The sequence below is a fragment of the Vigna unguiculata genome, chromosome 11, assembly GCF_004118075.2.
Source record: "Vigna unguiculata cultivar IT97K-499-35 chromosome 11, ASM411807v1, whole genome shotgun sequence".
Taxonomy (NCBI): Eukaryota; Viridiplantae; Streptophyta; class Magnoliopsida; order Fabales; family Fabaceae; genus Vigna; species Vigna unguiculata.
The window spans coordinates 20,090,600-20,162,688 of record NC_040289.1 but is presented as its reverse complement, the minus strand read 5'-3'; the positions used below and the strand labels follow the sequence as shown (position 1 = coordinate 20,162,688).

At 34.1% G+C, this 72,089-nt stretch overlaps 2 protein-coding genes and 1 non-coding gene across 5 annotated transcripts; 2 read left to right on the top strand and 1 right to left on the bottom strand.

The window, feature by feature from the left end:
• Positions 1-29,234: 29,234 nt before the first annotated feature.
• LOC114170890 lies at positions 29,235-29,427 on the bottom strand. The gene has a single exon (XR_003601248.1). It is a non-coding gene; the product is annotated as a U2 spliceosomal RNA (small nuclear RNA).
• Positions 29,428-38,239: 8,812 nt separating this feature from the next.
• LOC114169791 (G-type lectin S-receptor-like serine/threonine-protein kinase At4g27290) lies at positions 38,240-41,694 on the top strand. Of its 2 annotated transcripts, XM_028055095.1 has the most exons (7): positions 38,243-39,566; positions 39,668-39,802; positions 39,940-40,085; positions 40,179-40,389; positions 40,511-40,748; positions 40,834-40,984; positions 41,066-41,688. In XM_028055095.1, the coding sequence occupies exons 1-7, from the start codon at positions 38,273-38,275 to the stop codon at positions 41,357-41,359; spliced, it is 2,469 nt and encodes an 822-aa protein (XP_027910896.1). In that variant the 5' UTR covers positions 38,243-38,272; the 3' UTR covers positions 41,360-41,688. The 2 variants fall into 2 exon arrangements, with proteins under 2 accessions (XP_027910897.1, XP_027910896.1); XM_028055096.1 differs by lacking the exon at positions 39,668-39,802 and having other exon boundaries at positions 38,240-39,566; positions 41,066-41,694.
• A 10,947-nt stretch (positions 41,695-52,641) lies between these two features.
• Positions 52,642-56,030, top strand: LOC114169789 (G-type lectin S-receptor-like serine/threonine-protein kinase At4g27290). Of its 2 annotated transcripts, XM_028055093.1 has the most exons (7): positions 52,642-54,079; positions 54,181-54,315; positions 54,503-54,648; positions 54,762-54,969; positions 55,090-55,327; positions 55,413-55,563; positions 55,645-56,030. In XM_028055093.1, exons 1-7 carry the CDS (start codon positions 52,753-52,755, stop codon positions 55,936-55,938), a joined length of 2,499 nt encoding a protein of 832 aa, XP_027910894.1. In that variant the 5' UTR covers positions 52,642-52,752; the 3' UTR covers positions 55,939-56,030. The 2 variants fall into 2 exon arrangements, with proteins under 2 accessions (XP_027910894.1, XP_027910895.1); XM_028055094.1 differs by lacking the exon at positions 54,181-54,315.
• The last annotated feature ends 16,059 nt before the right edge of the window (positions 56,031-72,089 follow it).

Genomic DNA, 72,089 nt, shown 5'->3' with positions numbered 1-72,089 from the left:
TAGAAAATATAGTAACACTTATTTAAAAATGTTACAATATCATTGTTAACATTATTTATGGTAACACTTTTAATTATTTATGGTAACATTTTTAGAAAATATCATTATAGTTATTCATAAGGTAATATTTATAATAAATATAACAAAAAATGTTACTAAATCTAATAAATCCAATAGTGGTAGTAGTGATGATCTCTTTATGATGAGATCTTTTTTCGGATGTCAGAAAAGGGTAGGAAATTAAGTTTTAAATTTGTTTCAAATTTCTGGTGAGAATCTTGTTTGTTTTGTTTATCATTTATAATTGCTTGATTTAGTCATCTGTGTCTTATGTGTTGCGCAAAACACTTATTTCATTACTATGTTGGACTTGAAGGAGAAAACTTAACTTTTCAATGAAAATATTTTGATGATGATTGAAATGAACTGAAAATGTATTATTTTCTTAGCTTATATTAGGTGTTGTTTGAGTTCTTCACATACGTTATTAACAAGTTTTATATTGTTTCAACACAACCAATATCTAAAATGAGATAACGGACGAATGTTTCAACACAACCAATAAGGGTTTGTATTCAATTATATTTATAAGATATTTAAAACATAATAACTCATTATCAACATTGTTAATTGATTCAAGTAGAAAACATTTTTAAGATTTTCAAAGTTATTAAAAAATAATAAATTACACTAATTAAATGTGTTTTTCGCATCAAATAAAAAGTGATTTTATTTAATTATCATTTGTCATAATCGATATTCACTGCAACAAAATTACTTTAGGTAATATTGAAAAATTGTGGCCTAAAGCTAAAACACCGTTATGTAGGTGATTGTGGTCTATACTATAGACAACATTTTTTTTAGACCACAAAATTGTAAAATTGTTGTCTATTTTGCATGATGAACAAATGGTTGCCTAAGATATGATAATATGTAACACTTTTGCAATCTCCCTATCACAACAATTGTTTCTGAGTTGCTTATTCTTTTAAACAAGATTTATAAATAGGCCACACTTTTTCAAATGTGGAAATATAGAAATGCAATCCATGAAATTAATTTTACAATATTATTTTTAATTTTATTTATAGATTTAGGCAACCATATTTTAAATGATAATTTTAGTTTAAAGATATTAATTAAAACAAAGATATTCTATTAAAATTGTATAAATAAAATTAAAACTATTAATAAAACACTTTATAAAATATATAATGAAAATTGTTTGGTACACAATATCTCAACTAAAAGGTACACATTTTTTGCTTTTTCTAATCCTAACAGAGATTCATCTTTCAATTCCACACCATGCAAGTGGACAAGGAAGCTCTAGATGTGTGGCCTCACTATCTTCTACAATCCTCTTTGCATCAATCGAAGCACCAAGCAAGCCACATCTTGTGATTGACACGCAATGATTGTGTGTAAAGATTTTCACTTTAGACTGGCCAATATATAAAGAAGGCAGTGGTGGACTAGTTCTGATTCCACTTTAGCTATTTCTTGGTGAGGAGAAGAATATAGATTTTTGGAAAGGATATACTATCACACCTGCAGGGAATAGACATAGATAAAGAAATTAGCACTTGCAAGAAATTGATTAACATTTAAATTTTAAATTTTTTAAACATGAAGACAAAGATAACTTAATAAAGACTAATTATAGGTTATGGGTTCTAATTTAATTTTTATGAACTCTGAATCTCAATGTCAACCTATTTTTCCTAAATAAACTTTTACAGGTTCAAATAAAGTATTGGAACACAGCAACATCAAAGTCAAAATGTTGATGTTGTGACCTAAGTTTGAAAGATTAAGCAAGACAAATAATGAACTCTAATAAGTTCATTAGGTTCTTGGATAAGTGCTAACGATATCAACAATGAACAACCTGAAAAGATACCCAAAATATATATAATTAATAAATTATTATCAGTTGTACTGTCAAAGGTACCCAAAAGGAAAAAATAATTCGTTTTCACATTCAATATAGAAAATGATGGTTAAACACTCCAAAATAAGCTGTTACACCTATATAGAAGAAAATAAGAAAGGAATGTGAGATGTCGTGATACATGAAAAGATAAAACTAAGTAAGTTTTGAAATGGATGAACCTTATTATTATTCTAGACATTTTACATAACAAAAGAAAAACAATTCACTAATTATACTTATACTCATAAAACCTGAAAATTCATAGTGAAGCTAATACCCCAGAAATATGTTTCATCTGAACCAGAAAGAAAAGTAAATAGTGAAGACTGATGAAGACAGAAAGTACAATGACTAGTTGGATAAGATGGTGGATAAACTGAATATAAAGCTTAAATAGGCATCGTGTGCAACTTTGAGAATCTCTTATACACGCTACATAAATTTTCAATAACATTTCGGTTTGTTGATGAAGAAAATAAAGTGTCATATGATGTTGTAATAATACCTTAAAAGATGAAAGAGCAACATCAAGCACTGATTCAATCAAGCGATATTCATGCATAACCCGATTCTTTCAAGTATAATGCAAATTCTAAAACAATTTAGAAAAATCTAAGATAGAGTAATTGAAATGTAATGAAACTTCTAGAGTATTGGAGAAAAGCTTAGAATAGGAAGAAAAGTCAAGAACATTCTACTATGTAAAAAACTCTAGAAGTATTTGCACAAGTTCTAGCTAGGAGTTTCTAGAATAATCTATGGGTCTATAAATACCCATGTATCCTACCATTTGTAACATCAAGAACAACTAACACAACATCCAATACAACTACTCTCAACTACAAAATACACTTCTCCAACTACTACTTTCACACTCTACTCTCTATCCCTTCAACTATTCCTTTCACATGATCAAAATACTAACAGTGGTACCAGAGCTACGTTCGGTCATTTATTGGGCGTAGAAAAATTATTCTATTACTTTCAAAACCTTCCTTCTATACTCTCGAAAGAAGAGAGTTTTTTTCTCTTAATCCATGGCTTCTAACAATGTTCATTTTTCTTCAGTCCCCCTACCAATTTTTACCGGCGAAAATTTTGACCTTTGGAAACTCAAACTAAAGACATATTTTATCTCACAAAAATTATGGGATATTGTTCAATCTAGTTATACAAAACCAGATAATATTGAGACTCTGTCTGAGGAGGAACAGAAAAAGCTAGGAGATTCTGAACAAAAGGATGCCCAAACATTGTTTGTTCTTCAATAAGCTGTGGGAGAAATTATTGTCAGGAGGATCATGGATGCAGAAACTGCAAAAAGGGCATGGGATATTTTGGAAGAAGAATTTAAAGACAATGAACAAGTACGCTCCTTTAAACTACACTATCTAAGAAGAGAATTTGAGACCATCAGAATGAAGGAATTTGAGACCATTGAAGAATACTGTGGAAGAATAAAAGAAATAGTGAATAAAATGAAGTTATATGGAAAAGAAATTAAGGAAAAAAGAGTGGTAGAAAAAATTATTATCACTCTCACAGAGAAATATGATTCCATAGTAGCTTCCATAGACACTTTCTCGGATCCATCTTCTCTATCGATAAGTAAATTAGTTTGTCTCCTCGGAGCGCACGAAGCAATATTAAATAATCGTGCTGATACAAATTCAGTCGAAAATTCCTTTCGATCAAAGCTGAAATTACAACCCAAAAGGAGAGAAGAAGAAGAAGAAAAGAAAAATATTGAAGAATATTCTAGAAGCAAAGATTCTAGAAATTACTCTAGAAGCAAGAAAGATAAATATCCTCCGTGTGGCATTTGCAATAAGTCAAGTCATGCAAAAAAGATTGTTGGCATCGTGGGAAGCCAATATGTCATTATTGCAAGAAGTCTGGTCATGTGGAGAAGTATTGTCGTAATAAAAATAAGCATCAAGAAAACTTTGTTGAAGAACATAACCAGGAGCAACGTTTATTCTATGCTAATCAAGAATCTCTCAAATTCAGATTACAATACAAAAAATGAGTACTAGGAGTTGCCCCAACCTTCCTCTCACCAATGCTTGAGCTATCCAAGTTTCCAAAGGCTAAAATGGAATGAAAATGAGTGATTTTAGGGGGCATTTCGGGTCTGCTGCATTAGGTGTTGTGTTACTGTCAAAAACCAGTCTGCATGATCCAGGGAATGTGTAATAACTGTCCTGGAATGTTCCTAGGTCGTCCTCTTATGCCACCTCACCAAAACTACCCTAAAACCTACCATACACTAAGCCACCTCTCACCAAATGAGCCCAAACTTCAAAGTGCAGCCCCCTCTCCAATTTTTTTGCAATTCCAAGGCCCAAACCAGTGACAATTAGTGTCCTAAACAGCACCAAATGATTGGCTTACAAAAGTCAAATCTAAGATCAAACATGTCACTTTTGCACACTTGTTTTTCCAATGTGCAACTCCCTCTCAGATTTTTTGCAATTTCAAGGCCCAAACCAGTCACATTTAGTGTCCCAAATTTCTTCAAATGGTTGGTTCTTGATTTGGGGTCCAAGTGGCAAAAGTCAACTCTAAGGTCAAACTTGCCACTTTTGCACACTTCATGCTCTGCCACCAACTTGATCGTACTGCTATATGAACTTCTTGGCCTTCAAATCTTCAATTAAACCTTTCCTAAGGATAGAGGACGAGCAAATTGATAGAAAGCTCAAGTGGAATGATTAGCTCTACCTAGACATTACTTGAACAACTAAGCTAAAATGACCTAAAACATGAAAACTAAGACTTTTGCTCAATTGACCCCAAACCAGAAATTTTTGTGTTTGACCACTTCTAACAAGTGTAATAAGGCATTTATAATGATTCCATAAGGTCAAATCACACAATTTGGAAGAATTTCAAAAAGTCAACTCTAAAGTCAACTATGTCTTGGTTTAAATGCTAAATGAGCAAAATTTGACTCTTAAGACTAGGTTTGACTAACCTAAGACCCTAGGACTCAAAATATGATGCAACCACACTCAAATGATGTTTAAAAACACTCTATAAACACTAATTCTATGAAAAATGCGAAAATGGCCAAAAGTGAAGAATCTAATCTAATATACTCAAATTAGCAATTCTAGAAGGGAAAATGAATACTTTGACTAACGAAAATTAACAAAATTCAAGACACATCAGCAAGGTAATTCAGGTCTACATTGATGACGTGGTTATCAAATCGTCCATGTCAACAAACCACCCAACACACCTCTAACTTGTCATTCTTGGCTTAGAGAAGGAAAAGTCTCTCTTTAGGCTCTTGAAGGGAGCCCAATCTTACAACTGGACCAAGGAGTGCGAAACCATGTTTCAACAACTCAAAAAAGAGGTTGTGGCTCTACCCATCTTCAGTAGTCCTCAACCCAATCAGCCTCTGATATTGTACCTAGTTGTATAATAATCAACAATCAGTTCAGTCCTAGTCATGGAGGAAGGAAGGAAGCAGTATCCCGTGTATTTCACGAGTAGGACCCTGCACCCACAAAACAACGTTGCCAAACCATCGAGAAGATCGTCTTAGCTTTAGTCTTCTCAACACAAAGGTTGCAACATTACTTCCACAACTTCAACTTCTATGTTAGAATGGATTAGTCAGGTGCATGACATTATGGTTTGTGGAACTCTTAGAATTCGGGCTAACCTGCACTAACATGGGCCCTATGAAGTCGTAGTTACTAGCAGATTTCCTCACTAAACTCCTAGCTCAGGAGGAACAACTTTCCTAGAGGTCTCTAAACGTCAACGAATCCTCCAACAAAAAAGGCAATGGAGTAGGTATCATCCTAACACCCGATGACCTGATTCTGGAGCACGCTATCTGCTTCAACTTTAGTGCCTCAAACAACCAAACTAAGTATGAGGCCATGATCGCCTGACTATGAGTAACTCGTGAGCTTGGGGTGAAAAAACTTCGTTGTAACAATAACTCCCAAGTAGTCATATGTCAAGTCCAAAGAAGCTACGAAGTAAAGGAGCCCTCACTACTCAAGAATTACCATATGGTGCAAAACCTCGTCGAGCATTTCGAGGAGTTCAAAATCAACCACGTACCATGAGAAGAGAATGACAAATCGAACGTGTTGTTCAAACTAGTCAGTATCAAGAAGCCCGACAAACATTGAAGACTCATCCAACAAACCCTTTCCAACCCAAGTTGGGACTGCAAGGACATTCTAGAGATCTTTAACGGGACATCGAGTTGGATGATACCAATCTTTAGTCATCTGACCACGGATAAGCTCCCCGTTGACCTAGCAAAAGCAAAGTGGATAAGGCAGAAAACCTCATTCTACATAGTGCGGAATGGAAAACTGTTCACGAGGGGCTTCGTTCTCTCACTATTCAAATGGCTCGTCTAAGAGCAAGTGCAATATGTGCTCACCGAAATGCACAATGACATATGTGGTATGCACTCTGGTACCCGATCTATGGTATTTGAGTGCTTAGGGTTGGATATTACTTCTCGTGCAAAGAAAGTATGCCCATGAATACATCATGATTTACCAATTTTAGTTTACTGCTTGTTTTCATTCACATTTTTATTGTGAAATAGTTATCTCAACTTAACTTTTTAAAGGTTAAATATGACGATTTTCAAAGAATTGAATGTGTGAGCTTTATAATGGCCTACACAATATGCTGAACTATTTTAAAAGATGCCACGAATGTTTTCTAGGTACTAGGTTGTCATAGTTTTATGCCTAAATGCAAAATCAGAAACTGGTTGAAAAAATGCCTCAATGAAGAATATGGTTTCACCAAGTGCTTGATGAAATGCTTGAATAAAGTAACATAAGAGTTATGTCATCCAAATGACCTAAAATTTGCTTATATATGATAAACTTGACTAAGTGAATGTTGAAACTAAATTAAAAACTTAAAAATCAAAAAACCACCTCTTAAACCCAACTTGGCTACAAACTAGTTAAGGGTTTAGGAGGAGGCATGCGTGAATCACGAACACCCTGCCCTCCACCAACCCTTACTACCTATCTTGTCTCTATTTTCTCATCATTCCTTTCTTTCTTTCTTCTTTTCAAACTCAAAAAATGTTATTCCATTAATTGCTTTAACTCTTCATTAGTTTTAGCCTATTTTCTAGTTTCATGTAGTCAAATTTATCATTTTCAGTTTTCTAAAGAAATTTTAAGTGTAATTAGTTAAGTTTGATGATTTTAAGGTTGTTTGAATGTTTACTTCTCTGTTACATAATGTTTGAAGTAGATAATACCCTTGGTTGTGGTTTCTAGTTCAATTTAGTATTCTAAATTTTAGTCATATAGGCATATTTTGATTTCCTAGTGAATTTGAGATGGATGTTCAGTTTTTTATAGTCCTTTATCATTTAAACCCTACTTATATACTTGAATTATATTTTTATTCTTAGATTTATAATATTAGCACTAATGTTAGTTTTAGGTGCTAGTTTTAGGTTCTAAGTAGTGAAATTATAATTTTCTTATTAATTTCGAATTTTGACTTCATTTTTATCTTTCTTTTACAATTCAAAAGTTGTCTGCATATTGGTTAAGTAATTAAAATAAGTAGAATAGTGCAGTTTTCATATTTGAAATCAACTAAACTAGATGTGTTCTAGAAATAACAAATTATTCGTGCATCCTGTATCTTTCTCTTCTACATGCATGGGCTTAAGTAGTGATAGGTTTATTACTTAAGTCTCATGTAATTGGCCCTTGTTGCATTTATGTAGTGCTACATAACATTTTCTTCCTTTGGCTTGTCGTAGGACATGGCCAAAGTTCCCATCCACAATGGTTTCTTTGTTGTTTTAATATATATGGTTATAGCAAATACCAATTGCCTTATATGTATTTGCTACCTTGATCATAATTTCTATATGTAAATTTATGTTAGACTAAAAGAATACTATAAAATAGGTTCAAAAATTGAAATCAAGTAAACTAGAGGTATGCTAGAATGAAAAAATCATTTGTGCACCCTCTGTGTCTGTCTTCTACATGCATGGGCTTAAGTAGTAATAGGTTTATTACTTAAGTCCCATGTTCTTTGACTACAATAAAAGTAACACAGTCATTGTTTGCCTTGTCACAGAACATGGCCGAAGTTCCCAGCCACCATCGTTGGGTGTATGACCGTTGTTGCAGTGGTATGAGAGGCTTGATGATGAGAATTATGAAGTCATGAACAATGACAGTGTTGATGATTAATTTTTAATATTTATATTTTGTCTTATGTGTCACACCACCTCCTTTGGTACCCATACCACGCCCTCCTTTGGTACCCACACCACCTCCTGTTATAGTACCCACACCACACCCTCTTTCGGTACCCACACCACCTTCTATTATGGTACCCACACCACCTCTTGTGATGGTGCCCATGCCACCCCCTGTTCTGCTACCACAACCTTCTTCCTCACCCTTTGTTGTTGATGTTATACCTTCTCCATCATCAGTCCCTTCACCTAGTATTCCTGCCTCTTCTAGTCCCACTGATGCAGATGCTGCTGTTGTTGACCCTCCTCCCCATGAACGACCCAAGATTGAACCTTATGGGAAAGGGTAATAATAACTTCTCCCATCTTAAAAACTAGTTTCTTTTACATGACTTATTTTACCTTGCCCTTTTGTGCATTAATTTTCTTAAATCGTGTGCAAGTTTTATCCTTCTAGAGTTGCTTCCCAAGCCATCACAAGGTCTATTAAGCAACAAGATTTGACTGCTTGGCCGACATGGGGAGCAATAACTCTAGCAGATGGAGATGTACTTTGGCAATGTTTTAAGGTAAACATAGCCTTTAGGGCGGGTTTTTTCCTCCCGATCAATATGAGCACGATCAGGCCATGGAAGACTCATATCATCAATCTTTTTAAAGATTTAATAATTGGGTATGTTAATAGTGCAATGAAATTGATGATTTTTACTTGATTCATTGTCGTAGAGGAAGGTTAGGTGGAGACCTGACATGAAGCTCAAATTCACACAAATTTTAACTCTTGAGCTTCACATAGGCTCTTTAAGATGTTTAGAGAGGCTAGGAATGCAGGACAACGTACTTATTGGCTTGGGGCTAATGTGTGGAATCAATTGCTGGCACATTAGAATTCTCCAGCCTATCGCAATAAATATGTTACAACCCAAAGGAACATAGCTTCCCCCAAGGGTAGGAGCCTACACACAAACGGTTCCATTACTACTCATGAGCATTCCATTCGAATGGTAAAAAACTTCTCTCTTAAGTAATTCATCACTTAGAATTTTAATAATTTCTGCTTAAAAAGTAACACCATATTTTGTTTTAGAGGCACAGGAGCTTGGACGACATGTGCACATTGATGAGGTATTTCAACAAACCCATATCCGTAAAGGATCCAGCGAGTATGTTGATGAAACATCTCGGAGGACCCATGTAAGCAACACTTTCATTTCTTTCCCATAAAAGTATAATGTTGACCCTATCAACACCCAATTTCATTTGGGTGAACAAATTTATTTTCAAAAAAAAATTAAAAAAAATAATTCTTTTAGTTAATGGAAAATAAAAAAGTGTGAAATCAAATTTTCTTCAAAGATTTTCAAACTTTAATTTTAGAAAAACAATTAAAAAAAGAGAGACGGAAAAAAGAAGGAAGAGCCTAATTTGTTATCACACTCCTCTTCATGAGCCCAATAACTCAACGTACCCTTTGTTCCTGATAGAGAAACTAGTGATATGATTCTAATAATTAGAAGTAATATCTCTTCAAATGGTAGAAATCAATATTACTAATTGGGATTGATTCTGTGCTCTGATTTGTTAATGGTTAGAATCAATACTACTGATTTTAATTGATTTTGTGCTCTAATTTGATTCCTATATTGTGCTGCTATCATGACCAATTCCTTCCTTATATTGTTTATTACAATTAAGGCTGAGATTACATTGATATTGCAAGGTGTGAGTATAAATACGCATTTTGTCATATGAAAAAAAGAAGAAAAATATTCTCTACACTTCCTCTTTCTTTCTCAATACCACTCACACAGTCACATCTCCTTTCTATCTCTTTTGGGGAAGAAAAGCAAAATTCTTATTAAAGGAAGTAGGAAAAAATAAGGAGAAGAGAGAAGATAATTATAATGTAGGGAATAAAAGAGATTGATAAAGAAAAGGAGAAACTGGAAAGTTTAAAAGGTATGTTAGTGCCAAATTTTTTCATTTACTCATTCCCAAATTTTCACTATATTTTGTTTTAATATTATACGTTTTTTTTCACTTACTTTTGGGTTTTTTTTTATCTTATTCTAAAAATCATAACAAAAAACTAGTTTTCCTCCTTTCTTTAATGTTTGTCTAAGACCAATTTTCAAAATTCTTTTTTTCTTCAAAAAATATAAAAAACTACAATAAAAAAAAATGTTTCCTTTGTTTAGTTTTTAGTGTTTGTCTGACCGCTCGCGTCGCATGACACTTATTTCCAAATAATTCAATTTTCCAAAAACAAACATAAAAAAAGTTTTCAAAATTATAAAAAAAATCAAATCAAAAAGTTTCTCAAATAGTTTTTCGTAAAGACTACGTAACCCCTGATTCTCCATTGTGAATGGAGATACGTAGCAACGAGGATTAATCATCGTCGGGCCAAAAAAACCAAAAAATTGTTGTTGTTTATTTTGTACATCCTTTTGTTGTTACTTTTGGGGAATATTAAATATTTTGAAAACCACATCTTTTTGCATATTTAATTAAAGGATATTGTGGGGTGTTAATATCTTCCCCCACACATAACCGACTTCCGGATCCAAAATCTGATTTTTTAGTAGACTTTGTCTTATCTTTTTGGTTTTTCCATAGTTTTCCAGAAAAACTATGGTGGCGACTCCAAACTATGTTTTTACAAATTTAATTTGTGGTTTGTCGTCCCGTCGCGATTTTGGTTGCGATAGATGGCGACTCCATTAAAGAAGCAATAGAGTCAGACCATTTATTTGGATGTGCAAAATTGATGTGGTTTTTCTTTATATTTTTTCTTTCTAATTTTTTTTTCTTTTTGGGTACCTGTATTTTTATCTCTTTTTATATTTAGAATAATTGTAGGGGTATATTCTTCTTTATTTTGGTATTTGGAATGATTGTAAGTTGGGGGCGTTTGGGTATACATTGTATTCTCCCTTCACACACACACACACATTTTGTTCATTACATGAGTGAGGCCCTATATCCAGGTCTGAGTTGCTTAGAATTAGAGGGGATAATGTAGCAATGTCATAGTGGATGTACTTCCTAGTGGTCATTGTGAGAACCCCAACTAGAGTTTGTTTGCTTCATTGGTACTACCACTTCTTGTTGTTTACCAACTGTTGGGGGAAATGCCATGAAGTGGGCCATAACTCTAGTGACCTTGATCTTCAAGTATTAGGGAACTATCCTTGTGAGCACATATACCTTGCCTTAGAACTTTAAGCGTGGAATCTATGCTAAATTAAGACACAAAAGGGAGAATATTTACGTCCTTTACACTCACCTTTGCTTGTATACAATAATAAGTCCATCACAATTTTTATGATCACACCATTATTAAAAAAAATACCTCCTTAGGCATAAGCATACATTTCATTTGCATATCTAATGAATATCACCACAAGGGGCTTTTCATAGCTTAGGCCATTGGCTAGGCCCCATTCCTTTTATTTTCTTTTATTTGTAATTAAATAAATGATGATCTAATTGGGCTTGTTTATCTTATTGCAGCCTTCTTTTTCTTTCCAAACTGCCAATTGATATTGGGCCTGCGGCCCAATTCACCACACCAATGCTTCTTGTCAATGTGCATCATCATGTGGGCCAAGATCACGTCTACATCTGTGGCCCAATTCCAGCTGTGCGTGGATTGTTATTTTTTTCCAGCAAATCACACAGATCCAGCCTGCATCTTTGCTACACAGCCCTAACTACGACTGCTTTCTTTCTTCCGCATCAATCTCATTGGTCTCGAGCCCAATTTGTCTAAAACTCTGCCTTCATCAATACAACCAGCAGCCTAAACTCATTGTGGAGAGATGAGCTTCTACTAGGGTTCACGAGACAAATCCCTCTCTTCCACACCATCTGAAATACGCCTCCTTTGTTAGGGTTTTAGTAACAACCCTCATGCGAACCATCAACCTTGAGCTAGTGTTCCTTTCCTCCACCATCACGTTTTTCATCTTAGGGTTACTATTAGGTTCCGTTTGCCGTTAGGAACCATTGTTAGACAACGTCCTTTTGTTCCTTTCTGTTTACTGGTTGCCTTTTCATCTATATATAGGCAAGCCAATCTCATGTAAAGGTTAGCTTTGATGAACGATATAGTGGTTGAGATAACTCCCCCGTTCATCTTAGTTCACCTTCTAGTTGAGGTATTCTCCTCCTAGGTTCCGATTGAGTGAGAGTTCCCCACTAGAACTCGTTCGAGTGCCGATTTCTTTCACTTTTGCTGCGTAGATCGGCATCTTTGGAGTGCCGATTTCATCGATTCACGCGAGTATACACGAAAGCTCGCTCATCATGTGGTAATTAGAGCTCCGGTTTCGAGCTTGGAGCGTGGAGGTCTTCAAAGATGAGTATCTCTGTTTATATTTCTTGTTCTTATGTTTGAATTTCAGTCTTGTTCTTCTTCGATTGAGTCTTTGAATCTCTGATTTGCTTCTCTGATGATTTTGTTCTGAATTTGTGTTATTTGTTTTCATTGAAATTGATTCATTAAAATTGTTCATATTTGCCTTTAATAAATATCGTGATTGGAATGTCTAGGTTCTATATTCTGTCGTTGATTGCATGTCCTAGGTTCACTGTTATTTTTTTTACTTAGCTTTAAATGTTTTAGAATCCTTGTTTTGTCTTAGGTTTTGTTTAGCCATTTTATCTGTTGTTGCTTCCATAGCATTGAGTGTGTTGTTAACTATTTTTGAATCAGTCGTGCTGAGTATGTTTTGTTGAGTTTTGAGATTGCTAAAAGCTCAATAGAAATTTTTCTGCAGTGCATATTGCCACTGATTCATGTTTATCCGTGTTGTTGATGTCTTCTTGTTGCTTTCCAGTGTTGTTCATGTTTCCTAACTCATGCTCGTTGTTCTTATGTTGTTTCTATAATGCAATTTCTGGTCAAGGATTGTGCTGACAGTATTGTTGTGTTCCCCTGAACTAATCATATATCTGACTTTATTCAGATTGTTCACATGGACATTCAGTATTGCTTAAATCAGTGCATAGGTAGTGGTAATCTTTCTTTTAGTGTTAGTTACCTTAAAAAAAATTTGCGAAATTGATTTTCAATAATTGGTTCATTGCTTTGTTGATTGTATTAACTTCTGGTTGTGCAAGTATATCATATTGTATCCATATGTTGAATTCGCATGTTGCAGTCCCATTACCATTGTTGTGTCATTATGCTTTGAATTTGAACAATATCCAACTGCTTGTAGTAAATTCTTGTTGATCTTTGAAGCTGAATTGAAAACTGCATTAGGATATTTTTTTTCTTTGAAAGCTAAGTCACATTTTCTTGTTTTCTGTGATTAGCATAGTATTGTGAGTCTTGTACCATTGTCGTTGATCCAATCCTCTAGTTCCTGATTGGACTGAGCAGCTTGTACTTGCAATACATATTTTGTTGTTAATTACTTTACTATCTGAGCAGTGCTTTTATTCAATCATATTTGTTGTTGCTATTGCCTAACACAATTTAGTGCCTCAGCTTGTTCCTTTGCTGCACTACTTTGATAGTATATTCGATTCAGCTCTACCATGTAATTTTTGAGTTGTAGTTTTTGTTTTGGCAGTTTCTGTTTTATTAGATTATTGTCCTTCAAACTGTTTCCATTAGTTGTTTCTTCTGGTCCATTCGAATACAGTAGTGGTATCAAGTCTACTTTCTATTGATATTTGTTGATGTGTCTGACCTATCAGTTTACTTTGTAGCAGTATTGTTGGTCTTGCTAATTCAAGTTCTGTTGATGATGGTTTTGGCTGTGTTATTGGCTAAACTCAACTGCACTTTGTTTTTCTAGTGTTGGTTTAGTTTGTTCTTGTTTCTAACTATCTTGCATATGTTTACTTGGCCATGTGTACTTGCTTTTGCTGGAACTCTTATTGTCTAGATTGATATCTAATCGTTGATGATTGGTTGCGTATCAGTTTTAGTTTGTACATGTTTGATCTCACACATCTGTTGTGTGTTTTTGTGGTGCCTTGCACTGCCCAAGCATATTGTGATTGAGATTCATTTGTTTCTTTGTTTTCCTTCTAATTTTTTTTAGTTGAATCACTTAAATTCTGTCATCTGCAATTGATACCTGAATTGGATTTGGAACATTGAAATTTTGTGAACTGTAGTCAAAGATATTTGAGCATTTGAAAAGAAAAGAAAGAAAATTAGTAGTATAGATTTTACTGAGACAGAAAAAGAATCTGACAATAATCTGAAAAAAAAACATTGCTGGTATTTGAAATTGACTTTTCCGTTAGTATGTTAAACGTGTAGCATAATTCACAGAGTTATTGTTGTTATCTTCAATTTCAATTGCATATGGTCTTGATTCAACTTGTTTTGCGTCTTCTTGATTTTAGTTTTGTTCATCTTGTTCTAGACACATTCTTTAGGTTCTGTTTTGTGTGCCATCCTTTATTGCTTTGCCTTTTTCTTACTTGCTTATTCCATTGAGTTTGTCATTCAATCTTTCCTTTGATGTTGTCTAATTCTTCCATTTGAGCTTTTCTTGATCTTCTGCTTTGTTATTCTTCTGTGGGAGACCGTGAGTGATCTTGGTTCATTTCGCTTGTAACTCACTGCTTTGGCAATTTTGTAGGTGATTACGTTATCTAGAAGGTAGAGCTAAAGTTAAGGAGGAACTGTGAGGACAAACAAATTAAGTGGCTACTCTAGAGGAGTTGTAGGAGTGAGCTGGGACTTAAAGAAGGAGTGCAAATAGTTGAGGGGTACATTTTTGGGGGCTGGCCGAGAGGGACAATATCACAGAAACCTACAGCCGAGCCTACTTTTGTTTTTTTCTTATTGATGTTTTGTTATCACAGAATTTTGTGTAATAATTGTTTTCAGTCTTCTGTTCATTTGCTTTGGAATGGGAAAATGCAATATTGCAATTCCATTCCATAGTTGTTTGTAATAGCTTCTTAATGTGTAGTGTAAGGTCATCAAAGGGTTTCAAGTGCCACTTTATTCTTCACATAAGAAAATTTCTCGTCTAGTTTATGTTTTCCTGTTTTTTATGTTTTCTTGCTCTTTATGTTTTCCATGTCCAGGTTAGGTGTGTGTTATGCATGTTTCATGTTTTTGTTTTACGTCTCTATGATATCTAGGTGCAAATTTTTTAAACACTTAGTTGACCTTCCTTTGGTCCTTACTTTGGTCATAGGATTTCACACAGTTTGAAAGTTGTTTTTCACAATTAAAATCTGTTTTGTTGGGAAATTTTTCTGAGAAATTTTGTGAAAGATGTAAGACCCGTAAAAATTAATTAATTAAATAATTAATTAATTAATAAATGCGGGTAGTGGAAGCCTTTATGGAATTTAATTCTAACATGTATGATGTGGAATAGTACTAAGTCAAATGATTGAGAGTACTTAATTATGTGAGAGGACTTGGGTTCAAGTCCTATGTATGCCGATCGTGTGTTATTTGATTTATTATTACTTTTAATAATATGCATGATCATGTTGAGTGATAATATAATCATAGAATTATATGAATTATCACAAAACATGAATTGGTTGAATTGGTTGTGCATTGATTTGACATTAGAATGGTTATGGGTTCAAACCTTGGCAGAACCAAATTATACTTTCTTTTTGCTAAACTTATTGTTGGCAAAGGTGAGAAGGGCTAGGAACCAGCCACATGAAGGCAGTCTATGGGGCTGGAAAAACAACCACTAAGTGATCTTGAATGGCAATTAAGCTAGCTTAATGCCACTTTCGTTTTTCCATCAGCATTGCCAATTAAGACAATTTTTAGTGACCCATTAAGGAGAAATAGAGAGTTTTTGTGGCTGCCTTTGTTCTGGAAAAATTGAGAGAGAATTTGGTATGGTGAGTGAAGCATAGAGGTGGAATTGAAGGAAACTAAGACAAGCCATTGGTGATCAAGGGAGTTCTCCAAATTTCAAAGTTTAGCTAAAGATTACAGGTTAAAGGCGCTAAACTATGTTAATATCACTTCTTTCATTGAATGCATGATGTATGATTTTAATATATGTATGTTTCCTCTATGCTTTGATTTCATTTCGTGTTTTTGGAATTTTCCAAAAACCGCCTGCCAGGTGATGAATTACCGCCAGGCGCCTCATATCATTTTATGTTAATTTTGGGTTCCCGAAGAGGAACCGCCTGGCGGCATATCCCTGGCCGCCAAGCGACGCAGACTACGCCACCCAGTTTTATGGGTTTTCTATGAACGGTCTGGCGATGGTAATTGACCCGTCAGGCGATCCGAGCCTTGTTGGTTCGATTTTAGTAATTTTTTTGGGTTATGGGCTATGGTGATCATTTGGAATGGTGTGGTAATCATAATTTGATTAAAAAGGAGATGGTTAATTGTGAAATTAATTGGTGTCACGAGGGAATGGAGTGAAAATCATAAGAGCATGAAGTGAGGGTTGATGATTTGGGGTTATCAAAAATTACACAAAGTTGAGTGGTAAATGTTATGAAGATTTCATGTAAGGGGAAATTTAGGAATAAACCATGAACCTGAACATGTGAGCGAAACTTATTGGATTGTGAATTGAAAAAAAAAATCATAACAGTTGGAGTTGATAGGGTTCGCAGGTGCAGGGAGAACTGCTGGGTTTCTAGAGCTACAAGAACCGCCTGGTAGCACCCAATCAGCCGCCAGGCGCCATACCATAGATGCGTGGTATTCTGATTCACGAAAAATGTTGTTTTTCGTATTTTCACAGAACAGGAACCGCCCGGCGTTAGTTTTGTACCGCCAGGCGCTAGGCTTCTGATATATGGGCGCTAGGCGCCACCATTTTTCTAGTTCGCGCAGTTTTTGCAAAACTGCATTTTCTGATTCGTTAACCGTCCGATTTAGGTGAAATTTTGACAGGTGATCCATAACATGTGGTTCTTCACTTTCAACGGTGGAGATTTGATTTGGAGTTCCGTAGCTAGAGATATATGTTACTCAATATTGCTGATTTTGGAGTCTTTAAAATGCATGAATAACCTCTTGATAATTCCTAGTAACTTTTAATGAAGCATGATTGGGTTATGTTGTAAGTCTCTATGAAATTGAATGTTCCTTTGAGTTAGTCACATGCTGAGAATTTGTTTATTGGTGAATGCATGTGTGTGAATATAAATTTACATTGGTGCATAAGATCATGTGCTTAAGTGGTTAGATTGCTACTACTTTATATTTGTTTGAGCATTCGTTATACATAAGTTAGAATTGAATGCTAATATGGAATTAAAGGGTGTAATATATATATATATATATATATATATATATATATATATATATATATATATATATATATATATGAATATGGGGGGAATGATGCATATGATACATGGTAATACTCGTGTACGAGTATGATGAAGCCATCTATGTTGAGATTATGCATGTGAGTCATGTTAATTTATGGAAGCCTATAATCTTGATTGTGGATATGCTTAATTATAAGAGTAGGATTGATTTTTACCTTGTTCTGGGTACTTAAAAAACCAGTACTACGTAAGTACTTGTGTAGTGCCTAGCAGTGGTGTTTGACCGCCAAGCGATAGGTACAAAACCAGTATAGTATTGAAGTGTGTGGCGCTTGGCGGTAAAGGTTGTCCCGCCAGGGGATACTTACTAAAACAGTAGCATCAGAGGCGCTTGGCGCCTGGCGGCACTTGTCCCCTGCCAGGCGGTTTGGAAGCGTGGTGCCTCTAGCGACTCGTGAGTAGAGCCAAGCGATGTTGCTGAGGCAAAGGTGTTTGGCTTGCTTTGGATGTGCGTGGTCTACAAGGCTTTGGTGATACTTTAAAGGTCGGCTTGCTGGTGTTCCATGAGATGTGGCTCGGAACGTATCCCTTGACTTGAGCTCGGGATAGGGGTTAAGCACGTGGCATTCCTTGAGTTGAGCTCGGAATGACATCCCTCGAGTTGAGTTCGGGATGGCGGATGAACACGAGGAACTCTTGAGTTGAGCTCGGGTTGGCGAGTGTTGCAGGTGAGAGTGTGCTGGTTGTGGCTAGTACGGATGGGTCCAGATAGATTGCCCTCCTTAGTAATTGGCTGACGAGTTTGGTAGTCTTGGGACATTACAAACTATGTTCGTATTGGGAACTCCACCTGTCGTTACGGTGTGTGATCCCTATCATGGTTTCCCGCACGTGCCCTATCGGTTGTGGTCGATAGGTATGACAGCAAGACATCTTGAGGTACTCACTAGAAGACGTAAAACACGATTAACATGGTAGCTATCATGTGGCATGAAATTAAAAGAGTGAATTCCTTTGGTATATTTGTATTGACATATAAATGCTTTGTTTGTATGATTGATGTTTTTATTATTAGCTCACCCTATCTGCTTGTGTTTGGCGATGATCGTGACGCGGTACACATGAGCAGAAATGTTACAGGTGGATCTGGTGAGGCATAGAGCCGGAGTGAGGCTAGGCTGGGATAAAGAGTTTTCTCAGAGTTTTTTGTTTTATGATTTGGAATAATTTTGTAAACACTTTGTGATACTTATAAGTTAATGAAGTTTATGAATTGGATTTAGTTTATTTGACTATGTAATGAAGTTTTAAATTTTCTGCGTTTTGGGAAATGAGATTTAATAAATGACGTTGACGTATTATTTCTATTTTATTTTATTTAAAACCGTAATAATCAAACGGGATGTTACAAAAGAAATGTAGAGATTTCTGGCTAGGAAAGCTTTGGTTTCTAAGCCTGTTCTGAGACTCACCTCCCTTTCCTGGGAACATTTCTAGAAATCTTTTCCATTATTTTCTCTTTAGAAATTCTTCAAGTTCTTTGTGAAAAAATTATTTTTTTTTATAAGTGTTTTTGGCAAGATGAGTTTCCATTCATATGCTTCTAGAAGTTTGTATTTACGTAGTCATAGTAAGGATCAAATGCATCATACACATGAGAGTATATTCCCTTTTCTTTGGTGAGGACATAAGTGCATTATCATATATATCTTGGGAGAGGGAAATAGATGATTTGTTGCATTCATTCCATATTAAACATAGTAAATACCACATTCTTACTTTGTGCATTTCTAGTTTTGTAGGACATGCAAGAGAGTGGTGGGATTATAGGCAGTCTAGAGTGAAAAAAGGAAGAAAATTTCCCATTCAAAATTGGAGTGAGTTGAGAGCATGCATGAGAAGAACATTCATACCACCTTCCTTTGATTTTGATCATGAGATAGAGAAAAAGAAAATTTAGATAGCAAGAAGGAAGGAGGAAAAACTCACAATACTCTTAAGAGAGACGAGGGAGTTGGAAGAAAAAGAAAGAATAAGAATTCAGAGAAGAGAGCAAAAAGAAAGAGAGAAATTTGAGCAAGAATTGAGAGAAGAAGAGGAAAAGTTGAGAAAACAGAATGAGGAAGAAAAGAGAATAGAATATGAAGAGAAAAAGAGAGTAAGACAAGAGGTAGAGTTTAAAAGAAAAGAGGAAGAGATTGAGAGAAAAGAAATAATTCTTAGGGAAGTAAAGATACAACATCCTATAGCTCCTTGCATAGACTTCAAGGGAGGAATTCCATCTTTCAACTCTTCTTTAAAATTGTTTTTCCACCTTCATCATTCATTTTAAACACTTCAAAAGAATTTCCAAAAATCATCATCGACATAGAGTTACCTTTTAGGTATCAATTAAGTCAAAGTGAGAAGAGTATTTTTGTGAAGTGGGCTATGTACCAAATCCTTCCAAAATTAAAAGCCCATCTTCATATAACCCTTACAAATATATTCTGCTTCCATTTCAAAAAGTAACAGAAAAATTGTTTGATGATTATTGCATACATAATTTTGATCTTGGAGGAATTCAGCTTCTAATGTTGTGGGCCTTAAAGAAACCTCTTGATCTGAGGACAAATCCTTTTCAAGAGGGAGGGGATGATGAATATCACCCCAAGGGGCTTTTCATAGCTTGGGCCATTGGCTAGGCCTCATTCCTTTTATTTTCTTTTATTTATAATTAAATAAATGATGATCTAATTGGGCTTGTTTTGCTTATTGCAGCCTTATTTTTTTTTCCAAGCAGCCAATTGATATTGGGCATGCGGCCCAATTCACCACACCAATGCTTCTTGTCAATGTGCATCATCATGTGGGCCAAGATCACGTATGCATCTGCGGCCCAATTCTAGCTGCGCGTGGATTGTTATTTTTTTCCAACACATCACACGGATCCAACTTGTATCTTTGTTGTGCAGCCCTAACTGCGGCTATTTTCTTTCTTTAGCATCAATCTAATTGGGCCCGAGCCCAATTTGTCCAAAACTTTGCCTTCCTCAATACAACCAACAGCCCAAACTCATTATGGAGAGATGAGCTTCTGCTACGGTTCACAAGAGAAAGCCCTTTTATTCCACACCATCTGAAATGCGCCTCCTTTGTTAGGGTTTCAGTAACAACCCTCACGCAAACCATCAACCTTAAGCTAGGGTTCCTTTCCTCCACCATCACGTTTTTCATCTTAGGGTTACCGTTAGGTTTCGTTTGCCGTTAGGAACCATTGTTAGATGGCGTCCTTTTCTTCCCTTTTGTTTACCGGTTGCCTTTTCATCTATATAAAGGCAAGTCAATCTCATGTAAAGGTTAGCTTTGTTGAATGATATAGTGGTTGAGATAACTCACCCGTTCATCTTAGCTTACCTTCTAGTTGAGGTATTCTCCTCCTAGGTTCTGATTGAGTGAGAGTTCCCCACTGGAACTCGTTCGAGTGCCGATTTCTTTCACTTCCGCTACCTATATCGGCATCTTTGGAGTGTTCGCGTGCCGATTTCATCGATTCACACGAGTATACATGAAAGCTCGCTCATCAATTTCACATGAATAAGTGCTCTGTGATGCACAAACATGCATTTGCATTCCCTTTCTGTTGTCATCCATGCTACCATGTTCATAGTTTCAACATGCATATGCATAATTAAAAAAAAACAAAAAAAAATTGCACTAAAAGAAATTCAAATTGTTTCCCATTTTGCTTGTCACCGATTTCTTGGAATATTTCTTATAAAAAATGAGTAAATAATAAAACTTCTTTGTTCAAATCAATGGATTGAATAAAGAAATAAAATTTTGTTTGTTATCATGTCTTTTGAAGCATCATCTAGTATTGCATACATGAAATTGCTCAAATCTATCTTCCTTTCCATCTCTCTTCCACCATAAACCTTGTTTTCTTTTCCATGGAGAATTATCATAAAGGGGACACATACCTTAAAAAGGATTACCATAAATTCTTTAAAAGCAAAAAAAAAAATGAAGAAAAAATTAGTTAGACAGAAAACTCTGAAGGGAAGTCTAGGCAAAAATAAGAAAAAAAAGTGAGAAAAAAAAAGAACAAAACAAGCGGCATCCTGTCATATGAAATCAATTATTTTCTTGTGAATTAATTTTCTTTTTTAGAAAATCAATCATGTTCTGAAATTATGTGTGGCCATGTTTCTTTATCCAAAAAAAACAAAAGGAATTATTCTTTGTTACTCAATTTGAGTCTTCCAAAACATTTCTTTCAAATTATCCTAAACAAGGGTCACGCTCACCCTAAGGGTTGACGTAATGTTTGCATTTGTTTCATTCGAAAGGTAGTTCACAGATACAAAAATATAAAAAAAAAAGAAAAAAAGAGATGGTTATATCAAGAAAAGAAAAGAAAAAGAGAAGCAAAAGGTGAACAAGAAGTCAAACAAATTATGAATGAAACATTATTCAAAGATCCTTGTTTGAAATAACCCTCACATCACTTGTTCGAGCCTTTACTATCATTTACTTCCATACCCCTAGCCTTGGCCACAATACAAGCCTAATAGAGTCCACACAGATCAAAGATTGGTTGTTATCTTTTGAATGTTTTAATTTAGAGAAAAATTTTGATTTGCTAATAGGTTTGTTCTAAAAAAATGAAAAAAAAAAAAGATTAAAAAAGTGTGTTCAGAGTTGCCTTTAAATACTGGGGTAGTTTATTTTTGGATGACATATTTTCAAAGCTTCAAAATTAGCATAGGCAATCAGACAATTAAGTTAAATTTAGGTTGTCCCCTTTCAATTCATTCTTCATGAAACTCTATCTTTGCTCCTACAGTATCCCCGCTCTGAGCCTAAACCTTGACCAATCTTATAATAGTCCATCTTTATCAATCCCAAACCCAAACTGGGGCAGTCACTTTGTTTGTAATTCATATATTCCCATCATCATTCTGAATTGAGGCATTTATTTACATAGAAGATTATGATCACAGTAGTGGCAATTTGTGAAAACCCTATCATTTTTTAGTCTCCTCAATTGGGAAAAGCCAAACACGCTTTTGCACCCTAAGACCACCCTAGGCTATTACACTAGGGGCAAATTTTTGAAGTCCCCATCATTTTCTTCATACTATCAATAACTTGGGAAAGCCCAAACACATTTTGTGCCCCGAGACTAATTCAAATTAGGACAACTCTCTAGTTAATCTTCATCACCTCATATAAGCCTTTTCAAGCCCTTAACAATTTCATGCATGTCATTCAAATAATGTTTCAAAAGAAATGATTAAAAAAATGATTCATTACTAAACTGATTAGACCAAAGAAATGATTTGGAAAAGTAAAAAAAAATTCAAAGTAGAATGATTCCATGAATTCGAAATCACAATGAAATGGGGATCCTTTTGAATTTATTTTCAAAAAAAAATGTAAAAGGGAAGTTCATACGTAAACATTTCATACGTCATACTAAGTCATGCATACATGTGTTGTCCATCTTTTTGAATAAAATATTTTCCACTTTTTCAATCAAAATCCTTTTCACTTATATGAATAGTTATCAAATCCTTTCATTTTAGAAAGAAGAGAATTAAAGAAAAATACCCAAATTTGTTTCTATGATGTTTCTCAAATTTATGGTCATCTTCATTCATATGAATGACCAATATACCCTAAGCCTAGTTCTCATATTGGTCCCTAAGCCCAGTTTTCGCAATAGTCTCCAAGCCTAGTTTTCACACTGGTCCCAAAGCCCAATTTCCACACTAGCTCCTAAGCCTAGTTTCCACACTAGCCCCCAAGCCCAGTTTCCAAACTAGCCCCCAAACTCAATTTTGTCTAGCCTCAAGCCCAATTTTGTTTAGCCTTTAAGCCTTGTTTTCCTTGCTCTCAAATTAAAATAAAGGAAAAATGAACAATGAAAAAAAGCAAATTCCATTCATGCATCCACACATCCATGTAAGCATATCATATAGTTTCAAAAAGAAAATCATAACATGTCATGCATCATCACATCATGTCATCCATCATACTCCACAAAATCATTGAAAATCATTTCCAAAAAAAAAAAGAAATTTGAAAAAAAAAATCAACAATGACATTTTTTGTGTAAGTCTCACAAATGTTAGGCATTCATGTAGTGTTTGTCCATACTTAAAGAGCAAATTTAGGTTCTCCTTTTATACATCAAGACCCTCTACGAGGTAATGGTCATTGATTCCCTTATGTTTACATCATGACCCTTTGTAAGATAATGGTAATTGATTTCCTTATGTTCACATCAAGACCCTCTACAAGCAATGGTCATTGATTTCCTTATGTTTACATCAAGACCCTCTATGGTGCAATGGTCATTGATTTTCTTATGTTTACATCAGGACCATCTACGAGGCAATGGTCATTGATTCCCTTATGTTTACATCATGACCCTCTGTAAGACAATGGTCATTGATTTCCTTATGTTCACATCAAGACCCTCTACGAAGAAATGATCATTGATTTCCTTATGTTCACATCAAGACCCTTTACAAAGCAATGGTCATTGATTTCCTTATGTTCAGATCAAGACCCTCTGCAAAACAATGGTCATTGATTTCCTTATGTTTACATCAAGGCCCTCTATGAGGCAATGGTCATTGATCTCTTTACATCAATGCCCTCTTCGAGGCAATGATCATTGATTTCTTTCCTCTCAATATAGACCCTCTATCGAGATTGGTGTAATCTCTTTTTCAAAAAGTCAAAGTACAAAAAAAGTATATTTTTCGGATCGGGACCCTTTACATGGTAATGGTCATCGAATCCTTTAGGTATAGACCCTCTCCTCGGAATTGGTCTAATCTTTTTTTCAAAAAGTCAAAGTACAAAACAAATATGGTTTTTCGGATCGGGACCCTCTGCATGGTAATGGTCATCAAATCCTTTAGATATAAACCCTTTCCTCGGGATTGGTCTAAACTGTTTTTCAAAAAGTGAAAGTACAAAAAGAATATGGTTTTTCGGATCATGACGTTCTATATGGTAATAGTCATTGAATCCTTTAGATATAGACCCTCTCCTCGAGATTGGTCTATTTTTTTTTTAAAAAGTAAAAAAAAATGTTATGTCGAATTGGGACCCTCTACTTGGTAATGGTCACCTAGTTCTTTTCTTTTAGATACAGACCATCTCCTCTAGAATGGTCAAGTTTGTCTTCAAATTTGTCTTCTTTTGAAACCCAAATGAAATTAGTGTTTTTATCTTTACTTATATTTTACTACGATAATATGAAAAAGTCAAATTTTCATATTATTTAGTAAAATCGAAGTAAAGAGGGACAGTTGTCAATACCCAATTTCGTTCGGGTGAATAAATTTATTTTCAAAAAAAGTAAAAAAAAAATAGTCAATGAAAAATAAAAAAGGGTGAAATAAAATTTTCTTCAAAGATTTTTAGACTTTAATTTTAGAAAAAAAAAACAGAGAGATGGAAACAAGAAAAAAAAAGAAAAAAAGAAGGAAGAGCCTAATTTGTTATCACACTCCTCTTCATGAGCCTAATAACTCAACGTACCCTTAGTTCTTGAGAGAGAAATTAGTGATATAATTCTAATAATTAGAAGCAATATCTCTTCAAATGGTAAGAATCAATATTACTAATTGGGATTGATTTTGTGCTCTGATTTGTTAATGTTTAGAATCAATATTACCGATCTTGATTGATTTTGTGCTCTGATTTTATTCCCATATTGTGCTGCTATCATGACCAATTCCTTTCTTATATTGTTCATTACAATTAAGGTTGAGATTGCATTGATATTGAAAGGTGCGAGTATAAATACGCATTCTGTCATATGAAAAAAAGAAGAAAAATATTCTCTACACTTCCTCTTTCTTTCTCAATTCCACTCACATAGTCACACCTCCTTTCTATCTCTTTTGGGGAAGAAGAGCAAAATTCTTATTAGAGGAAGTAGGAAAAATAGTTATAATGTAGGGAACAAAAGAGATTGATAAAGAAAAGGAGGAACTGGAAAGTTTAAAAGGTATGTCAGTACCAATTTTTTTCATTTATTCATTCCCAAATTTTCACTATATTTTGTTTTAATATTATACGTTTTTTTTGCTTACTTTTGAGTTTTTTTTATCTTATTCTAAAAATCATAACAAAAAATAGTTTTCCTCATTTCTTTAGTGTTTGTCTAACACCAATTTTCAAAATTCTTTTTTTCTTCAGAAAATATAAAAAAAATATAAGAAAATAAAATAAAAAAATGTTTTCTTTGTGTAATATTTAATGTTTGTCCGACCGCTCGCGTCACATGACACCTATTTCCAAATAATTCAATTTTCCGGAAACAAACATAAAAGCTTTCAAAATTATAAAAAAAAATCAAATCAAATAGTTTTTCGTAAAGAACTATGTAACCCCTGATTCTCCATTGTGAATGGAGATGCGTAGGAGCGAGGATTAATCATCGTCGAGCCACAAAAATCAAAAAAATATTTTTGTTTATTTTGTACATCCTTTTGTTGGTACTTTTGGGGAATATTAAATATTTTGAAAACCACATCTTGGTTCTTCCGTAGTTTTCCAGAATAAACTGTGGTGGCGACTTCAAACTCTCTTTTTACAAATTTAATTTTTGGTTTGTCGTCCCATCGGGATTTCGGTTGTAACAAACCTTATTTCACTAATACCTTCTTGTTTACCTAACAAGAAGAATTTGAAAATAGATTTTCACAGGTCATATCTAAGAAACGCTTTATGTGTTGGTCCATCAGATCTTAATGTTGATCCTAAAATGGAAGACACAATTAGGACTCGGTGTTGGGTTGAGGTTGTTGGTGGAAAGAATAAAGGAAGAGTATATGGGGCAAGACAACTTGCTGCAAACTCAGGTGCAAGCGGTAGCCTCAGGCACCAACCATCTTCGTCCTCTTCCAATGTTGAGGATGTTACGTACCTCAAACAAAGACTAGAAGCTCGTGATCTGGCTTATGAGGAATTAAAAGGCCAATTTCAAAACTGACACAATCTAGTCTTAACATTGTTGCCTCCTGACCACCATGCCCTTCAAAAACCTCAATCCAACCTAACACCGTCCATGCAACAACCCGCAACAGTCCAACCCAGCCTAGTCCAGCCTGTAGCAGTCTAGCCCGCACCAATGCAGCCCAATCCAGTTCTTAAGGACTCTGATTTGGATTCCTACTTAGATTATTAGGACCAGATGTCAGAGTTACTAAGGACTATAATTTTTATTTTGATAGAGTTTTTTAGTTTGATTGATAATAAACACTTGATACTTTCACTTTATGTGATTCGAATGACTTCTTGTAGTATTATAGAGGACTACTTTTTAGTTTGATTGAGTAGTAAACATTTGATACTTTCACTTATGTTTAATTAATGTCGTGATATATGTTTACGTTTAATGTTGGAGTTGAACTAGATATGTATTTGTTTAGAATGGATGAGATGTAATAATTGACAGGCCTGTTTTTGAATGTTTGTGATTTACAAGTTTGATTTATTATGTGTGGTTTTATCATACATGCAGAACAGACTTTGTAGTCTGATGAATATTTACCGATGACATTACTGACAGATGTATTCGACGATAGTAGTCGTAGTCCTCAAACCGACAGATCCTGCAATCGTTGGTAATTATCAACGGATCAATCCGTTAGAAATAGAAGTGATTATCGATGGATAAATCACTAGTGCAGTAAGGGCTTTTGGCCCCGGTTGTTTTTGATATTTTGCCTCGGTTCCAGAACCGAGGCATATTGGGGTGAGGCAAAAAATGGTGGTTTTTGGCCTCGGGTGTCAACCGAAGCCATAGGGGGTACTTTTCTGCCTCGGTTCTCTGAGGACCCGAAGCCATAGGGGTACTTCGCTCGCACCGCCATTAGCACTGCTGCGCTCATCCTCGCCGCCGAGATCGTCGGCAAACGCTGTAGCGGCCACCTTCACCAGCACTGAACGAGCAACCCACCGCGACGCTCAGACCCATGCTACCACTGCACGGTCTGAATGCGACAACGAAAAACCACCATGAACCAGTAGAGCCAAGAGATCTAGAGATTCAGCACCTCCACCGCCATTCGAAGTAGAACTTCAAGCCACTATTTCGAGCAACCACACCATTGTGCTGCCATCACCACCGCAAACAAATGAAGAGAGTGACCACCAAATCACGCCTTTGCCGTGAGCCGCGAGCACGCCTCCTCCGCCAATGACGAACCAAACACCACTACACGAGAAAACGGAGACGATAATGCCTCCACTGCGTGCAAAGTGTTCGCTAGGGGCGAAGGTGAACAGTGCGAAGTCGCGAATTTGGGAACCTAAATAGGGCATATGGCCTCGGTTCAATTAATAACCGAGGCCTAAAGTCCCTTTATGGCCTCGGTCAATAAAGACCCGAAGCCAAATGTGATGGCGGTAGTGACATTTTTGAAATTAGGGTTACTGGCTCACTTATAGGCCTCGGTTCTTTTTTAACCGAGGTCAAAAACCCCTACATATTGCCTCGGTCCAGAAACACCTGAAGCCAAAAGTGCTGACGCTGATGGCATTTTTGAAATTTTGGTTATTGGACTGCCTTATAGGCTTCGGTTCTTTTGCAACCGAGGCCTAAAACCTCTTACTGCACCGGTTTTACACACACCCGAGGCAATATAGTTGGACGAAATTACAAAAATGCCACCGCCTCCTTATAGGCTTCGGTTCCGCTATAACCGAGGCCTATAAGGCGAAGTAAAATGTCAGATCTGCACTAGTGAATCCTTCGATAATTACGGATGGATGCAGGACCCATCGATAAGACTTTACAGTCTAATGAATATTTACCGATGACATTACCGACAAATGTATCCGTCGATAGTAGTCATAGTCCTTATACCGACGGATCCTGCATTCATTGATAATTATCGACAGATCAATCCGTTAGAAATAAAAGTGATTACCTGATGGATAAATCTTTCGATAATTATCAATGGATGCAAGACCCATCGATAATGGTTACAAACAAGCCGCAAAACCCTCTATCAAAGTACTAACGGAAGAGTCCAGTTCAAGAGGACCTACCACAACCACAATTGAAAAGCATATTTGACTTCATAAATAAATTAAAATTATTTTATCTAGTTGAATTAATTTTTTATTTACAAATCTGTCATAAGAAAATTTATTTGAAAATTAATATTTTTTTATAATTATGTTTAGAATTAGAATTATAATATTACGCTATTTTAGTGGTCAAATACTATAATATAAAATCAAGAATAAATTTATCAAATTATATCATGATTCCGTCAGTGTTAATGAAATTAACTATTCCATGATTCAACCATTAAGTTATCTATCAATTAGCCTTCACAATGTATAGTTTTTTAAGGGACTATGGATAGATGAATAATTCATGAAAAATAAAATATATTGATTTTGCTGATATCATTTTTTTATGGGTGATTAAGCATTTAACACATTAAATATTTTCTTAATTGACTACCTCTGAAGGTATTATTACAATTTTTTTTTCATTAATATCCTTAAGATTTCTTTAACTTCTTAGGTCATTATACCCTCAATTCTACGTTTAAGGGACAAAACAATATAACTATTTGTAATAATTGTGAGGAAAAAGTTCACCAAAAGAACTTACAAACAACCACAATTTTGAATCAAAATTTTAATTAATATCCCTAAGAACTATTAACAGAACTACAGATATAGGAAGTACAAACAACACATTCAAATCTTGAATTTAGCAGACAAAAGAATACAATATATAATATATAACTAATATATACTAACTTGAATCTCATCATAGGGTGTGCCAGGTCTATGTTTTAGTGCAACAAGAGCGACACTTGAAGGACCCAGTAACAAGCTACCCTGGTGGACCTTCCCTTCAAAAAATTAATTTAATATCGTGGGGACCAGTGTGCCACATATCATAAATTAAACAGATAAGAACAAATACTACTCTTGATCTTAGCCCAAAGGACGAGAAAGGTATGAGTATATTCTATGTAGAGAAGTTGTTTTTATAATACAACGTCAAGTAACTGTTATCTATTATAGCCTACGTGGGACTCATCACCGCATTGTGTAATCCCTAGCACTAACCTTTTCTAATTATTTTATATACCTCATCCTCCTTTTCCAATTTTTCCCACACACTTCATTAAATCTAAGTAAATAAATAATTAATGAATTGAGTAACCCCACACGTCCATTTCCCTAACCGTGTGTTGTTTGTGCACATATCCCTATTCTCGAATTCATTCACGTTCAGTCAAATCGAATTTAACTTTGAAAGCGGAGACATCATGAGATGCAAACCAACACCAGCTCAACTTATTCCCTATCTACCAAACAGGAAAGAAATTCCGCAAAACCCAACAATCTTAATCACTCATGGCTATTTCTCAGCTCTAACTAAAAGCAAAGTTGAAGTGGAATATACTTTCTCTTTTTTGCTTGTGTGGTACATGGATTTTAGAATCTTGAAATGACAAAATCGTAGAAGATTAACCTTATAAAGACCCTAATTTTTATACACCCTTATTATCATTCAATAATCACTAGTGCAGTATCCCCTTTTGGCCCCGGTTATTTTCGAGATTCTGCCTCGGTTTAAGAACCGAGGCATATTAAAGCGAGGCCAAAAGACATCCTTTTGGCCTCGGTCATTACCCGAAGCCATAGATCTCTTTTCTGCCTCGGTTGCAGAGAAACCGAAGCCATAGATTCAATATTTTTTTTTAAAAAAAAATTCACAGGACCGAACTTCATCTTGCCGACAGCACCCATCGCGAATCCTTCGCGCAGTCCACCAAGCAGTGACGAGAACTCCATTGTTCAGACATTGACGCCGCAGCAGCAACGGAAATCGTAACCACCTGCACCACCATTTTATCGTTGCACCTCACCTCATCTTCCAGCAACACCTGCACTTTTGTGAGCCACCGTGAATGCCAATATTGCACCGCTCACCATGGAAGCACCTGGAACAGTTGCAGCAGCGAAATGCTCTGTTGAAATCCTCTTCTCTGTTTCGATATTTCATGTTAGTGGCCTTTGAAGTGGGAGGGCTCCTGAGGGCCATAGTGTTGGTTCTTTTATACCCTTTTATTTGTGTAGTAGGAATCGAGATGAGGTTGAAGATAATGGTGATGACATGCTTCTTCGGGATGAAAGCATCAAGCTTTAGAGTGGGACGCTCCGTGCTGCCAAAATTCTTGTTGGAAGACGTTGGTGCTGAAATGTTTGAGACACTCAAAAAAGGAGGGAAGCACGTGGGTGTGACCAAATTCCCTCGGGTCATGGTGGAATTAGGGAAGAAGATGAATAGTGATTGGGGTTCGCGATTTGGGGATTTTAATAGGTTTTATGGCCTCGGTTATTCAAAAAACCGAGGCCTAAAGTGGCTCAATGGCCTTAGTCGAAGGGGACCCGAAGCCAAAGGGGGCGGCGCTGATGAAAATTTTAAATTAGGGTTTCTGAGCAGGGTTATAGGCTTCGGTTCTATTTCAACCGAGGCCTAAAATTGCCCAATATTGCCTCGGTCGAAAAGCAACCGAGGCCAAAGGGGGTGGCGCTGATGAAAATTTTAAATTAGGGTTTCTGAGCAGGGTTATAGGCTTCAGTTCTATTTCAACCGAGGCCTAAAACTGCCCAATATTGCCTCGGTCAAAAAGCAACCGAGGCCAAAGGGGGCGGCGCTGATGAAAATTTTAAATTAGGGTTTCTGGGCAGGGTTATAGGCTTCGGTTCTATTTTAACCGAGGCCTAAAACTGCTTACGGCACCGGTTTTTGTAGAACCGAAGCAATATAGGTTGCTGAAATTGCAAAATTGCCACCGCCTCCTTATAGGTTTCGGTTCCGCCATAACTGAGGCCTATAAGGCGAGGTAAAATATCAAATTTGCACTAGTGAATGGAATTTGTACCATGTGTTTTAGATGTTAATTTGCTTAACTATATAGCGATCTATAATTGACACTATGTTGTTGAACATTATTGCTAAAGATATGTAGGTAATGACTACCTTTTATATATATTGTCTATAGTTTTATGATTTACTAAGGTTTTGACCTCAAAATGTTTGATTTCATTTGTTGTACTGGCTGATATGTTTCTTTTAGAATACCTTGACAGTATTGCTAAGTGATAACTAATTATTCTAAGGGAAAACCACTGTCAGCTTTATCAATTCACCTCGGAAATATGAGTTGTTTATGAGCTCTGACTAAAAGCAAAGGTGTTAATTTATTCACACAACAATGAATTGGAGTTGGATAAATTTTGTATCCACAACAAATGAATATGAGAATGGAGTGGAACAATATTTTGAATTTGTAAATATTAATGTTCTGGATAATAATGGAAGATTTTATTGCTTGTGAGTTAATTGTTTGAATGAGAGAAAACTACGAAGTGACGTTATTCTGAAGCATGTTCTTTGTGATGGTTTCCTAAAGAGCTACATAAAGTAGACATGACATGATGAATTAATAGACACGCCAGGTGTACATGTGTCTGAAGTAGAAGAAGTTGATTTAGAGATGGTTGATCGACAAGAGGAAATGATTCGTGATGGTGGACGTGATTCCTTTCAACGTGCGAATGTGTATGACAATTTATGCAGTGACATAGAAAAACCTATGTACATAGATTGCACTAAGTATACTTGATTGTCAACAATATTACAATTGTTCAATATGAAGGCAAGAAATGGGTGGACTAATAGAAACTTCACATAATTACTTGAGTTGTTGAGTGACATGCTTCATGAAGGTAACACATTGCCAACACCCAATTATGATGTGAAGAAGATATTGTGTCTGATGGGTATGGATTATCAAAAAATTAATGCATCCCCAAACGATTGTGTCTTGTACAAGAAGGACTTAGCCATGTTACATCAATGTCAACAATGTGGGGTATCACGATACAAACAGAAAGATAGCGAGTTTGAATATGATAGTAAGGGTCCTCCTGTGAAAGTTTTGTGGTATCCTCCTATAGTTTCACAATTGAAATGTTTATCCAGTAATGCAAATGATGCAACACTCATGAGGCGACATGCATATTTTGAGGCATCCAATTGAGGGTTTTCAATGGAAGAAAATTGATTCCATGTTCCCAAATTTCTCAATTGATTCAAGCAACATTAGGTTTGGACTTGCTACAAATGGAATTAATCCATATGGTAACATGAGTAGTAAGCATAATTCATGGCCTGTTCTGTTAGTGATTTATAATTTACCTCCTTAGTTGTGCATGAAACATATATATGTGATGTTATCCCTGATGATCTCAGGTCTAAGACAACCATGAAACAACATCGATATTTATTTAACCCTATTTATTGAATATTTAAAAATGTCACTACAACATTTTTTGCTTTAGGTCACACAAAACTTGTCCATAGGTAGAAAACTATGGTCTAAACATAGAAAACCCCACAGTTATATAAATGTGTTTTAAAAATTATCAAAGACCATAGTTTTAAAATCGAAGATATTTTATGCCATATTTATTTAAATGTGGCCTTTAAAAGGTGTACGCTAAAATAAAATAAAAAAAGGTGGCCTAAGACATTAAAACGTGGCCTAAATGAAATTTTAAAAATAAAAAATCTATCAAGTTGTTTTAAAAATAAAATAAAATACCTCAACTAAACTTTGAAATAAAAAAGTATTCGAATTTTTTTCCCACCCGCGTGAAACATAATAAAAAAACTTTCCTCCTTCTGGAAGAGTAAACGAAAACTCTTCCCTCCCTCTATATTTTATGTGATGAAGGTGTTATTATGTTTGGTGGGTACATTGGTGATTCCTTCAAGTTGCATGCCATGTTATTTTGTTCAATCAACGACTTTCCAGCATATGGTAATTTTGTAGGCATCTGTAAATTATTTGGTCCTCCATCAGCTCATCATAATAAAGCAAATATCAATAAGGAAGTCATCATGTCTATCAAATAAGAAATGAGAGAGCAAATGAGGGAGGAGATGAGAGAGGTGATTAAGAAGGAGATGAAGAAGGAGTACTTTAATATAAGGGCACAATTGTTACCAGACATGAGAATAGAGTTAGCCTCTCCCTCAGCCTAGCCTAGTAATCCCCCTCAATAGCCTTTTGCTATTTGTATCAGCATAAAAGGTAGTTGTGATATTCCCCTGAAGATGCTTCTCCCATTGTTAATGCAGATTACGAGTTGTTCATGGATGATTCCCTATAGTGCATGGTAACTTTAGCTAATTTATCTAATTATATTGTTTTGCATGTATTTATTTTAGCCTAATTATATTATGTGATTTATTTTACAAATATTATTTGGGTACCTTAGGTAAAATGTAATTGGGTCAACCTTATATACACCATGAAACCATTGTAGAAGATATGATGAGGGTGGTGGTTATAGACATTCGAAATGCTATTTCTTGAGTCCCTACGCCCACCTGGAAATTTTATCCTTTGGCCAGTTAGATTAGAAATAGCAATTGCAAAGGAGGTAATTGTCCTTACTTGTTTTAATTATTCATTAATTTATATTGGTATATAATAATGCTATTTAATTCTTTAAATATGTATAGTAGATTGAAATACAAGAAAAGGAATATGTGAATAATTGTTGCCATAGTTGACAATTTTAGAATGGTGCAATAGCAGCGACTATCGCCTTGTAACCTATAGAATTATAAATGCCTCCTTACGCCACAAACAAAACCTTCAACATCCCTCTTTTATATGTCAAAAGGATGTTGTTGAAGTTCTCTCTTACACTGATATGTTATGTATATAAGTAATAGAACTTTGATTGTGTTAAGTAAATTTTTATTACTTTTATCCATACTAGTGCAGAATCGCATTTTTACATTGCCTTATAGGCCTCGGTTATGGCGGAACTGAAGCCTATAAGGACGCGGTGGCATTTTTGAAAAATTTCAAACTTTTTTGCCCCAGGTCCCAAACCAACTGAAGCCTATAAGGGCTTTTATGCTTTAGTTATCACTCAACCGAGGCCTATAACGCGTCAAAGATCCCCAAATTTTCAAAATTGCAACTAGCAGCAGACGCTTTGGCCTCAGGTGGAAGAGGACAGAGGCCTATTCCCCTTTATGCCTCGGTTATTAATTGAACCGAGGCTACATCCCTTATTTAGGGTTCCAAATTCGTGAACCCAACACTATTCATTTGCATCCCAAACTGAACGTTGCTCGTCCTCTCTGTGCGAATCACCATCATTGCCTCGTTACGAACTCCACCGCACTCCGCCATCGAACAACACGCGAACAACAACCCAAGATTGTTGTTGCAACCCAGAAACAGCAAGACCGTGCTGCTACTGTCAATGGAGAAAACCAAGTTCCCTTGCCCTCATCAGGGGATGCCACTGTTGACTATGTCTCCTCCGATAATCTTAAACCCTTGTCAGATCCCGAAGTTCAAATTCAGGTTTGTGTTTATTCTCCTTTCTTTCTCTCGTTGCGCGATTAAAGATTTCAAATTCAATCTCTTCAGAGCATTTTATCTGAAAAGTAAAAATGTTTGGAAATGTAGAGTTTGATTGAAGATTTGAATTCGAAAAACTGGATCAAGGTTTGTGAGTTGCTGAACGATGCTAGGCAATTTGCGTTGCGCCACTCATCCCTGCTATTCCCTCTCCTGTAAGGGATATTTATATTTCATGTTCTTTTCCCTTGTTTAAATTTATATGTTTTTTTTAAGTTTTGAGCTTTGACTATGGGAGCAATTGGGTTTCGAGGAATTATGAGATGATGTTGCGGGCAGGGGAAATATTGTGCTAGTGGTGGCGAAGAGAATGAAAAGCCCTCAGTGCTCTTTGCAAAACTACAATTATGGTTGCTGCTCATATGGCTATATGGCTTTGGTTCAACCACAACCGGGTCAGAAAAGTTTCCTATATGGTCTCGGGTTAACACCCGAACCCGAGGCTAAAAACTACCCGTTTTTGCTTTGCCCCAATATGCCCCGGTTCTGGAACCAGGGCAAAATATTAAAAATAACCAGAGCCAAAAGCCCTTACTACACTAGTGCTAGTTTGAATATATTCAATATGTTATTCTAATATTATTCAATATTTAAGGTATTTACATTGTAGATGCACTGAAAAAAAGAATGATCATATATATATATGGATTTATTGACCCTTGATAAGTGCCAAAAATCAATAATTTTCATACGAAATGTTGGCACTTCTATTTGTAATTTGTGTTTATATTATTTTGATTTTCCCTGATCTAGGAAAAATGAGTTTCAATCACATGCTTCCAAGTTTCTACTTAAAAGAAATCATTTGATCCCTATTTGGTGTATTTTTTAGGTAAATTAAAGTAGAGGAGGACAGAACTTAAGAAAAGTAAAGGAGAAATAAAAAAACATAGAAGAAAAGGAAGAATTTGTGCAATAGGTCGCTCAAATCAAAGGAGTCTCACTCAAGCTAGAACAATCTCGCTCAAGCCAAAGTAATCTCGCCCGAGCGAGACATTTGTTGCCATTCTCGCCTAAGCGAGGCACTTGCCACCATTCTCGCCCAAGCGAGACACTTATTGCCATTCTCGCCCAAGCGAGAAGCACTCTCGCTTAAGCGAGAGTTCGAGAACAGGCGAGTGAGCTTGCTTGAGCTGTTTTGATTTATGTTCTTACGAGGTCAGGTTCTCAAAGATCAATTAGCATTTGACCCAGGGATAGAAAAGACAACTAGAAGAAACAAAGGCAAAAGCAAAAAGAAACATGGAAAAAAACAAGGAAAAATCTTCAAGTACTCTCACCAGACTTCAACAAGCAGAAAATATGGAGAATCAAGGAGCAACTCCACAAAGAAAAACACTTGGAGACTATGCTATGCAGCAAGGGCCAAGATATTTTTCTAGCATAGCAATACCACCCACCACCAAAACATTGGAGATAAAGCCAGCTTTCCTTAGCTTAATCAGTTCTCATCAATTCACTAGGATGGATAATGAAGATCCATATTCTCATTTCTCTATATTTTATGAATTGATAGGAACCATGGGTTTTTAAGAAGGAGATCTTGAGCATGTATATATGAATTTGTTTCCTTTTTCATTGGTAGGAAAAGCAAAGGAATGGCTTAAGTCGCATCCAAATCAAAGTTTGAACAATTGGAATGATGTAGAGGAGAAGTTCTTGAATAGATTCGTTGCACTTTCTTGGTACATCAAAGCAAAAGTTGATATTTCAACATTTAGGTAAGGACTAGATGAGCCATTCTTTGAAGCTTCGAAACGATTTAATTCTTTATTAAGGAGATGCCTAAATCATGGATTTGAAGATATTGCTCAGCTAAATATTTTCTACAATGGTCTGAGGCTTGACACCAAGATGATATTAGATGCAGTAACTGGTGGAATAATGATGAATGTAGATGCAGAGCAAGCAACAAGAATAATTGAGGCATTAACATCCACAAATCATCAAGCTCAACATAATAGGCAAACTATTAAGAGGAAAGGAGTGCTTGATCTTGGTACCACAGATGCAATCTTAGCTTAGAGTAAAATTTTGACTCAACAGATTGAAGCACTAACAAAGCAGATGTCTAAATTACTTGAGTAGCTACACGTGCAATCTTCTCCTAGTAATTAACAACCCATAAGGTGTGAGTTTTGTGAGGGCGATCATCCAAATGGTCATTGTTCTTATTAGAGTAACTTACAAGCAAAAGTTCAGTATGTGAGTAATCAAGGAAGACCAGGTAATTTCTCCAACAATAATAACTTTTCACAAGGACGGAGAAATAATCAAAATCAGAATTTTGGATGGAAACAAGATGATAGTCCTTCAAACAGACAACCTTCTTATCAACAACAACAACAACATTATCCTTCGGTGCATGACAGAACAACCAAATTGGAGGATACTCTGGAAAAGTTTATGCAAGCTTCTTTAACCAATCAGAAAAATACAAAGCTTCAATCAGAAATCTTGAAACACAAGTAGGACAGTTGGCTAAACAATTATCAGATCAACAAGCACATCAATTTTCAGCTAACACTTAGAGTAATCCCAAAGAGCATTGTAAATCAATTACTACCAGGAGTGGTAAAATTGTGGGAAGAGGGATTGGGGACAACCTAGTTGTGGAGGAGGAAGTCTTGGAGGAAAAAGAAAATGAAAGAGAAAAAAATGAGTGTGAGGGAGAGGAAGAGAAAATAAAAGTAAGTATGTACATAAAACAATGAGAGAAAAGAAAAAAAAAGAATGAGGGGGAAAAGAGGGAGAAGGGTGAGAATCAAGTACCACAGATGAAAAACATACCATACCCTCATAATCCTTCCAAAAAGGACAAGGAAAAGTAGTTTGCAAGGTTCATAGACATTTTCAAACAATTGTAGATTAATATTCCTTTTGTGAAAGTTATGGAACAGATACCAACTTATGCAAAATTCATGAAAGAGCTCTTAACAAAGAAAAAGAGTTTTGGAAAGTTTTTTTTTTTAAATTCTCATTTAGGAAATTTTATTCCAAAACATATTTCATTTGTTTAGAAAATTTTATTCTAGAATTATTGTTTCTAAAATTCCACAACACTTGTAATGAAAAGTTTCAAGAATATGTAATTGGCAAGTCATTGGAAAGGTAAAACGATTATTTCAAAACAGTGAATATGAAATGGCTGCAAAGCTTTATCTTAATTCCTGTGAGAACCACCATACAATAATTTTTTTCAATAATAAAATTTGACCATTGAAAAGTCACGTTGACTTAGTCGAAACGAGGAAGATGGTCTCAGTTCATCCAATGTTGTGCACTTAATAATTCTGATAAACTCAAATAATATTCAGTGTCCAATTAAGCAATTATTGAATGGGGATGTTTTCTTTCATGATTATTGTTGCTTACATGCTTGTTCCTGCTCTCAAAATTTCCGCAGCTAACCTCACTATGTCACAGTCAATAATTGACAGCGAGACATTAGTATCCAACAGCGGACAGTTTGAGCTCGGGTTCTTCACCCCAGGTAACTCCACAAAACGCTACCTTGGAATTTGGTATAAAATTATACCTGTTGAACGAGTTGTTTGGGTTCCATACGGCGCAAACGCAATTAATGATTCCTCGGGCATTTTAGCCTTCAGCAAGACAGGGAATCTTGAGCTCAGACAAAACGACACAGTTGTCTGGTCCGCAACCTATCGAAAACAAGCACGGAATCCAGTGGCAGTGCTCTTGGACAGTGGCAATTTTGTGGTAAGAAATGAGGGAGAAACAGAGCCAGATGAGTATCTGTGGCAAAGCTTTGACTATCCTTCTGATACACTCTTGCCAGGGATGAAGTTAGGATGGGACCTCAGAACTGGTCTGGAACGGAACCTAACATCTTGGAAGAGTCCGGATGATCCATCCCCAGGAGACGATTCTTGGGTTCTAAGGCTTAATAATTATCCTGAGTTTTACCTGATGCAGGGAAAACATAAGTCCAACCGCATTGGACCTTGGAATGGACTTTTTTTCAGTGGTCTATCACTTCAAAAGCCAAATCCAATCTACAAATTCGAGTACGTCGTTAAAAGTGACGTTTTGTACGCCCCCAACAAGGTTGAGATGTCGTATTCGCTTGTTCTTAAGAATACTTCGGTCCTCGTTGCAGTTACCATAAGCAAAGGTCGCTTCCGAACCCGTCGTTGGGTGGAAACTGCGCAAAGTTGGGAAACTTATGATGAATCTAACCTAAATGACATTTGTGATATGTATGCCTTGTGTGGAGCCTACGGGAATTGCTTGACAACAGCGTCACCACTTTGCCTATGTTTAAAAGGATTCAGTCCAAACTCACGACAAGAATGGAATACAATGGACTGGAGTGGAGGATGCATCCGGAAGAAACCATTAAGCTGCAAAGAGTTCTACAAGGATGAGTTTGTGAAATATGTAGGCCTGAAAGTACCAGATACGACACATACGTGGGTTGATGAGAATATTGATTTAGATGATTGCAGAAGCAGATGCTTGAGTAATTGTTCTTGTATGGCGTTTACTAATTCAGACATAAACGGGCCAGGTAGTGGCTGTGTCATGTGGTTTGGAGATCTTGTTGATATGCGGCAGTTTGAAACTGGTGGGCAAGATCTATATATCCGGATGTCTTCTGCAAATTCAGGTACATTAATCTCTCTTCTTAACACTTCCATTCCATCATTCTTTTTTCTTAGGAAAATGCAAGTTCCATTCCACCATACTGTTTTCTTTGGAAAATGCAAGATCTCACCACAAACACTCGGGCTCAACAACGACACAAACGTGTGAAGATAATTATTGCTACCACAACTGCTGCAATTAGTGGCATACTTTTCTTTTGCATTTTTGTCATGTACAGAGTCCGAAGGAACATAGCAGGTACATATGTACCAATAATGCTGTCACCACCATAACTGTGGCAGCTCTTTTTTCCTTATATCTACGTAAACTTGTCACAATTTCCCGTGTTTCACAAAAATGATTTTGAACATTTCATTGTTCTTTCCGTGGTCCAGAAAAGTCAGAGAAAAAAGACAACATTAAAAGGCAGCTAGAAGATCTAGACATGCCATTGTTTGATCTGTTTACAATCACTACTGCCACTAACAATTTCTCGAGCAATAATATGATAGGAAAAGGTGGTTTTGGACCTGTATACAAGGTAATCCAATATTTAAACACTTAACACTAATAGAACAAGTAGAGTCCAGTGACCAACTAAATTGTAATTTGTTACTGAAATATATTTGTGTAGGGAAAATTAGCGGATGGGCAAGAGATTGCTGTGAAAAGACTTTCAAGAAGTTCTGGACAAGGAATGACCGAGTTCATAACAGAAGTGAAACTGATTGCAAAGGTTCAACACCGTAATCTGGTAAAGCTACTTGGCTGTTGCATCCGAGGAGAAGAAAAAATACTAGTATATGAATACATGGTTAATGGAAGCCTAGATTCCTTCATCTTTGGTATGCCTATAAAAGAAAATCTTAGATTAGGTCCACTTGTGTTGTTTTCTTTCTGTCATTTAATGCCAATTTAATCTTGAAAATATAATAATGGATAACCTATTTGCTTTGCTAAATACAGATGAACAAAAAGGTAAATTTCTTGATTGGCCTATGCGCTTCCAAATAATACTTGGAGTTGCAAGAGGGCTTCTGTATCTTCACCAAGATTCCCGGTTAAGGATAATACATAGAGATCTCAAAGCAAGTAATGTTTTACTTGATGAAAATTTAAATCCAAAAATTTCAGACTTTGGAATGGCTAGAGCTTTTGGAGGAGACCAAACCGAAGGAAACACAAACAGAGTAGTTGGGACATTGTGAGTGTCTGTCAACCTATACTGCATTAAATTTGTCTACTTATTTGTGTGCCAACTGAATGTTTGGTCTGTTAATTTCTTGTAGTGGGTATATGGCCCCAGAGTATGCCGTTCATGGACTATTTTCAATCAAATCTGATGTTTTCAGCTTTGGTATTTTGTTGTTGGAGATTGTATGTGGGAACAAAAATAGACCTCTGTGTCATGGAAACCAGACTCTTAACCTTGTTGGTTATGTAAGCCCTCAAATAGCTTATTATTTCATTAAGCCAAAGTTAACATGATTTATTAACTTTTCCTCATATTTTATGACTTAGGCATGGGAACTTTGGAAAGAGAAAAATGCCTTAGATTTGATAGACTCAAATGTGAAGGACTCGTGTGTAATCACAGAAGCATTGCGATGCATCCATATCAGTCTCTTGTGCGTGCAACAGTACCCGGAAGATAGGCCAACCATGACATCCATAATTCAAATGTTAGGCAGTGAGAGGGAACTGGTTGAGCCTAAAGAGCCTGGTTTCTTTCCAAAGAGAATTTCAAATGATGAAAATCTAAACAAAATGTCTATGAATGAAGAATTAAGCATTACGTCTTTAAATGGCCGGTGAATATATTGCATGTGCTCCAAGAGAGAGTAAAAATGTTATTCAACTCATGCATTCACACTAAGTTCTGTGATTATCATACATTATGTTTTACTTCAGTTTAGACGATTTTTTCGTGTCAAACTTGAATGTAGATGTAGTTACCAAATTGCTAGATTGGTTAAGTTGTCAATATATGAGTTATGTATGAAGATTAGTTGAGTTAAACGAGTCATCTAGAAAAACATATTCTGGGGTGCTACCATTATGTGACTGAAAGAGTATTTCTAGTTTACCCAAACTTTAAGGTGTAATAATGATTACCAATTTAAGTATGATTGAGTATATAAGGAGAAAAGAATCACAAACTAATTATCAAAAGGTTTTGGATTGAAAACATACCAATTTTCTTGTATAGATTTACTTGAAATATGTACCAATGATATTAAATTGTCATGTGTCAATTTGTTATTATTTTGTTTATTTTTAATTTTGTGTCCACATATCAGGTCAGTCTCGTGCCACGTGGCACTATCAATGTCAACACTAGAGCAAATTTTGGATATAATAAGGAGATATAACATCAATTGCTAGAAAATGATTTAATTAAAAATGCGGTGATAGTTTTGTAAATATTGAAAACCATATTACATCAGTTGTTAGTAATAATCGATGTAATATTCATCTACTAATAAAAAAAGAAAAAACAAAACATACCATTGGTTGTGGGGGGAAATGTTGTAGTATCTTATTTGATTTTTTAAACAAAAACATACTATATTAGTTGTTTTGAAGAACACATGTAGTGTCCCTTTTTATTTAAAGCTTGGCTTAGTTCTGGTCTTTCGTTTCACTCTTATTAGACAAGCTTCTCTCTAACCATCGAAACACCTGTCATTGCATGTGAACAAGAATCATCCAAAACGATGAAGTAAAACATGAATTACTAAACCATGAACCCTAATTAACTAAAATAACGAACTATGTGTGGATGCGAATTTAAATGCAATGAATGGTGAATTGGATGCCGAAATGGTCGGAAAACATTACGCAAACATCATGATGAAGTTACAAACATGAATCGAAATTAAAACGTGATTGGAATAGTGGCACGATTATGCAGAATTGAGTTTATTGATTCAATTTGTATGGTTTATGTATGATTAAGCTCAGATACACGGAAAATTGATATCTAAGTAAGGCGACGATTGCACCTTTTGAAATTTAAGAAGACTTCATCTGAATTTCAGTGTTGAATTGACTCTATATCACTCAACCAAAACATACTTGAATTGCAAGTTCATATTATCAGCAAAAGAATAAAAGTGTGTGCATTTTGCTGAGTTAAACCTCATGATTTAAGCTACCAGATTTATGTATAATTCATCTTAAATCAAAAGACATTTGATATTTAGGTAACATGACCGTTACATTTTCTGAAATTCAAGAAGACTTCATCCGAATTTCAGTGTTGAATTGGATCAATATCACTCAACCAAAGCTCTCTTGAATCACAAGTTCAGTTTAACGAAAGAAATGGAAAATCATAGAAGATGAACGACAGAATTGCACAGAATACTCGAATCTAATAAAGAAGAACATGCTTACAACAATTGGTTTAGTGAAAATGGATTGGATCACCATGGAATAACTCCAAGAATCATCAACATAGTAGCATAATGTGCATAAAACAATAAGGAAGAAGTACATAAGTGTTTCTATGGTGGAGAGGAAAATGGGGAAAAATGGTTCGTGTGATGGAAGGAATGGATGGTGTGGATGATTGGTTAGAATTGATTGATCTCCTAGAATGCAGTGGCGCCAAACTAATACAATACAACAACACCTTCAACTGGTTCTACCAGTTTCATGAATTAACCAAACTATCCTATAGTAATGTCTAGTTACACGCTCGAGATGTATATACCTTGGTGTGAAGAAGGTGTGTTGGAAGTCCCACATCGACTAGAGATAAGACGAGTTTATAGTATATAAGTGGGTGCAAACCTCACCTTACAAGTCAATTTTGTGTGATTGGGTTAGGCTTAAAAGTCCAATTCTTAACCATTGGCAACATGTGTTGGTTTATGCTTCGGGAGTGTTCGACGCTCGATAATATCTTTAGAAGTTATTTTAAGTGTTATTCCATCGATTTTGGTGTTAACCGATGTAATATGTAATTCTATAATTAAAAAATTGTTCGTTGTTTCTGTTTACATCGTTTTTGCTCCAACGAAGGTAAAATATATCGTTGTTAATTCCACATTTTGCACTTGCAATTGTTTCTTGCACCCTATAATTATTAATAGTTGCACCCTTATTGATGAAGGATTGAGTTAGTTCTTTCTATAATTTTGGAACATGCTGATCAATTATTTAAGAAAATGTAGAGAAGATCCCCACTAGACATTAAAATAGCAAGTTATCTAGATGTGAAGGTTCACTTCTAGAGGTTCTAAAGAAGGAGAGTCATGGATTGAGTTAAGCTTCAAAATGAAATGGAAAACAACACATATAAACTGAATAGAAATAGAAGAAAACAACCACAAAAGGGAAGATATAGAAGATGGTAATGCAGATGAAGCACACCACTCTTAAAAGGGCCATATGGCTAACCAACTCTAGTGATGAGTGAGTGATGATGCCACTTGCATAACAATATAAGGCTAAGGTGAAGTCTCCACTCGAAGGGAGGAAGCTCACGATTTTTTGTGTGGTTGAAACACTAGTTTATAAACTCAAAATGATCAACCCTTTTCAAGCTAAAGAGCACCCCTTATATACAAAGTTCTAGAGGCCTCTAGAAAATAAACTCAAAGTTCAAATGGTTAACTAGCAAATAGAACAACCCTAATTCTAGAAGCATTTACTACCAAAGTAGCACAAACTTAAATAGTGGTTGGAAACCCTAGAGGGTTCCTTGGCCTCACTCCAAAAAGAGACAAGAATGTCTTCTACTAATGTCAAAAGGAGCTTAAGAGAAAGGGGATAAAAGTTACAAGTTCCTTTTGCTTTATGCTTTATGCTTTATGCTTTTTACTTTCCTCTCTCCTCCACATAAATCCCACACATCTTTACTCTCCGATATTGTTGTGCCACCTATCCAAGCTTCCTTAAGCCTAATTAACCTACAAAAGCAACTAAACATAGATTAGCACGTTGGCTTAAGTCAAGTCAACTCTAGTCAACAAGTCAAACCTAGTCAACGGTCAACAAGTCAACTAAGGTTGGTCAACTAGAGGGAAATCACAATAATTAAATACCAACCAAATATTTAAGGATTAAGGACTAGAAGCCTCCCTTCTAGACATCCTTCTCATGTAATCCTTCTTGATAGAGCTTCCATGGAATCTTGTGTGGTCAAGCCTTCAACTCTAGGGATGTCAAAAAAATTTGTACCCATGGGTATCCGTAGATAAAACCCGCAATGGATAGAAAATGAATATTGTAAATGGATACTCGCGAGTAATGGGTACGTGTATTTTTTATACCCGCATGTTAACAGGGGGGTACGGGTATAATAGTATCCGTACTCGTGGATACCCATACCCCTATATTTTAATTTAAATTAAAAAAAAAATTAAAAAAACATGATTAAAACATCAATACGCTAAAATTGAATGGGCTATTTTTTATCAATTGGTTTTAAAAAATCTCAATTTCTTTGTAAAATGTCATTCAACACTATTTAAATGATTTATTTGCACTTTGTTTGAAATTTATAAATGTTATACATAGTATTTTTATTTGAATTTATCATTAAAATATATTATTAAATATTAATTTTTTCTTTCGAGAATACCCACAAATACTTGTGAATATCCGTTGATATTACCTGATGAACAGAACACTTAAGTATTCCCACATTGGATCTTGGGATGGACTTTATTTCAGTGGCGTATTACAGCGAATGCAAAATCCTCTCTACGAATTAAAGTACGCCCTTAAAAGTGACCTTATGTACGCCCCCAACTAGGTTGAGATGTCGTACTCATTTGTTCCTACGAATAGTTCGGTCCTCATGGCAGTTACCATAGGCGAAGGTCAATTCAAAACTAGTGTATGGGAGGAAACTAGGAAAAATTGGGTGATTTATGAAATTACCCCAATAAACGAATGTGATATGTATGGAAGCTATGGAGCCTATGGGAATTGCTGGACATAAAGGCACCACTTTGCCAATGTTTAGAAGGATTCAGTCCAAAGTCACCACAAGAATGGAATGTAATGAACTGAACAGAAGGATGCATCTAAATAAACAATTAAGTTGCAAAGAGTTCAACATGGTTGTGTTTGCCAAATATAAAGGCCTGAAAGTGCCGGACACTACACATACTTTGTTTAGATTCTTGTGTGATTTGAGACTCTTGGTGTAGTTTTGTGATTTCAAAACTGTAATCTTGTTGGAATTTTGTAAAACTTTTGAAATAATGCAAAGTTAGCCTAAGGTTACCTTGACACATTGGATGTAACTCAGATTTAAGTGAATTAGTATAAAATTCTATGTATCTATTTGATCTTCTTTCTCTTGCTTGTTCTTTTCAAGAAAAATGTTTTGAACAATCTTTTTATAGTATTTTGATGTTTTGAGGTACAAGCTCCTTTTGTTTTATGTTTTATGCTTTTTACTTTCCTCTCTCTTCCACCTAAGCTTCACATCATCTTTACTCTCTAATACTATTGTGCCACACCTATCCATGCTTCCTTAAGCCTAATTAACCTACAAAAATAACTCAACATATATTAGCATGTTGGCTTAAGTTAAGACAACTCTAGTTAACAAGTCAAACCTAGTCAAAGGTCAACAAGTCAACAGAAGTTGGTCAACTAAGTTAACTTTAGGGAAATTACAATAATGAAATTCAAAACAATGATAAAGGTGAAGGACTAAAATATGCTCCTTGTGATTCTTCTTGGAAGAACTTCCATAGAATCTTGTTTGGTCACGCCTTCATCACCTATAATATTAGAAAAAGAATCAAACACCCTTTCTCATTGCATCCCACCACACCACCCCACACCACCACACCACTGTCACAGCTTCCACCATCGCCACTGTTGCACTTATGCTATTGAGAAAGAAGAAGACAGGAAGAATTATGCACAAGAAGATGGGAAAGAAAATGTTGGAAAAATCTCGTTTCGAAACATATTCCATGTGTTTTGGAAAGATCTTTCCGAAACACATTTCACATGTAAGTATTTCATAAAACTCATTTTAGAAAGGCATTTTATGAGTTTTAGAAAGTTTTTTTTTTTCAAAAATTTTATTCCAAAACACACTAATTTCAAAAATCTCATTTAGAAAATTTTATTCTAGAAATATTGTTTGGAAAAATTTCAAAAACTTGTCATGAAAACTTTCATAGAATATGTAATTTTGAAGTCACTTTTTGGAAAGGTAAAATGATTATTTCGAACGTTTAAAGGGTTGCACGAAGAAATTGTGGAAGTCTAGAAAGTAAAAGCCTAATTGGTGTTACTAACAATTCTACATTAATAATAGACTAGTTTGATTACACTTAAAAAAATGTTTTAGACAATTTTTCTAAAGAATATTCATTTAAAACAAATAGATTTTACTTCCTAAAAAAACTAAAAGAAATACTTAATTTTAAAATATGTAAATTGGATAAGTACATAAAAACCAGATAGTTACGTATTTTATTTTAAAAACATTTTTGTTAAGAAAATCAACCATTGACCATGACTTGAACATCCCAAATCTAAAGGGGTGAGGTGATGATGAAGGATTGACCCCAACCAAGGATGAAGGCACATGCTTAAGAAGACTAATCATGTTTAGAAAGGAAGTTCACTAATCCTTCATCCCTTTTCATTTGTGTTTATTATTTTTGATTCCCAAAGTTGACTTAGTTGAATCAACTTTAGTTGACTTGTTGACCTTTGACTAGGTTTGACTTATTGACTATAGTTGACTTGACTTAAGCCAACATGCTAATCTATGTTTATTTGCTTTGTAGGTTAATTAGGAGTAAGAAAGCAATGCTAGGTGGCGCATGGTTATTGGGGAGCATAAATGATGTGGAAGAGAGAGTAAAGCAAAGGCATAAAGCATAAAGTAAAAGGCATGAAGCAAGTGTACCTATGTACCTTTGGTCTCCTTTGTTTTTAGCACTCTTTGGCCACTTTTTGGAGACATATGAGACACATTCTTTGTCTCCTTTTGTGCTAGAACGAAATTAGCCTTGCACACACCATAGTTAGCTCTTTTGTCTCTCATTTTTGTAACCTTATTTGACCTAGTTTCTAGAAGCTAGGGTTAGGTTTTTGTAGAGACATCCTTAGGTATCTTTTATTTGCTTAGAGGCCCCTAAACTCTTCTATATAAGGGGTGCTCCTAGACATGTAAAAGGGTTGAACATTTTGAAGTAAAAACACTCTTGTGTCTCAACCATTTGTGAGAGTTTCCTCCCTTGGGAGTGAAACTTGTAAGCCTTATCTTGCATAGCAAGTGGCGGCACACATCCACTCATCTTCAAGGTTGCCATGGCTTCTAGCCTAGCCTTGTAGTGGCGTGCTTCTCACATTTTTACCATTTCTTTCCTTTCCATTTTATGTTTTCTTCTTCCTTTAATTGTTCTTGGTTTTCTATGGTTTATGTGCCTTCCATTTCCTTTTTGTTTTGAATCAATCCATCATCTTCTTCTCTTGAGCTTTGTGAAAGGAACCTTCACATCTAGATAGCTTGCTATCTTAATGTCCAGTGGGGATTTCACTTAGCTTTCTTAATCAACTCACACCATATTCAATAATCTTAAAAAGGAACAAGATAATCCTTCATCATTTGGTATCTAGAGCTTTGGTTGTCCTTGAATATGGTGTTTTCATGTTCTAACCTTGTCTTGTGTAGCTATCTTTGAATGGTCCACATAAAAACAATGCTGGCAGAAATTGTTCACGATTTTAAAAGATTAAACTGCACCTGCTCAGTGGTCCAAAAATTACGTTCTTGATGTCAAAAGAAAGCTCTGTTAGTCTAGTTTCTAACAAAAAAAGAACCAATGCATTTGGAGTTTTGTGGAGAGAGTTATGATTGAAATAGTGAGTAAAGGTCAGAGCTGCCGAGATCACCGCGAATCAACGTTTTTCAGGTTATGTTTGGCAGTTTTTGCTACTGTTTTTGTTACTCTTCTTACACCTAAATGTGGTTGGATAACATGTCTTTGGATGCTTAGTCTTTGAGCCTCAAATCCATGAGTTTAAATGCATGATAGCTACATGTTTGTGTCTTTGTGTATGTCATGTTGAGTCTTTAAATGTGTCTAACTTTTGCTTGAGTCATATGTCATATTGTTCTTTGAGTTTTCTTATTCTTGTTTCTAAGTATTTGAGCTATTGCATGAGATCTATGGCTTTTGTTGTAACATGCTCCTTGAAATTGATTTTGACCTAATTTTTAAGGAACTAAGTGTTCAAGACACCCTAAAATATCCTTCTCATCATCTTAAGTACCTAGTTTTGAAAAGAAAAATTATTTTCATGACCAAAAACAGTTTGGCCGAGAGCTAATGTGTTGCTTGGTGAATCCATTTGGCCATTTTTACTAGGTGTTATGCTACCAAATTTTATACTTGGATTTTGGGTGATATTGGCAAATTAGTTCCATGCTTTAACTTGGTTATGATCTTTCTTGGTGTATGCATAATTTGAGGTATAATCTTGGCTTGTTCAAATGCTTTCCATAGAGTCTTTAAAAGTGTTTTTCATTGCTTTAGTCTTGTTCAAGTTTTGTCTTTAAAACAAAATTTTCTTAGAAGTTAAACTTTCTTGTTTTTGTGCTTTTCTTGCTTGTCACTAGGTGTTCTTTGTTGTGTCTTAGTAGTTTTCTTTTCTTGAAACTCTTGGGATGTTGTGGCCGAATCACTTGTCTTGCATTTGAAAGGTTTTGAACAAGTTTTTAAAAGTGTTTGCTTCACTCCTTTGGTGGATTTTGAGTGCTAGCCTTGCCTTGTTACTTTGGGAGAGTGATCTAAACACTTGGGTTGCAATTTTGGGTTGGATTTGGTCTTGGTTTTCATGTTTTCTAACCTCTAATCCATTTATTTTGTCTCGGATTTGAGTGTTTTTGTTGTAGGAATCATGGCAAGTTCATCAAATGCACCTACTCCAAACAAAAATAATACATTGATGAGATTGCTTCGGGATTTAGAGTTGTCTAGGAAGGATTCCTTTGAACAATTGAGAAAAGACAAGGAGCAAAGTGACCTAAGAATCCAAGAGCACATTAAAAGGCTTGAAGCTAAAGAGCAAGAAAGAGAGGCTAGGAAAAGAGGGCATTCTAGGCGCAACCTATCACAAGAGATGGAAACTCCAAAGATTCCTAAGTTCTATGGAGGAAGTGATCCCAAAGTCTTCCTTGATTGGGAAGCTAAAGTTAATCAAATTTTCAATGAAAATGATGTAAAGGATCAAACACAAGTTGATCTAGTAGTTTTAGGATTTTTGGAGTATGCCAATACTTGGTGGCATAAAGTTTGTAAGAATTATGACCAAGGGCCACCCGCGGCTTCTTGGATGGACATTAAAACTCTTATGCGCGCTAGATTTGTTCCTCCCTCCTATAGGAAGGAACTTCTTTTGAAGCTCCAAAGGCTTCACCAAGGTTCTATGAGTGTGAGTGAGTACTTTAAAGAATTAAAGTCTCAAATGCGTAGGGTTGAAATAAAAGAGACTAACAAAGAGAAAATAAAAAGATTTGTGAGTGGTCTTAGGAGAGACATACAAGACCAAGTAGAGTTGTATGAGTACTCAACTCTTGAAAATGTTTTCACACTTGCCCTTGGGATTGAAATTCAATTGAAAAGAAAAAGAAGGGCAAGGAAGAGTTACTCACCCAACCACTACTTTAGTCAATCATGGAATGGAAAGGATAAAAAGAAACATGATAAGTTCCCTTCTAACTCTCATCAAGAACCACCAAGTAAAAGTAAGTCACCAAGTGATCACATTCACCATTCCACTTCTCAAAGATCAAGTTCCATTAAATGTTTTAAATGTTTGGCTTATAATCACATTGCTTTAAATTGCCCAACCAAAAGGACCATGATCTTAAAGAAGAGTAATGATGTTGAAAGTGAACACTCATCTCCCCATTCTCTTTCAAAAGAATCTTCTTCCTCTAGTAAAACTAAAATTTTTGAGAAAGACCTTATGTTATTAAGGCGCATGATAGGTCAAGATCAAAGTGAGCTTGAGCCAACTCAAAGAGAAAACATTTTTCAATCTAGGTGCAAAATTAACAAATGGGTTTGCTCTCTAATTATTGATGGAGGAAGTAGTACCAATGTAGCTAGCACAAGGTTGGTGGAAAAGCTTAGCTTAGAGACCATTCCTCATGCTAAGCCCTACAAGCTTGCTTGGATAAGTAAAGAGGGAGAAATAGATGTCAATAAACAAGTCCTAATTAACTTCTCTATAGGAAGCTACAAAGATGAGGTGCTATGTGATGTTGTTCCCATGGAAGTCACACATATCTTACTAGGTAGGCCATGGCAATTTGATAAACAAACTTTACATGATGGCTATACCAACCAATACATTTTCTTCAAAAATGGGAAAAAGACAACTTTACTACCTCTATCACCTCAAGAAGTTAATAAGGATAGAAATATAATAAGAAAAGATAAAGAAGAAAAAGAAAAGGGGCAAGCTTTCACCAAGGTTTTACTTGCCTACTAAAAAATTCTTCCAAAGTAAGATGTGCATCACTCTTCCTTCTCTTCCCAAGCCAAAAAGGAAGGCCCAAAGCACAAGCAAGAGAGGAAGAGTAGTCTAGAAAATTAAGATGGGCTAACCAAAGCTAGGGGTAATACCCTTAGAAAGGATGGAACAAAAGCTCATAAAAGGGAGGCGCAAATTCTCCCCCAAATCAAGTCAAGTTCCATCCACAAAGGCTTCAAGAATTTGTGGTCAAATTCTCTCCAAGAAGGGGAGGATGATGAAGGATTGACCCCAACCAAGGATGAAGGCACATGCTTAAGAAGACTAAGCATGTTTAGAAAGGAAGTTCACTAATCCTTCATCCCTTTTCATTTGTGTTTATTATTTTTGATTCCCAAAGTTGACTTAGTTGAATCAACTTTAGTTGACTTGTTGACCTTTGACTAGGTTTGACTTATTGACTATAGTTGACTTGACTTAAGCCAACATGCTAATCTATGTTTATTTGCTTTGTAGGTTAATTAGGAGTAAGAAAGCAATGCTAGGTGGCGCATGGTTATTGGGGAGCATAAATGATGTGGAAGAGAGAGTAAAGCAAAGGCATAAAGCATAAAGTAAAAGGCATGAAGCAAGTGTACCTATGTACCTTTGGTCTCCTTTGTTTTTAGCACTCTTTGGCCACTTTTTGGAGACATATGAGACACATTCTTTGTCTCCTTTTGTGCTAGAACGAAATTAGCCTTGCACACACCATAGTTAGCTCTTTTGTCTCTCATTTTTGTAACCTTATTTGACCTAGTTTCTAGAAGCTAGGGTTAGGTTTTTGTAGAGACATCCTTAGGTATCTTTTATTTGCTTAGAGGCCCCTAAACTCTTCTATATAAGGGGTGCTCCTAGACATGTAAAAGGGTTGAACATTTTGAAGTAAAAACACTCTTGTGTCTCAACCATTTGTGAGAGTTTCCTCCCTTGGGAGTGAAACTTGTAAGCCTTATCTTGCATAGCAAGTGGCGGCACACATCCACTCATCTTCAAGGTTGCCATGGCTTCTAGCCTAGCCTTGTAGTGGCGTGCTTCTCACATTTTTACCATTTCTTTCCTTTCCATTTTATGTTTTCTTCTTCCTTTAATTGTTCTTGGTTTTCTATGGTTTATGTGCCTTCCATTTCCTTTTTGTTTTGAATCAATCCATCATCTTCTTCTCTTGAGCTTTGTGAAAGGAACCTTCACATCTAGATAGCTTGCTATCTTAATGTCCAGTGGGGATTTCACTTAGCTTTCTTAATCAACTCACACCATATTCAATAATCTTAAAAAGGAACAAGATAATCCTTCATCAGGTGACATTATTTTAACACCATATAATCATTTTTACAATGACATATATTATTTTACTCTTTACTTTTTTAATAACTACTTGACAGATTTGTTTTTAATAACTACTGACACTGATTTTCAAAATAACAGTTATTAAAATTAACAAATTTTTTGTAATTATGAAAACAATCAAAATAGTGAATGTGAAATGGTTGGCAAACTTTATCTTAGTTCCTGTGGAACCACCACACAATAAATTTTTCAAAGCTGGTTATCTGGATGAGTTAATGAGATTTGATGAAAGAATAGTCACGCTGGGACAAACGTGGAAGTAGTAGTAATGGTTGACTGGGTCAAAACGAGGAACATAGTCTCAGTTCATCCAATGTTGTGCACTTACCAATTCTGATAAACTCATGATATTATTCAGTGTCCGATTGACAAATTCGTCAATGGGGATGTTTTCATTCATGATTATTGTTGCTTACGTGCTTGTTCCCGTTCTCAAAATTTCCGCGGCTAACCTCACTGTGTCACAGTCAATCATTGACGGCGAGACATTAGTGTCCAACAGTGGACAATTTGAGCTCGGTTTCTTCACCCCAGGTAAATCCACAAAACGCTACCTTGGAATTTGGTATAAAATCATACCTGTTCAACGAGTTGTTTGGGTTCCAAACGGTGCAAACCCGATCAATGATAGCTCAGGTATTTTGGCATTCAGCAAGACATGGAATCTTGAGGTCAGACAAAACGACACAGTTGTCTGGTCTGCAACCTATCAAAAACAAGCACGGAATCCAGAGGCAGTGCTCTTGGATAATGGCAATTTTGTGATAAGAAATGAGGGAGAAACAAACCCAGATGAGTATTTGTGGCAGAGCTTTGACTATCCATCGGATACACTATTGCCAGGGATGAAGTTGGGATGGGACCTCCGAACTGGTCTGGAACGGAGAATAACGTCATGGAAGAGTTCAGATGATCCATCCCCAGGAGATCATTCTTGGGGTCTAAAGCTTAATAATTATCCCGAGTTTTACCTGATGAACGGCACGCGTAAGTCTTCCCGCATTGGACCTTGGAATGGACTTTATTTCAGTGGCGTATCACAACAAAAGCCAAATCCATTCTACGAATTCAAGTACGTCGTTAAAAATGACCTTAAGTACGCTCCCAACAAGGTTGAGATGTCGTACTCGTTTGTTCCTAAGAATAGTTCGGTCCTCGTGGCAATTACCATAGGCGAAGGCCAATTCGAAACCCGACGATGGGGGGAAACCATGGAACGTTGGGGGGTTTTTGAATCTACCCCAAAAGACGCGTGTGATACTTACGGATACTGTGGAGCCTACGGGAACTGCTGGATAACAGTGTCACCAGTTTGCCAATGTTTAGAAGGATTCAGTCCAAAGTCAACACAAGAATGGAATGTAATGAACTGGACTGAAGGATGCATCCGGAAGAAACCATTAAGCTGCAAAGAGTACTACAAGGATGAGTTTGTGAAATATGTAGGCCTGAAAGTACCAGATACGACACATACTTGGGTTGATGAGAGTATTGATTTAGATGATTGCCGAAGGAGATGCTTGAGTAATTGCTCTTGCATGGCCTTTACTAATTCAGACATAAGAGGAGCAGGTAGTGGCTGTGTCATGTGGTTTGGAGATCTTATTGACATCCGACACTTTGAAACTGGTGGGCAAGATCTATATATCCGGATGTCTTCTGCAAATTCAGGTACATTAATCTCTCTTCTTAACACTTCCATTCCATCATTCTTTTTTCTTAGGAAAATGCAAGTTCCATTCCACCATACTGTTTTCTTTGGAAAATGCAAGATCTCACCACAAACACTCGGGCTCAACAACGACACAAACGTGTGAAGATAATTATTGCTACCACAACTGCTGCAATTAGTGGCATACTTTTATTTTGCATTTTTGTCATGTACAGAGTCAGAAGAAACATAGCAGGTAAATATACACCAATAACGCTGTCACCACCATAACTGTGGCAGCTCTTTTTTCTATGTATCTTTCTCTTTATTTCCTTTTTTCTTGTCTAATTTAATGTTCAATATTTATCCACGTAAACCTGTCACAATTCCCTCGAGCTTCACAAAAATATTTTGAACATTTCATTGTTCTTTGCGTGGTCCAGAGAAGTCAGAGAAAAAAGAGAACATTGAAAGGCAGCTAGAAGATCTAGACATGCCATTGTTTGATCTATGTACAATCACTACTGCCACTAACAATTTCTCGAGCAATAATATGATAGGAAAAGGTGGTTTTGGACCTGTATACAAGGTAATTCAATATTTAAACACTTTTAACAGTAATAGAACAAGTAGAGTCCAGTGACGAACTATATTGTAATTTGTTACTGAAAATGTATTCTCAAATGAAAGGTATTTGTGTAGGGAAAATTAGCTGATGGGCAAGAGATTGCTGTGAAGAGACTTTCAAGAAGTTCTGGACAAGGAATAACCGAGTTCATAACAGAAGTGAAACTGATTGCAAAGGTTCAACACCGTAATCTGGTAAAGCTACTTGGCTGTTGCATCCGAGAAGAAAAAATACTAGTATACGAATACATGGTTAATGGAAGCCTAGATTCCTTCATCTTCGGTATGCCTATAAAAGAATATCTTAGATTAGGTCCACTTGTGTTGTTTTCTTTCTGTCATTTAATGCCAATTTAATCTTGCAAATCTACTATTGGATAACTATTTGCTTTACGAAATACAGATGAACAAAAAGGTAAATTTCTTGATTGGCCTATGCGCTTCCAAATAATACTTGGAGTTGCAAGAGGGCTTCTGTATCTTCACCAAGATTCCCGGTTAAGGATAATACACAGAGATCTCAAAGCAAGTAATGTTTTACTTGATGAAAATTTAAATCCAAAAATTTCAGACTTTGGAATGGCCAGAGCTTTTGGAGGAGACCAAACCGAAGGAAACACAAACAGGGTAGTTGGGACATTGTGAGTGTCTGTCAACCTATACTGCATTAAATTTATCTACTTATTTGTGTGCCAACTGAATGTTTGGTCTGTTAATTTCTTGTAGTGGGTATATGGCCCCAGAGTATGCCGTTCATGGACTATTTTCAATCAAATCTGATGTTTTCAGCTTTGGTATTTTGTTGTTGGAGATTGTATGTGGGAACAAAAATAGACCTCTGTGTCATGGAAACCAGACTCTTAACCTTGTTGGCTGTGTAAGGCCTCAAATAGCTTATTATTTAATTAAGCCAAAGTTAACATGATTCTTTAACTTCTTCTCATATTTTATGACTTAGGCATGGGAACTTTGGAAAGAGAAAAATGCCTTAGATTTGATAGACTCAAATGTGAAGGACTCGTGTGTAATCACAGAAGCACTGCGATGCATCCATGTCAGTCTCTTGTGCGTGCAACAATACCCGGAAGATAGACCAACCATGACATCCATAATTCAAATGTTAGTCAGTGAGATGGAACTGGTTGAGCCTAAAGAGCCTGGTTTCTTTCCAAAGAGAATTTCGGATGATGAAAATGTAAACAAAATGTCTATAAATGAAGAATTAAGCATTACCTCTTTAAATGGCCGGTGAATAGATTGCATGTGCTCCAAGAGAGAGTAAAAATGTTGTAGAACATGCATTACACTAAATTCTATGATTATCATGCAGTATGTTTTACTTCAGTGTAGACGACTTTTTCGTGTCAAACTTGAATGTTACCAAATTGCTAAATTGGGTACAGTTGTCAATATATGAGTTATGTATGAAGATTAGATATAAGTTAAACAAGACATCTGGAAAAACAGATTCTGGGTCTTCCAGGGCTACCATTATGTAACTAAAGAGTAATTCTAGTTTACCCAAACTCTAAGGTGTAATAATGATTACCTATTTAAGTATGAGTTGAGTATATAAGGAGAAAAATCACAGATTGATTATGAAAAGATTTTGGATTGAAAACATTAATATTCTTCTATGGATTTACTTGTAATATTTTGCAATTAATTGGTATTTCCCCTCAAGTTCATTATCTCCTAACTTAACTCCTAAAAACAATAGAGCTTCGGTACAAAACATTCAACACTGGAGGTGATGGTGAGATCAAATGGAAAGAAGTTAGGCACCAGTAGAGTTTTCTTGTTAGCTCAAAGTGGGTGAAATTATTTTAGTTGGTTCTTGTAGAAAATATTTACTTGATATAATTTTTTATTTATATTACTTTTTAGGAAATTTTTCAATTTTATAAATATATTTTATATAAAGATAAAAATATATTTAATTATTATTTAGATTTAGGAAATAAAAAATAACATAATGTAAATATTTGATATCAGGTTACCTTTTGCTAGAGTGTTTCAAACCTTCATTCTTGTCGTCTGTTCGATGCTCCTGTTTGTCAGCCGATCAAGAGTACCTATTAAAGGCACTTCAATGCTAAAGTCAGTAAGGGTTCGATCATCGAAAGCAATAAATGTTGTAATTAATGTCAGAAAAAAGTTCCAAAAACCATACCTTCACTAGTGCAGAATTGCGTTTTTACCTCGCCTTATAGGCCTCGGTTGGCGAGGAACCGAAGCATATAACGGTGCGGTGGCAATTTTGAAATTAAAGGCAACTTATAGGCCTCGGTTCACACAAAAACCGGTGCCAAACGCAGTTATAGGCCTCGGTTCAAAAAAAACCGGTGCCAAAAGTTGTTATAGGCCTCGGTTAAGGAGGCCCGAAGCCAAAAAGGTTGCCAGAAATTTCAAAAATGCCATTGACGTTGGGACCTATAGGCTTCGGTTGGGGAAAAGCCGGTGCCAAAGGTGTTATATGCCTCGGGTTTTAGGGAACCGGGGCCAAATAGGTGTTATATGCCTCGGTTCTAAATTGAACTGAGGCCATATGGTTTAATCAGGGCTCAAAAACAGAACCCCTTTCTTCCTATCGTGCGCGCCAGCTGCTCCTGCATTTCTCTCTGCAAATTCCGGCCAGTCGCTGTCTCCTCTTCTCTCCGCGACTTCCGCGAGCCCACCACCCGAGACCACCACGCGAGCCTCCTGCCACCGTCATCTCGTCTCGCGTCCAGCCACCACCACGTGAGACCACCACGCGAGCCCCCTGCCGCCTTCTCGTCTCGCGTCCGTCCACCACCACGCGAGCCCCCTACCGCCGTCCACCACCCTCAACGCTGCCAGCATCTGCGTCCACCCGTGTCTTCACGTCTCCATCACGCTGCCACCAAGCACACGAAGATGCGAAGCAAATCACAACCATTGGAGCAGAACGAAGCCACCTACACTTTGAACCTAAATTGCGCACCACAAAACTCATGAAGCAGATCGGAATGTTAAACCACCGCGAATCAAGCCAAAACGCAATAACCATCATCGTCGCGCTTAAACGAGAAACCGCAGCGCACATCTCCAACGCGAAACCCTCCTGACATTGCAGCCCCTTGCGGCGACGACAACCCTAAACTGTAGAACAAGGAAACCCTAATTATGAGACGGAGGATTAGGCCTCGGTTCATACCAGAACCGAGGCAAAAAGGTGACATATGGCCTCGGGTACATGGGAACCGAGGCAGAAAAGGGTCTCTATGGCCTCGGGTTACGACCGAGGCCAAAGGCTATCCTCCTTTGGCCTCGCCCCAATATGCCTCGGTCCGGGAACCGGTGCAGAATATGAAAAATAACCGCTACCAAAAGGCCTTCCTGCACTGGTGCTTTAACCTATATTTATAGTTTCTTACCAAGCTTGTGATTAGGATCAACCTAATCATGGCTCAATTGCTTTTTAATCATGCTTACTGATCTTTTATCCTCATAAGATGACTGGTTTTTTCATCCCAACGTTGTTCGGCATGACTATTTGGACATTGTGGCATATATTTTATATAAAGGACCCCAAGGTGGAATCTAGGGGGTAGTCTAATTGTTAGCACTAGGAGGGATCGCTTGGTTGTCGAGTAGTTGCTGATTGCATAAACGTAGATTTTTTTCAAAGTAATCTCAAACGACCACTGGAAGCTCATTCGATCATATCTTTGGAGATTTTCGAAGTAATCTCACACGGTCGATAAAGTTAATCGACCAACCCATACGGTACATAAGTCTTCCTAGCCTCGAGCGAGGTCTTGATCTGAAGCGAAAAGGGTTTAATGAGTTTATCACCATGTGGTTCCATGCAGGGTTGCCATGCTTCGTGGACTAGGTTGGCACCTTGTTGGTTATAGTAACGCCTTGTAGTTCGAGTCTGCCAGGCGAAAATTTGAAGGGTTGCGTGTTTTGGGTCATTGAGGGTTGGCAAATCTGATGCCTCCCGTATTGTCACGTGTCTTAAAGATTTTCTATAAATAGGAACGAGTGGTTCTTGTCACTTTCATAGTATTCCTTCTTTGTTCATTTGACGCTACCCGATTTTTATTCTTTTCACCAGGTAAAGATGTTGACTTGTTGGGCTCATGAGAAGGAGTGTGATAATTAAAAACAAATTGGACTCTTCCTTCTTTTTTTCTTTTCTTTTTTTTTCATTTTTCTCTATTTTTTCTTTCTTTTTTTGCTAAAGTTAAAGTTTGAAAATCTTTAAAGAAATATTTATTTCACCTTTTTTTATTTACTATTAGCTAAAAATATTTTTTTTAAATAAATTTATTCATTCAGACGAAATTGAGTGTTGACAACTTTTAAACCAACTCTAACGATATTATTGGATTCCGTTTAAATAAATTACTTTCACTAGTGCAAAAATCCCTTTCTATAACCACTTATTATACTAGTTATAATTCACTCTCTATAATAAGTGGTGTGGTGGACAAATTGTAAATAAAATAACACTTTATATATTGGTTGTAGTTATAAGTGGTATAGAAAGTGCGTGCAGTGGTATTTTTGTAATAAAGAAGAAAACTTTCAATACTAGTTGTATTTATGACTGGTATAGAAAGTGGGTACGGTGACATTTTTATAGTAAAGCAAAAAATTTTTTATACCATTTCTAGTTATAACTGGTATATCTAGTTATAACTGGTATAGAAGGTCAATTCGATGACATTTTTGTAATAAAAAGCAAACTTTCTATATGTAGAAATATAATGATTGTTGTTTTGAATTGTCTAGTCAACGCACTTGTTTACTGAGTTTATGTGAGTCTACACTATTTGAACTGTCTAATGCCTTGGTCATCTAATGCTTTATGTTGCCTAGTGACTTTTGTTGTTCGATGCACTCACTTGGTGATCTCCTTTGGTTGTACTCCTCTAATGCATTAGCTAGTCAACTGCTTAAATTTGTCTAATGTCAAGACTTAGTTTATTGCATGTGCTAGATTTCCAACTTATGCAAACACTTATAAACTTCAAATTTCAAAGATTAAACATATGAAAACACTTTTCTAAAATATATATTTCGATCTTCAAAACACGTTGAACTAGCATTTCAATTATATGTATCAATTAGGCGTTCTCCTTTGCTTGTCTAATGTTTTTTCTCATCTAACTAGATACTTCCTCATCTAATAGTATGAGTGTTTTGTTATCATCCAAATTCTTTTCACTTAACTAGTGCAAAAAGTAGATTCAAGGACGGGTGTAGTGCACTTGTCATAGTAACTTGACTGATGACATATCTATTACATATTAAGAAAAGAAGATACTACCAAAATTACTACAGTACCCATCTTCTTTTCTGACTAGTGTCACAAAAATTAATTTTTTTCGTTATTTTAAAACTCTAGTACAAAAGGACTCGAATTCAAATTCTTCTAAAGTCAATTTGATTTTATTTTTTCATTTATTTATAATTTCAACTATAATATTAATTATAAGTAATATTTTTATTTGTCATATTTCTATAAGTATTATTATTTGTAATTATTTATAATTATTACTAATATTATTATTATTATAAATATTATTAGTAATAATAGTTGTAAAATTATAAGAAATATTAGTATTATTACAATAATAATAAGTAATATTATTATTTGTAATATTTTTATAATTATAACTATTATTTGTTGTAACAGTAGTAAAATTGTAAGCAATATTAATATTATTATAATAATAATAATAAGTGACATTATTACTATTTGTAATATTTTTATAAGTATTAATAATATTATTATTATAAATATTATTAGTAGTAATATTATTTGTAATTATTAGTAATATTGTTATTATTATTATAAATGTTATTTGTTGTGATAGCAGTAAAATTATTAACAATTATTATATTATTATTGTTATAACAATAATAAGTAATATTATTATTTATAATATTTTTATAAGTATTATTATTTGTAATTATTAATAATATTATTTTTATAAATATTATTTGTAGGGATAATAATAAAATTAATATTAATATTAACATTATTAAAATAATAATAAGTAATATTATTATTTGTAATATTTTTATAAATATTATTATTTGTAATTTTTAATTAAATTATTATTTAAATATTATTTGTATTGTAAAATTACTATCATATCTAATTTTAAAAATTGGCATTCCAAAAATATTATATTATTAACAACTATAACTATTATTAATATTATTTTTATTATCCATAATTTTTATTTTTATTATTATAAATATAATTGTGATTATTATTATCATTAATATTATAAATTATAATAATTTTATTTTTATATTATTATTATCGATTATAACTATAATTATAATCATTATTATGATCAACTATAAGTGTTATTATCATTATTATTAACTATAATTATTTTTATTACTATATTATTATTATTATTATTAATAAGAACTATAATTATTGTAGTTATTATTATTATTATTATTATTATTATTATTATTATTATTATTATTATCATTATTGTTGTTGTTGTTGTTGTTTTTATTATTATTGTTAGATACACATTTTACTTTTACTTGTTATGTACAAATTATATTCAATTACTTGTCCTTTTTATTTGTTTTGTTGTTCATTTATCTTTACATTTGAATAATTATTTTAATTCAAAAACATAGTTACTAAAATTAGTAAAATAACAAAACTGAAAAATAATTTTTTTATTATAAATAATTATTTAAATTTAAAATATAATAATTAAGAGATAAAATTGAAAAAATAAAAAAGGACACCAAAAATGTTTATTTATTTATATAAGTAGTTTTTATTTATTTATTTATTATTATTATTATTTGTATCACTCACGATATTATTATAGTGGTATTATTATTATCATTATTATTATTTTTATTATTATTATTATTAGTTAGACACACATTTTACTTTTGTTTATTATAGGATCACATCTCAATTACTTGCACTTTTATTTATTATGTTGTTCATTTTATCTCTATATCTATGTAATTATTTGAATAAAAAAATAGTTACTAAAATTAGTAAAATGATAAAACTTACAAATAATTTTTTATTATGAATGATTATTTAAATTTAAAAAATAATATTTAAGAGGATAAAATTGTAAAAACAAAAGACACAAAAAATGTGTATCCTTTATATGTAGTTGTATTATTATTATTATTATTATTATTATTATTATTATTATTATTATTATTATTATTATTATAGTTAGACACACCTCTGAATTTTATTTACTACGGGATAATATTTCAATTATTTGTCATTTTTATTCGTTTGTTGATGTACATCTTTACATATAATTATAAATTATTATAGTTAACATTAGTCTTCATATTAGCATTAGCATTGACATTAATATTTATGGCTTAAGTATTATTATTATTATCATTAGTTTGTTATTATTGATATCATTATTATTTTTATTATTATTATTACGCTTCATAGTGGTGTTTTTATTAGAAGTGTTATTTTTTTAATTATAAAAAAAGCTATTATACTAAATATTTTTGCTAAATAGATTTTTAATCTTTTAAAAATTTATAATATATAATATATAATATATAATATATAATTTATATTAATATTATTATTTTTAAAGTTTAAATAAATATAATAACAATTATATTATTATTCTAAAAATATTTGAAATAAAAAAAACAAAAAAAAAACGTGTGTGTACGCACGAGTGAGAGGCTATAATATTTATTTCATAAAATTAATTAATTGCACGATATTGTAATATCAATTTTATTTATTATATTTAAAACTAAAATTATTATCATATCACTTAGATTTATTACTTCATTACTTTAATAATAACATTTACAAAAATATAACCTAAATTTCATGATATTTAATTACATAATATTTTCACCACTTTATTATTTTAATATACAAAATAAAATAAAAAAATGCAACTTGTGTGTACACACTGGTCAGTCTACTAGTTCGTATTAAAAGTTGAAACTTATTATGACTGATATAGGTGGACTTGTCATAGTAAGTTAACCCATGGCCAGTGGCGGATCTTAACCACTAGTTTTGGAGGGGCCAAATAGTATAATTCTTTCATCATTAAATTATTGGATCATTAGTATAATGTTTTAAAAATTGGTTCCTCTAACTGAATAATTTGATCTTTAGTTTAATGTTGTGAAAAATATAATATATCTTGTTTTCATCTTCACGAATAATTTCACTTTTATCATTTTTGAATAATGAATATATTCTTTTATTCTTCATCAATATACCTATTTTTAAAATAATATTAAAAATAATTTATCATACCTTACTAAAAAAATTGAGAAGTGTAAATATTAAAGAAAAAATATAGTATAGTTAAGTAACAATTAAAAATCGGTTATGAAAAAACACATAATACATTATTTTTTCTTTTATATTCATAAAAAATGAATATACCAAAGGCTGATGAGATAAAAAAAAACAATGTTAGCTATTAAATTAATATTTTATTATCAAGTAAAATAAAAGAGAATTACTTTTCTTTTCTTCGAAAAAGAAATAAGACAAATGAGAAATGAGAAAAAAAATAATTACTTTTTTCTTAAAAAATAAAATATGAGAGTGAGAGATAAGTACAATTTTTTGTAAAACTAACAAGACAACAAGAAATGACATAAAACATATCTTAATAAATATTTGGTTTAATTATTATTTTTTTTTTATTTTTTAGGTCAAATATTTTAAGTTGGTCCTCCAATTTTGTTTAGTTTCAATTTGGTTCTGAATTTTGAAAAAATGATGCAATTTGATTATTTTCATTAAATTTCTTGAAACAAATCAATGTTTTTTCATTAAACTTAAAGTTGCAAATAAAGATAGTTTGTCTTGTTGGTGTAATTAACATACTCTCACTATCAATCTTGATGAAATCCTTGATCCGCTTTAACAAATTTAATGAGAATAACCAAATTGCATCAATTTTTCAAAAGTCATAACCAAATTGAGACTAGAAAAAATTTGAGAACCAACTTGATATTTTTAGATGAAAATAGTGACGAAAAGATTAATTAAACCTAAATATTTTTATTCTTTATATATTAAATTTTATGTTTTATTATATATTAACATTAATTGGTTGTACTTTATAAAAGAAATAAAAAGTTTTCATCCATTTACAAAATATACTACCTATAATTTAAAATTTTTTAAAATATATATTTAAAAAAAAATTCAAAAATCTTTGGGGGGGCCATGGCCCCTCCCAGCTCCTTCTATGCTCCGCCATTGCCCATGGCATTTTTGTAATAATGGTTAAACGTATTATGAATGGTGTAGGTAGACTTGACATGATAAGTGGAGCACAATGCTAGTTATTATGTTAGTTGTTAGAATATCTAACATAATATGTTTGAATCCTTTATTTTTCTAAGTCATTTCGCTTTTCCTTTTTCGCATTCAACACAATCTTCCTCTTTGAGGTAGTTCTTGTGTCTTCTTCCACTCAATCCTCCTCTCTGAACAACTACCCAATTTCACATTTTCATTCAAGTAGTTCGCTCCTTTGTTTTCCATTGTCGTTGTCTTCCATTGTGGTCTAACGTTCTTCCATTGAGGTAAGTTGAACTCACGAACACTAAAATGTGGTGCATTGTTGATGTCGTCCTTCCTCTTCTTCTTAAAAAATCCAAAGGGCTTTACCTCTCCTACACAAGCGCCATACAATATCGCCATCTATAATTAGGGTTATCATTTGCGCCATTGGTGTCCCCTTCTTCTTCTTCTTCAACATCTCTCAACCTCCACAGTCAACTACCTCTAGGAAGTCATTGCCTAAAGGTGTGGTCATCAATTTGTAGTGTCACAAGGATCGCGAACCCTATGATGATGAAGGGTGAAATAAATGGGTGATGAAACCTGGAAAATGAGATGAAGGTGAATGGGTATAGAGTGGAATGGAAAATGGAGGTTGGAGAGGAAGAATGTGGGAGAATTTGTGAGGTGTTCTATGCAACTTATCATGTCAGGTATACCAGCACCTATCATAGTAAGTTGAACTTACTATGTCAATTCTTGGCAGCGTCATAAAAAACACGAATTTTCTTTGTCATCCACTATTATGATGCCAAAATAATTGTCACAATATGTCTCGTAGACTTGATATAAAAAGTCTCTTCTCCACTAGTGGGGACTCATCCACTTCAAAAAAGTAGACACTCATTGGATGTTAGACTACTATTGCCAAGTAGTTTGGATTAAGTTCAAAATGTGATTAGAAATTCACTTGTGAAAGACTCTTCAATGTTTATGTCAATAAGAGAGTGAAAATTTGTGATAATTATGAGTATAATGAGTAAGAAAGTAAGAATGATATTTCCTTAATATTATATATATATATATATATATATATATATATATATATATATATATATATATATATATATATATATATATATATATATATATTTATTGACATGCCCTTTTAAACGGGATTCTTTTCATTCATTACTGTTTCCGTATTACAAAATAAATGATATTACATATGTGTGGTCGTTAAAGGGAGGACATTCTCGAAATGCGTAAAAAAACATTAAGTTAGGACATGGGAAAAGTAGGGAAGTTAGGTTGTGCCTTAATGGAACAATGAAGGAACAGATAATAAATATATAAGAAAGTAATAATTGATGTTGAAGTTGAAGCTCAAGAACACTTCGATCCTCCCTCGTTGGTCTTTCAGAGACACACAACCTTATTACCATAGTACCCCGGTTGTCAATAATTAAACAAATAAAATAAAATTACAAAATATAGTTAATAAAAAATAATTAAATATTAATAATAAATTACATTAAAAAAAATAATAATATTTATTTGTATTAAATTTTAAAACTCATAAATCTTAATTTTTATTTATTTATTTAGTTCATTTCAACCAAATAATCTTATATATTTCTCGTCTTTTATTTTCTTTTTATTTCACTCCATTTTTTTCCATGTCAAGCAATATTTCAACTATTCTTTTCTATTCTATTTATTTTCTCTCTACAAAATGAATTATTAAAATGATTTGGTGTTCTCAAATTTGAGTTGATTATTTACTTTTCCAATTACCGGTATAAATGAAATCACATTTTGTCAAACTCTTTGATTATTAGATCATAATATTCATATGAATTCAGAAAAAAAAAAGGTAGGAAGCAAGAAGACTCTATATGTCCTTTCTCGTTGTCAAAACTTTTTCCCCATTAATTCTACTGTCACATGTTTTATTATGTTTAGAAATGATTGGCTAAGTACATTTCTATAACTTCGTACGTGGAAGAATAAAATATAGACACATTAATAGTATAGAGTAACAATAGAAATCATTTCATTTTCTTATTCTTTCGTATTCCAGATTAAACATTAGAACATGTCCTTCTAACGAGGACAATTGTATACACAAACACATTTGTGAGGATAATCGTCAGGGCAATATCCAATTCCGTGATGTTGTGCCGCACACATCATACGACACCAACTGAGGTTGCACACATATGGATTCAGTACTTGCATACATTGATTTTCTGCCATTGTTCCACTTGTTCTTGAAATACCTATGAAAATGTAAAAGGAAGTGAAACAAAACACAATTTCTCATAAAAAATCACATTCAGCAGGTATAAGAAATGTAGAATCAAGAGGTGCCTTTGTTTTAATTGCTGGCAAGTCAAATGATATAATAACATAGAAGAATGTCTCATTACAACTCATACAAATTTACTCAGATACGTTTATCTGAAACTATATAATAACATAGAAAGTATATTAAACATATTAACATTTTGTAAAATTAAATAAATACCTTTTATTTCTTGTCGCACAATAATCGTCTAATACAGTAGAAGTGGAAATAGTTTTCAAGAACTCAAGGAAGTGTAATGTATAGTCACTGTAATGTTTTTTAAAACAGTTAAAGGAGATAAGTGTAGAAATAGATAGAAATAAAGAGAATGGTCGTGTAATTTCAGTAAAACTTCATATATGAATAGTGTAATGTACTTTCAGATAAATGGTTATTTTCTAAGATAAAACGAGGGGTATATGAATGGCACCAGATTTTTTTAGAACACAAACTAGCACTTGAATGAATATAGAAAAATTGTTACATATACCTGTAATGATTAGGGTAAGAGTGAAAATCAAAGTGAAAGAAATCTTAGCCATCACCGAAACAAAACAGCAATACGAATAACAATAAATTGTTGTTGATATTATTATTGAATACGAAGGGAAGGGTTTATATATATACAAAATAGTTGGTATGGAATCATTTATAAGAATAGGTTCCCTCATTTATGCGTAACATGTATTGAAAATGTAAACAGTTCACACAATATTTAAAGAATTTATTCTATATTTAGACGGGATAATTGTATCCTATTTATTTTTAAATATAGAACAACTCTGAAGACTGCTACAATCGAAATATTTACATCGCGAAAGCACATTGTTCAAATATAAACTTCGAAGTAATTTTATCCTTTAGAGCAACTAAACATATAACTCTTTTTCTCTTCGTGTTTGCATCGTCGAATCTTGAATTCACTTCGTGCTCAAATGCTTGGTTGTCAGTCAATTTAGTTCTTTGCAGTAAAAAATTTTCGGGGTAAGTATGTTTTTAGTTCCTGAACTTTGGTCCAAAATTGAAATTCATCCCTGGTCGAAACTTTGATAAATTTTGGTCCTTAAACTTTAAAAATGAATGAATATAGTCCTTAAACTTTAAAAATGAATGAATATAGTCCTTAAACTCTTTTTTAAGTTTTGAATGCATTTCTCAGTAAATACTGGAGTTGTTTACGCCGTTTGACACATTCTCGACTTAATATTTACTGAGAAATGCGTTCGAAACATAAAAGAAAGTTAACAAAATTGGGTTAAAAAGACTATATTCATTCATTTTTAAAGTTTAGGGATCAAAATTTATCAAAGTTTTGACCAAGACGAATTCCAATTTTGAGTCAAAGTTCAGGGACTAAAAACATACTTAACCCAAAATTTTCTTATACAATTTTGTGGCTTCAATGAAACGTGTGGATCCTCTAATTTCGAATCTCCTTATTTCGAAAAACATATATTTTCTTAAAATACTTTTAACCATCTAAAGTAATTTTGAATTGCCAAATGCTTTCACATTTCAATAAAATATTAATTTGTTTTTGCGAATATCCACAAATCAGTTCCTCCTTTTATCTCTCAATCCAACTAATGCATGTAATAAATAACAAAATTCGGATAGTTTCATAACTTTGTTTCGAAAAGTGGTATATATATATATATATATATATATATATATATATATATATATATATATATATTTTTTAAATATTCCAAAACCCTTAAATTGAGATTAGTAAGTGCAATTTATGGCACTTTAATTGTTATGAAACCTGTTGATGTTTAATAGAAAACCATCTAATCTTCTCTCCGCATGACCGTATCGATCTATCTCTCTCTATTATAAACATAATAATTCATGTGCTAGAGTTGTGTGAAATGCCTTTGTGTCATTTTTATACATAATATATATATATGTTAATGTGTAAAAATACGAAAAATAAGATTGGTTTTATCTGCATATTTAATTATTTTAAACTTTAAATATCCAATAAAGGAATTGTAACTTTAAATTGTGGGTTGTGTGTAATATATTCTTATTTATCATTCAAAAACTTAATGCAAATGGTATGAGATTTTTTTTTATTAATATTAGTTAGTTAGTTTGTGTACATATGCAAATAAATAAAGATAAAACAGTTAAGTAAAAAATAATTGAGTACGAATCTTATTTAACTAAAATAGTTTGGTAAATATCTTAATTTCTGCTTTTCTTTATAATATTTTACAAATGCTTATGACTACAAAAACAATTAATGAAGCTGTAGATAAAATATTTTACACTTTATAATCATGAAAAATTAATGAAGATAAAGCATTAATACGTAAAATATAATATTTTTAAGAAAGAAAGAGATTATTATATATGTTTACATATTGATGCTTTGGATTTTTAAAGACGTAACAACTCATTCTCGCATTTCTTACTCATTTAATGCTTGGTTTTACGTATTGATAAAAGTTATAATACTTCCTTCTACAGTAAAATCTTTTAACAATATTAGCAATTGCAATACCATCGCAAGAAACAATGGAGCATTATTAAATTTAATTATATAGCCGTATTTAATATTTTATATTTGATTGTTTTTGCGTACATTTAATGGATTAAAATCTTATATCCATTTATAGTATTAATATTTTTTTTTGCACACGTAGAAAAAATTAAATAAAAATAATTAAGTGAAACAATTCATTTAATCTGAAATAATTTTGAGAATATTTTTATGCTCCGTTAATGATATAGTTAAAAAGAAATTGGAATATTTTTATGCTCCGTTAATGATATAGTTTACAAAATTTTGGGGATATTCTTATAATCCATTAATAATATAGTTTACAAAATGTCAACCGTCATGAAGCTGTAATACGTAAACACATTTTAGTTTTCTTAAAAGCAAAATATTAATTATGAGAGAATAACAGAGAAATTATGAAAGAATAACATTGATTCCTTAGTTTTCATAATGACATGTCCATTTTGGCCTATGAAACTTTACGTATTCAAAATTCCTCTATTAATTGTTAGTGATATGTTATAATAATGTTTCCTTCCATAATAATTCCTTTTAATAATAACACAAGTCATGATACGATTTTAAATAAAATGGTAATAGACTAATTAATTTATCTTTTCTTAATCTAAATCAAGTAAAAATGTAAAAAATGAAATTAATTTGTAGCATGAATTTAATAAATTTTTATTTTTGGTTTCAAAATTTTACTTATGTAGTAGCATATGAATAAGAAATTATCTTATTATTAATATTAATTAGGTTCTATATATACCGGCCAACAATTATGCTAAGTGATGTGGTTCAATAAGGTTTATTCAATTTTGTTGACCTAAAGTGGTTGGAAGATATTCAGAGATATATTTGTTGGTGCACATATTAATATATTAACAATATATGTGACTAAATTTCGGTAGTTTGATTATGTCAAAATATTCCTTAATACCAAATATTTATAGAATATTTGGTATATCAGGTAAGATATCACATCATTGTTTTTCTTACGAGGTCAAAGTATATTCTGTAAAGTCTCCTAAACAAGTTTCAGGGACCATAGACTCGACTTCAAAGGGAACTAGTCTTCTGGTCACGAACGAAGCTTGCAAAAGACACTCAGATTTCAAAGTTAGTTTGAGGTACCAAGGAATCAATGTTAGAGAAAATGTAATCATGTACTTCATAAAATGTGTCTTTTATACTAAGGTTCACTAGCCTTACCTGGTTGGGCTTTGGTTTAGTTGACCTAATTACATAATAACCAGATTAGAATAACTAACTTTGGATTTACCTTCTTTGGATGATGATCGTATTGACTTGGTTGGTAGGCATTGTTCGAGTATATGTCATCCTAGAAGGCCAATATGTACCCGGTTGGGCCATGTACTTTGTACGGTATCTTGGCTGCATATGGTTTACCTTTGAGTAATTATGTTGACATTGTTCGAGTACATGTCATCCTAAAGGGGCTGACATGTACCCTACTAGGTTGTATACTTTGTAAAGTGTATAGGTCGTATACAGTATAATAGTTATTATTCAGCTACTTATCATATATATGGGAAATTATTATATTTGTTTATATTATTTGATATTCTCTTGATATTATCTATTTTATCATTCAAATCATATGAGCCTATAAACCATATAAATACACCTATTATTTCACCAAGAAATATATAATTCTCCCCCCTCCAAACAACGAGAGGGGTTCAATTCTAGCCATTAAGAGCATTCAAGCTACCACTAGGATCTTGTCACATGTCTAAAGGTCTGCACTTCAAATCTCGGTAAGAACATCTACACCCATTGTGGAGCTGATAACGAGGTTTTGAGATGAACCATCGGTCTTTTAAGCCCTTCATTGGGATGAACAATCATTTCCCTTTGGGGTACGCCCAATACCTCGGATGCATGGTGATTGACCCTAACGATATCACTCGATGGACTTGGGATTGAAACATTAGCTCCCACCATCGTACCGATAATGAGGTTCTAAGGCAAACCATTGACCATGCCTAATAGTTCCACATCGCTTAGGCATCGAGGCCAAAGTAGTTTAAATACTCCTTCCTCCTTTTACCCTTTGAGACACCAATGTTTTGATCCCAAGACCGTTGAGTGACATCATTAAGGTAAATCACAATGCATCTGAGGTATTGTCCATTTTGGAGCATGTGCTTCGTCACGATTTTGTCCTTAAAAGGCGTCTCAGAGGGTTGATGGAGGAAATAGTATTTAAACTTCCTTTGGCCCCGACTCCTAAGCGATGTGGAACTATTAAGTGTACCAGAACAGTTTTTTATATGCGGAAGTGAAAATACATAGAGAGAAAAGAAATAAAAGTTTGATTTAATCCATTTTTTTATAGAAAATTAATTTATGCTCTTGCATCATAATTTACAAATATCAAATACAAAAAATTATGATGAAACAACAATAAATAAAATATTTTGTAATTGTAACACCCCTTTCAGGATGCCATGTGTAATTTGTAAATTTTCAAAATTTCAAAAATAAAACTCTGATACCATCCCAATAAAAGGAATTTCTAAAAACGTTTATCTCAAAACACCTATCAAACTTCATTCAAATATAACCTTGCGAAATATCCAAAACAACCATAATGATTTCCATAAAAGTCTTTAAACTTAACAACTTTCAAAGAAAAGCTCATTCTAAAAGAAATCCAAAATGTTTTCCAAAGTCCTTCAAAATCAAAAAGTTTCCCTAACACGTCTCCTGGCACCTATGCATCACCAACAACATCTGCATCAACATCTACTCCCGTGTAACACAAGTTCTACGATCATCAGAGGTAGAAACCACAACCACAAACACACAAGAGTGGTCTAACTAGATAAAAAATCATATAACAATATAATGTCAACACCAGTCGAAAAGATGAATCTATGATGGCTTATTATGATAGGTGTAATCCACCTGTTATAATAAATTAACCAGTGACATTTTTGTAATAAAAATAATTATTATTATGACAGGTAAAATGAAACCTGATACAATAAGTCAAAAGAACAAACTTATTATTATAGAGTCAATGAACATGTCATAGTAAGTGAAACACGGTGGTATAAATGTAATTATAATAAAAAGTTATTATGACATGTAAAAGAGCATAATAAGCGAAGTGAAAAAACTTTTTGTGATAGGTATAAAGGACCTATCATAATAAGTAAAATATGGCATAAATATAATTATAATAAAAAGATATTATGTGTTCATTCACGTTTCATCACCATTCTCCAT

Bases quoted from the DNA above. Each gene is read 5' to 3' on its own strand.
- LOC114169791 (XM_028055095.1), top strand. From the start codon at position 38,273: ATGGGGATGTTTTCTTTCATGATTATTGTTGCTTACATGCTTGTTCCT. The intron at 39,567-39,667 runs GTACATTAATCT...GGAAAATGCAAG, and splicing joins GATGTCTTCTGCAAATTCAG to ATCTCACCACAAACACTCGG. The intron at 40,985-41,065 runs GTAAGCCCTCAA...TTTATGACTTAG, and splicing joins CTCTTAACCTTGTTGGTTAT to GCATGGGAACTTTGGAAAGA.
- LOC114169789 (XM_028055093.1), top strand. From the start codon at position 52,753: ATGATATTATTCAGTGTCCGATTGACAAATTCGTCAATGGGGATGTTT. The intron at 54,080-54,180 runs GTACATTAATCT...GGAAAATGCAAG, and splicing joins GATGTCTTCTGCAAATTCAG to ATCTCACCACAAACACTCGG. The intron at 55,328-55,412 runs GTGAGTGTCTGT...AATTTCTTGTAG, and splicing joins AACAGGGTAGTTGGGACATT to TGGGTATATGGCCCCAGAGT.